Genomic DNA, 72,089 nt, shown 5'->3' on the forward strand with positions numbered 1-72,089 from the left:
TACCAAAAAGAGACATCTTCAGGTAAAAATAATAAAACCTCATGCTGCATACATAATGCATATAGTTCTAGTTATCTGGTTAACAGGTAAAAAGCAAGCACTTAAGATCTTTGGCTCCAATCTTTTGTTCATTTCTTATTGATGGAATTTCATATACATTTCTTCTTCTTTGATGGCTAAACTGATTGATGGTAGAGACAGTAAGATGGTATTTACTCATCTCCACCCTGCTCAGCCTTGAGAGGAGATGAATAGTCAGCTAGCGGTTCCTCTGCTTTTGTCTCTTTGCCATCTTGTGGTTTAGGGTTTATGGGCATCTGTGCCTGTAATTGAAGTTGCAGTGGTACCAACGTTGAGGTGGCTGCTGACCCTGGGTTTCATCTCCTTGATTTTCCTTATCTTCTTTTTTTTAAAATTGTTATTTCCCCAATAAAACTTTTTTTCTACTGTACAGAATGGTGACCCAGTTATACATACATGTTTACCTTCTATTTTCTCACATTATCATGCTCCATCAGAAGTGACTAGACATAGTTCCCAGTGCTACACAGCAGGATTTCATTGCTAATCCACTCCAAAGGCAATAGTTTTCATCTATTAACCCTGAGCTCCCAATAAACCCGACTCCCTCCCCCTCCCCCTTGGCAACCACAAGTCTATACTCCAAGGCCACTTATCTTCTTCATTGCCATCGTCTCTGGATTGTCTTTGGTGTGGAGGGCCCATGTGGAATTGTGGACTATAGCCCTGATACATATTCTGTCCCACTCTCTCCCTTGTTCTCCTGCACCCTGGTTGTCAGCACCCTCCATCACTTCTCCCTGCACAGGAGGGTTGGAATCTTGTGGTCAACTCCCATCTGGTCACTGCATGTAGTAAGGTGGGAGCCTTCGCCTGAGGTAGGGCTGGTAGGGCCAGTAGGGCTGGCATGGTTGGCTCTGGCTCTGGGGAGCACTCTCTGATCCCCCATTCTTTCCCCTACTCTCACTATTCTGGCAATTCTGCTGGTAATTGTGTGGAGGACCCCTGCAACATGGATAGGTCTATAATGGTTACAGTTTGCTGCCTGTCTACCGCCTTGCCCTGGAACTCCACTAGGGCCTGTACATTTGCTGCCTCTGCACCTTTTTCTCCTTTAACAACATCAAACTCCACAGCCTCTCAATCTCTTGCACCGCCAAGGTACTTCCTGGGGTTATTCTTTGTGGCAATCTTGTGTCCAAATACATCTTCCTTAGTGCCATTCCTGTTGAAACCATATCTGTTTCTTACATTGAATCATCATTGTGATTACCTTCTTGTCCCTGTTGGCAGACACCGCAGATGTGAGGCGGCCCAGGCCTGGTCACCTCTCCCTGAGGGCGGGGGCAGCCTGGGGTGAGGCGGCTGCTGGGTCTTGGCCTCACTGCTCATGGTTGCTGTGATGGTGACTGGGCCAGTTGTGGCAGCTGCAGCTCCTTCCAGGGTGTGATGGTAACTAGGGCAGTGGTGGGAGTGGGCCTACTTAGGGCTCTCTGGGGTCTACTCTCCACTCCTGCTACCGATGGAACTCAAAACATTTTTAAAATAACTAATTACTGTCTTCTCCAGTAAGTTTTATTGCATTAGATTTTTTTTTTCAAAACTGCCTCAATAATTTGTGGGGCAATTTTTAAACTGTCTCAAATTCCATTGGTTTAGTGGCTACCCCTCCACCAACACTATATTGTCTTCATTATCCTAGACAATAAAATATGCAATATGTACATATATATGTATATATGTGAGTTCCGTTATAAAATTCAATGTAAAACCATACCAAGTCAATTGAGGCAGATGCACTAATGGCCCAGGTCTTTCAGAAATGAAGTTTTGCCTCACACACCAAAGACATAGCCATGACTGGCTGAAGTGCTTTCTGAGGGAAAAGGGAATAAGGATTAGATGTTGGAAGAAGAGAGCTATCAATACTAGTTATTACTAATAATAACTTGCATAAACAAGGACTGTAATCTAAAATTGTTATGAGTATTTCTTCTTCATTTGATTATGAAGATATCAAAATATCAAGAACCAGAGAGAACATTACCCCAGGACTTCGTATCTCTTTTGACAAAACGATAACCATTCTTTGGCTGCATGTTGAATCCTGGTATCATGTTAAGTGGATTTATGTCTTTGTTATTGCTGTTATTTGGAGATTAGTCAGCTAAGTAGATGAGTATGGTTATCAAGTTGACAAAGGATGGACTCTGACAGCTAGTTTTATGTCAACACATCCAGGCTATAGTGCCCAGCTATCAAACTATAATCTAGGAAGTATTTTGAGATATTCTGTATAAGTGATTAACACTTAAAATCAATAAGTTTTTTTTTGACTTTTTGGGGCTGCACCTGTGGCATATGGAGATTCCAAGGCTAGGGGTCTAATCGGAGCTACAACTGCCAGCCTATATCACAATCACAGCAATGCCAGATCCAAGCCACATCTGTGATCTACACTACAGCTCAGAGCAACGCCGGATCCTTAACCCACTGAGTGAGATCAGAGATTGAACCTGCAACCTCACGGTTCCTAGTTGGATTCATTGCTGCTGTGGCACAATGGGAACTCCTCAAAAAGTTTTCAGTAAAGGAGATCACCCTGTATAATTTAGGCCTCAACCAATCAGCTGAAGCTCTTACAAGCAAAGCTGAGGTTTCCCTGAGTAAGAGATTCTGCCTCAAGGCAGCTTTTTCCAAAATCAACAGTGAGAAAAGAACCAACCTAATTAGCAAATGGCCCAAACACTTAAATAGATTTTTTTACTTAAAGGGATATACAGAAGTCAAATAATTGCATAAAAGATGCTCACCACCGTTAGCCATTATTAAAATACAAATTAAAACCACAATAATGCTGTCTGTCCTACACATACGTATTTAGTCACTAGAATTAAAATAAATCACAAAATAATATAACTCAAAATTGGTACATAAAGAGATAACACTCTATTAGTGATAGCTTTCAAAGCATGGACATAATATTTCTAATATAAGTTGCTCCATGTCTCTACCCATTTTTCTTTTTTCTTTTTGTCTTTTTCTGTGGTCCTTTTCACACCATATGAAGTTTCCCAGGCTAGAGGTCTAATTGGAGCTGTAGCTGCTGGCTTATGCCAGAGCCACAGCAACTCAGTACCTGAGCCAAGTCTCTGACCTACACCACAACTCAAGACAGTGCTGCGTCCTTAACCCACTGAGCAAGGCCAGGGATTGAACCTGTAATCTCATGGCTCCTAGTAGGATTCATTAACCACTGAGCCATGATGGGAACCCCACACCCATTCTTCTTAATACAAGTAGAAATCTATTCCTGCTTCCTATGGTTAAATCTAATATTCTTCTCCATTGTATTTTGTGGGTATATGTCTTTGTGTGCTTGCAGGTGATGTTACAGAAGAAATTATTCTATCACTGCATACTCACTAAGCTGAGAGGAACCACAATTAACCTGAGGACACCAGTGGCTGGGAACTCAGTAAAGGAACTACTTGGAATTTTAGGTTGTGACAACTGAGGAGAGTTGAGGCTAGACACAGGCAGTCTTGTCTGGTCACATGGCAGTGCAGAGAGAAATATTCACAACCTCCTTTCCAGCTTGGTGTGAACCTGTAACTAAAGTTGAGTTGAGGGACTGAAATCCTATATGATGTTTTTTTTTTGTTTGTTTGTGCATTTAAAAAAGAAGAAGTGAGAGCTTCCCTTTATCCATGGCCCCCTTTCTGTAGTCCAGGGGGTTATGAGGACTGCCAGGCTAGTGTGGATGTGGAGATGGAAGATTTGTGTTTGAGATGGCATAACTGCTCACAGCCCTAGATTCCCCACTTCTGAATTTATAATGACAGAGAAATAAACTTCATTTAAGACATTGCACAATAGCATCTTTTTAAAACATCTTAGTTTGGGCTGCAGGTAATATATAATCATAAATTTCTGATTTTGCAAGGCTTCTATTTCTTAATAAACACAAAATCCGTAAGAGAGGGAGAGAATTTAGAGAGGGAGTTATAAGGACAGATATGTTGTTGTACTAAACTCCTTAATTGGCAGGCAGAAAAGTTTAGTTCAGTTAAGAAGTGGTTTGGGGAAGGAGCTAATATCCAGGGTAAAAAATAGTTCCTATTTAAAGAGCATATTTCTTATGATAATAGAACATATTGTAGACACTGGTTAACCTCTGTTTCAAATAAATGCGAATTAGCTAATCGTCAAAAAATTCTCATTTTATCTCTTGTAACTCAATCCATAAAAGTAAGCATTATCTTTAATGTCAATTCAAACAGGTGAGCATGTATCATTTTTGCCCTATAAAAAATTTAATTTTACATACATCTGTATATATTTTGCTTCTACAGAAGAACACTTATTTTGGAGAATTTAAAAGAGAAATCCTGTTATTTAATTTCAAACTCTGATTCAGACAGATTTTGACAGTATGATTCTAAGCATTATATTATCAAATGAGAAATTACAAATTATTTGGTAATATAATGGGCCAATATACCAAAGATTACTGATCTCTTCTTCATGTTCATCATCATCTTAGGTGTTAATATTTACTAAGTGATGACTATATGGTAACCATGTATTTAATATTTATATATATTAAATCTGGGGATATCCCATTAAAGTTTAATTGTATATAACTAAAAAGTAAAATACTGGATTAACCTTATTAAAATGGGTTTGCATCATTCTAATACAAAAGGAATAATTTTTTGGTTAAAATTAAGTTCAATGGTAAGTGAATCTGAAAATGCTAAAGAAATAATAGGTGGTTTTCACTTTTATTTTTGGAGATGTCTCCTAAAGGAAAACGTCTTCTGAGCTGCATTAAAAACATTTAGTTTACTGTTTATCTTCGATTTGATTTTATGAAATTGCTCTAAATAGCATTAAATGCATTGTGATATAGCTAGTATACCAAAAAAAAAATCATTATTAAAGTGGAAAGACCAGAAAAGTAAGCACAAGTTATTGAGTAAAAACAAAAGTGGCTACATATACCTGAATTATTTCATGTTTTTCTTTCTGAGTTTTATAAATAGAAGCACTAATGTTCCCCAAAGTCAGAAACCAGCAAATATGTTGCAGGATTTGTGGAAGTCTTTGTATCTGAGGTTGATTTTGAAGGTAAGTACATAAAGATAGGAGTTGAAAAATTATTTCTTAATTTGCAAATGGTTTTACATTAATAATTCCATTTAAAAGTCATAAAATATTGTTCCATTTGACAAATAATAAGTCGAGGCTAAAAGTTTTCAGTAAATGTGGACCCCATATTCTTGGCTGAAAATTCTGTTGTTCTCAGTTTCTCTGGCTATTTTATGTACCTGAGTTTCAGTATGCTTTTCAAGTGCACAACCCTACTTGAAAAGTAAGGAAACATTTAGAGAGAGGATCAAATATGAGAGAAGACCTTACATAAAGACAGATAGAAAAAAGGAATAAAGCAGGTGACAGTCTCTGAAGACAGTGGTTAACCCATCAAATGTAGATGCATGATGCATGATGGTCTGAAAAGATTGATGATTTATTCAACAATTGTAATCAGTGTCCATGTAGCACACTTTACATTGAATTAAGTAAGTGAATAAAACATGAGTAAAGGTGTCAGGATGAGATAAACAAACAAAAAACTAAAAATATATGGTTGTGTAGTATCAGACACAGGAAATTATTATTTATTAATACCACCTATCAGCCATTATGTTCTGACCATTTTAAAGACACAGTTACATTTGACATTTCCTACAATCACATTATCTTTGAGAGAACTGTGTAGTAACGAATCAAGGTTTAAATACCTTTTGTACCTTAATATGGAATCTGAAATATTGTAAATGGTAAAAGAAATTACTATTTAACTTTCCTTTTATAACTCACAGAAAATCCTCAGGATTCACAAGTTTTTATTTTATTTTACTTTTTTTGTCTTTTTTTTTTGTCTTTTTAGGGCTGAACTCATGGCATATGGAGTTTCCCAGGCTAGGAATCTAATTGGAGCTACAGCTGCTGGCCTACACCACAGCAATGCCAGATCTGAGCTGCATCTGCAACTACACCACAGCTGACAGTAACCCACTTAACCCACTGAGCAAGGCCAGGGATTGAACCCTCAACCTCATGGTTCCTGGTCAGATTCGTCTCTGCTGTGCCATGACAGGAACTCCAGGATTCACAAATTTTAGATGAACTGTTGCTTCTGCCCCATATGTGTCTATATTTTCATATGTGTATATATTTTCTTCATCTAACACTTGTAGAATATGGATATGGGTGTCTCTTCTTTGTAACAACTTAGTCTCTGTGAACTTTCAAATCAGTTAACACTATGAAAATTATGTATAACATACTGAAAAAAAGAAATAATTTGCTACTTATGCCAGAGGGAGTGAAAAGAGTATAATTTCTATCCCTCCCAAAACACACACTCACACACACACCACAGAAGTCATGCTTGAACTGTACCAGGGGAAGGAGGAGATCAGTCTGAATTCTGGGTAGGAACCATCACTTACACCTTAAGCACTATTCCAAAGAAGAAATCAAGTTGTTTCACTTTTTTTAAGCATTTAGTAAATACATTTTTGTGGAAAAAATATGCTACACATTGCATTAAAAGATGTACAGAATATCAAAAGAAACATATAATTTATGTAGTGAAAAAAGAAAAGTACAACATAAAGCTGGGCAATCTCAACCTGACATGCCTCAAATAACACACATATGTGTGCAAAAAAGAAAAAAATCAATGGATTAAATGTATTTAGCAGAATAATAGTAATTGTTGAGCAAGTAAGTAATTTAGGAAGTTCTCAGAGATGAGTTGAGGCTGATGTCTCTTTCATAGCATAAGCGTGGAGGGGTGAACATTCCAGTTAGAATTGCTTTCTTGAACAAAAATGCTAGGTGCTTCAGCCTCTGACCTCATGATGTTCCTGCATAAGAAGACCATCTTAGAGTTTCTTTTCTCTTGAATGAAAAATCTGAATAAAAATGATGAATGTTGATTTTATAGACCTTATATTGGAAAACACAGTTTTAAAATGTAAATATCCCAAGTATTGAGTGGTCAGCTCACTGATTTTGTTTATAATAAAATTAAATAGAATGTCACAGCTAAACAGGATATTGCAATAACTTTTAAAATTTTTTATATTTTATATTTATCCCTAAAGTTATCTTACATGGATTACAAAATATTTACTTGCATAATAAAATTAATTTTGAATTGATAACAATATAAAATGGAATTAAGAGGTGAGAAAAAACATGTCAACTGGAAAAAGAAAATCACTGATATAATTGAACATAAATTCAGATTTTGCATTTTGAGTATTCAGATGACTAGCAAAATTATAATCATATCTTCAGAAACAAAGAAATATAATAATCTGTAATAGAAAATGGAGACCATTTTCTAAAACCTCCAAAAAATGAGAGATTTTTTCCTTAAAACATTTAATAATAACAAAAAATATACTTCACACTTTTAGACCTCTTATCAGTTATAGGTTTTGCTTTTATAGGAAGGAAGATAATCTGGAAGGAATATAATCCTGTTTTACATAAGAAAACAAGAGCCAATGAAAGTGGATTAACAGTACAGCAGACTAAATTATTCCCGCAGATGAAATATGAAGAGAGGGAAGCAGAAGACATTGTGTCCACAGTGATGCAATTTGTACTCCTGGGATTTTCTGATCTTCCAAACCTCCAAAGGTTTTTGTTTGAGGTGTTCTACATCATTTATATCATCATCTTAATTGGAAACAGCCTCATAATAATAGTGACTAGGCTTGACACTACACTCCAGAAACTCATGTATTTTTTTCTGGAAAATGTTTCCTCTTTGGAAATCTGTTATGTGCCTGTCACTCTGCCGAGGATTTTGGTCAACTTTGGACTCAGGATAGAAGCATTTCTATGCTGAACTGTGCCACTCAAATGTGCTTCTTCCTTCTACTGGGAGCCACTGAATGTTTCCTCCTGGCTGTGATGGCCTATGACTGCTATGTGGCCATTTGTAACCCCCTGCACTATCCTCTAGTCATGAACCACAAGATGTGCATCCAACTGGCTGTTGGGTCCTGGATCAGTGGAATCCAGTGCAGAGAGGACAGATATGCCAGATTTTTTCTCTGCATTTCTGTCATTCTAACCAAATTAATCACTTCTTCTGTGACATCCCCCCATTCTGAAGCTAGCCTGTGGAGACACTTCTGTGTATGAGCTGTCTGTCTAAGTAGTGGCTTTTTGATACTTGCCCCTTACAGAAAAATCATTTCCACTGTTCTGAGTGGAACATCTAGAGGTCAGGCCATAACCTTCTCCACATGTTCTCACCTGCTGGTTGTGCTCCTATTTTGTGGATCTGTTACTATTACCTACTTAAGGCCCAAGTCTAGTCATTCTGCAGAAATTGACAAACTGCTTTCTGTTTTACACCATCATGAATTCAGTGTTTAATCTCATGATATACAGTCTTAGGAACAATGATGTGATTGCAGCACTCAGAAAAGTATTACTTAAAAAATAATGTGATGAGTTTATTCATAAATGTTTTACCCGTTTACCCCACAGTTTCAGAGAAGCATTTTATATTTTTTCTCCTTTATTAAGAATCTCATCACGGGAGTTCCTGTCATGGCTCAGTGGTTGGCAAACCTAACTAGTATCCATAGTGGTGTGGGTTCGATCCCTGGACTTGCCCAGTGTGTTGGGGATCTGGCATTGCCAAGAGATGTGGTGTAGATTACAGACATGGCTCAGATCCTGTATTGCTGTGGCTGTGGTGCAGGCCCACAGCTACAGCTCTGATTTGACCCCTAGCCTGGGAACCTCCATGTGCCATGGGTGTGGACCTGAAAATACAAAGAAGGAGAAGGAGGAGGAGAAGGAGAAAGAAGAAGGAGAAAGAAGAAGGAGAAAGGAGGAGGAGGAGGAGGAGCAGGAGCAGGAGGAGGAGGAGGAGGAGCAGGAGCAGGAGGAGGAGGAGGAGGAGGAGAAGAAGAAGCTCATCACTTTAAATATGAGTTTTAGTGTGTTTTAAGATACCTAAAAAAATTGGTGTCTTTTTATGGCCACAATCACAGCATATGGAAGTTCCCAGGACAGGGGTCAAATTGGAGCTACAACTGGAGGCCTTCACCACAGCCACGGCAATGCCAGATCTGAGCCACTCCTGAGACCTACACCACAGCTCATGCAACACTGGATCATTAATCTACTGGGCACGACCAGGAATCAAATCTGCAGCCTCACAGATAATAGTCAGTTTCTTAACCCACTGAGCCAAAACAGGAAATCCTTAAGATAATTTTAAATGTTAATCCACAATTTACTGTGCTTAAATATTTATTAGTCATAGTATCTTTAATACTCTGTCTAAATGATAATCCTGTCTTATGAATAAAAGCAAAATGTGCATCACATTTTTCACTAAAAAAAAAAAACCCAGAATTCAATCTGTTCAGATGTTTGGATTAAATTACACTGAAAATATGCAAGATTATTTACCTAAATTATTGTGTACATCTTCACGCTTGTACTTTGTTTTTTGTCTTTTGCCTATTTAAGGCCATACCCATGGAGGTTCCCAGGCTAGGGGCCAAATCCAAGCTGCAGCTCCTAGCCTACACCACAGCCACAGAAATGTGGGATCCAAGCCACATCTGAAACCTACACCACAGTTCACAGCAATGCCAGATCCTTAACCTACTGAGCTAGTCCAGGGACTGAACCCACATCCTCATGGATGCTGGTCTTGTTCGTTAACCACTGAGCCATGACGGGAACTCCTGATACTTTTTTTTCTGCACTCCTATTTGTTGACATTCTTTGATTCTATAACATGAAAACTGGTAAAAAGCAGTAAAAGTAATGAATGTTTGTGTGAAGGAGGGACTGAATGAGGGAATTCGCAGATGAATATTGCTATCCCCTACCTCAGGCTCCTGACAAAATCTAGAGCTTTCAAAGAACCAACAAACATTGGGAACATACTTCTTTAACCCACTGTATACTCATGGGGAATTATGCTATTCACAATACCAAAAGAAAAGCTCCCAGGCACTTAGTTCTCTTCCTGAGTACATGTTATAACAGAATCTTCCACTTCTCTCAACCCATTGACTTTGCAATTATCTCTATGTGCTACTTAGCAATTTTGGCCACATATGAATTTACTTTGAATCTTTTCATCTTTTTCACCACAATACTATGATAATTAATATTAAAAATATATTAATACTATGATAATATTTTAAAAAATATATATTAATTTTAAAATGTAGAAATGTTAGAATTATTTTTTAAATGACTCAGCCAGCACAATTACATTGCATTAATGTGTCTTGCCTATTCTTCCATGTCTTTAACCGTTTCTATAGGGTTTAAAATATTTAAACTTTTGAACTGATATTATCAAGGAAAATGAGCATCTGTCAATTAGAATCATTAATGCCAATCCTCCCAATTTCATTCCCAAGCACTGTTATCAACTCCAGAATTTGAGAATGATGTTTGGCTGACAGCCAGCAAGGAATCAAGTTATCCACTGCTAGAACCTCAAGGAACTAAACTCTGATAAAAATCTAATTGAACGGGAATGACCGGATCCCCACTAAAGCACACAAGAAGAAATGCAGCCTTGCCAACTTTGATTTTTATATGTGAGACACATTTTGCACCTGTGACCTACAGTGCTGTAATTAATAAATGTGTGCTGCTTTAAGTCACTCAATTTGCAGCAATTTATTACAACAGCAAGGGAAAACTAATACAGAGATTCACATAAAAAGATGTAGACAATTTTATAGACATACTGAGGATATAGAAGTGTAAATCTTCTATCTCCAAATGAATTTAACTGTAGAGTTTGGATTTTTGAAATACTCAATTCCCAGCCTTCTTTCTAGCCACATATGAGGAGATGGCTCAATTCTTGCTGATGAGATGGATGCAGATGTCAGCAAGTGCTCTGTCCTTTGCTTCCCTTCCTTTCATTCTTGGAAGTATGCAGATGTTACATCTGGAAAAGCAGGAAGATACAAGAAGCCCGGCCCTCTGATGTTGTTATTTTTAAAGCACAAGGCAATTCTTATCATCCCACCAGAAATTTTGCTGTGTGAATTAGATAAATGTTTTAATGTATAGGCTTCAATGTGATGCTAAAGGAGGAAATGTTTACCACTTTAAAAATGTTACATTTTATCATCAAATTTCTTACAGCTCCTATATGCTTGTGACATTTTAAAGGGTTGCTAAATCTCTAGGCTTTGCAGATTTTCTTTACTAGTTGGCTCACAAAGAATATGACCCCATTGCCATCATTTGAAATGTTATCACAAGGTTGGGAAAAGTATTTTGAGAGCTTATTATTAATAATATCTATATTAGTACTGATACCTGGCTATGTTTAAACCTTTCTTTGAACATTCATACAATCATGATAAGTTCCTCTAACTAAAATTTTGTCTTTAAAATAACGTCTGCTAATTATTTATAAATGGCCTTGTAAAGAAGGAGTTTTTCTCCCATCTTGACATTTTTTAATTTTTCATTTTTGAAACACAGCACAATTTTAGAGCATTGTGCAAATATTGTAACATTTGTGACATAACCAATGCATCATTGAACATGTGTCCCTCTCTATAGTCTGTATTGACCAAGAGCATGAGAGTTTCTGTGATGAGCAAATGACTCTGGGCAGCAACAAGATCTCCCGTTGTATCTACTCTGATTATTTCTAAACATGCAGCCTAACCTTGGAAGTGGATTTGTCAAGGGAGATTGGTTGGTAAATGAGGATGAAATGTACGCTTTAGGCTGGATCAGGGGAATGGCCATGTATAACATCATAGAAATGCTTTTGTTAATTGATAGCATTTTAAAAAGTATTTTAAACTTACATATGGTAAATTGTAAATTAAAATGTAAATTAAAATGTACTTTTTAGTTTTAAGTTATGTGAGAACTTTAGCAAATACATACAGCTCTGTAATCAAAAGCACCATCAAGATACAAAAGTCTATTGTTACCGAGTCCAAACTCATTCTGCTCCCCACACAGCAAGTCAATATATTGGAAAATGGGGCTTGGGACAAGGAATAGTGACTGTATTTAGAAAGCAAGCAGACCAAGAAGATGATGTACTAGAGTTTTGGAAAGCCATTTTACTTAAGTCAGAATTCAGGCTTCTTTTATACTAAAAGGATGATGTACTAGTGTTTTGGAAAGCCATTTTACTTAAGTCAGAATTCAGGCTTCTTTTATACTAAAAGGATGATGTACTAGTGTTTTGGAAAGCCATTTTACTTAAGTCAGAATTCAGGCTTCTTTTATACTAAAAGGATGAAGGGGAGGTCATTGTTGCAAACTTCTTAGTGTCTCAATCCTTTGCTCTTACAGGTGTTCATTTATGTCATGTCATGATGTTCCTATTTATAGGTTTTTTTTTATTTGAGGTTTACCTCAAACAAGACAAATATTATTCTCTGTTCTGCAACTTTTGTCTCTATATAATTGGAAAATTGTTGTACCCTTAAAATCCAGAACCTTGGGAAATGGCTATCTTGTGTATTTAAGGCTGTACACACATTCTTTTTAAAAATTTTGTTTTGAAAAATTTTTTAAAATTTTTCAGATTTTGTTCCTATATATTATTACAGAATATTGAATAGGGTCACTTGTGCTATATAGTAGGCCCTTGTTGGTGATCTATTTCATACGTGGTAATGTGTATATGTTAACCCCAAACTCCTAATTTATGCCTCCCCACTTTTCCCCTTTGGTAACCATAAATTTGCTTTCAAAGTCTATGAGTCTGTTTCTGTTTTGTAAATAAGTTAATTTGTATCATTTTTGTAGATTCCACATATAAGTGATATATATTTCTCTTTCTCTACAACATTCGTAACTTGAAGCAAAAGCAATCAAGTGCAAGGGTTAAATTAAAAGATCTAATATGGAGTCAGATTTTTTCTCTGTTACGGTTCTCTATTGTCAATGTCCATTCCACAATCTTGTGGGGGAAAAGGGGTGAAGACTTTTCTGACTCCTTCCTGTTTAATGGGTATGACGAAGGTGTGATCTTGGATTGGAATTGATCAGCCCTGGACAGAAAACATTCCTTAGACTCTTCAGTGCAATCTTCTTTCCTTCTTTAACTACAACTACTTGAACCTGAGGAAAATCCTTAGTACTGTATTGAACTTGTGGTTTTGGCTCTAGTTCCCAATACATATACATTAATTTTACCTTTCTGACTGTGTCAATATAGTTTAATATTAAACAGGTAAGTTGACTTTTTCCAGCTACAATGAAATTATAGCCTCAATACTTATATTTTTAAAGAGTGATCTTAAGTCTTCTAAGGGTTTATAAACCCATCACTTCACATTCCTCACAGGATTTGGGTTATTTTTGGATGACAGTGATGCTGCTTTAATCTGAGTGTGATGAGTCCATGGTGTCACCATCTGTCCATGGTGTCATTGACAGATGAATACATGGTAATAATACCATGTGTGGTCCTGTCAGTTGGTGTTCAAGCCCTTGTTCCCCAAGTTTTTAGGAGGACTTGATCTCCATGTCAGAAAGAATGTAAGGCTACTTCAGTTGGGTAGGCAGACATGGTGGAGGCAAACTCATGAAAGGAGGTTAGTAGAGTGCCCAGAGTTTTAACATAATTGGCAACATCTAGGTATTTCTGAGCATTTATAATGTTCCTGCCCAGGCAGATACCTGGAATGACCTACCATACAATATTTCAAAGGGGCTTAATTTAAGCTGCTGGTGGGAGCCACTTTGATTCATAGTAGGGCAAATGGCCAGAAATTAGCCCAAGTTAAGTTAGTCCCTTGACCTCTTTCAGTAATGCTTCTTTTTATTGTATGATTCAGTTTCTCCATTTTTCCCATCAATTATTGTCTTCATAAATTAATCCAATTAATTTTCCATAGTGTTAAGTTATACTCAAGACAAAAGCAGGCCCTTTATCACTTTGAAAAGTATTAGACAGTCCAAATCTGGTAATAATTTCCTCAAGAAAGGCTTTAACAGCTTTGATAGCTTTTTCTGTATGCTATGACACCATTCATTCTGAAAAAGCATTCACATACAATAGCAGGAATCTGAAATTTCCTATACCTTGGGGCATATGAGTAAATCTCCTTGCCAGTCCTCAGTGAGGCGGGTTATTCTGTGTTGGGTCCTCAAGCTGGGGGTAGGGGGAGGGTTATTTTTTTTAGCACAAATCATGGAGTTCAGGCTGACTCATTGGATGGTCATTCGCAGGTTAGGACTGTTATGTTTTTTTGAATCCATTGTAAGGGGGTATTTTCTCCAGTGATGGGCACTATTGTGGATGTGATGCACACAGTGTCCAAGATTAAAACAATTATTTGTGCACTGTATTTTCAGCGAGGTGTGATCCAAGTGAAACTCAATTCTTTGTCCCTCTCTGTCCTTTCTGAATGCACAGGCTGGTATTTTGACAAGTCATTCTAAAGGAGAAGTGGTCCTCTTGCCTCAGGTTATTGTTTTATTTTTTATTTAATTTTTTTTGTCTTTGTAGGGCCATACCTGTGGCATATGGAGATTCCCAGGCTAGGAGTTGAATAGGAGCTGTAGCCACTGGCCTACATCACAGCCACAGCAACATGGCATATGAGACACATCTGTGACCTACACCACAGCTCAGGGCAATACTGGATCCTTAAGCCACTGAGGGAGGGCAGGGATCAAACCTTTGTCCTCATGGATACTAGTCAGATTCTTTTTCAATGAACCATGATGGGAACTCCCAGGATACTGTTTTAGATTAAGTGTCCCAGTGACCCTTTCTGATGGAATTTGTATTTTGCTTCTGTTTTTGTCCTTCCCTGGGATGTTGGTAGTCCACACATATGGCATTACTTTTTTATAGAACTGCGGGTGAGAGGAAGAAATCTGTCACCATTTCTCGGTTTTCTATGAGCACCGGCTTTTTTTTTTAGAAAGAAATTTAAATCTTAATTTTTTAATTTTTGTTAAAATATACTTGATTTACAGTGTTGTATCAATTTCTGCTATGCAGCATATTGACTCAGTCATACACACAACACAAACACACACACCACACATTCTTTTTCTCATACTATCTTCCATCATGTTTTATCCCAAGAGATTGTATACAGTTCCCTGTACTGTACAGTAGGGCCTCATTGCTAATCCATTCTTTTTTGTTATTTTTATTTATTTATTTTTTCCACTGTATAGCATAGGGACCAAGTTACACATACAGGTATATATTTTTTTCCTCCCATTCCTCTCTTGCAATGTAAGTATCCAGACAGAGTTCTCAATGCTACACAGTAGGATCTCATTTAAATCTATTCCAAGAGCAATAGATTGCATCTGATAACCCCAAGCTCCGGATACCACCCACTCCCTCCCTCTCCCACTGGGCAGCCACAATTCTATTCTCTAAGTTCATGATTTTCTTTTCTGTGGAAATGTTCATTTGTGCTGTATATTAGATTCCAGTTATAAGTGATATCATATGGTATTTATCTTTCTCTTTCTTACTTACTTCACTCAGTATGAGAGTCTCCAGTTGCATCCATGTTGCTACAAATGGCATTATGTCATTCTATTATGACTGAGTAGTATTACATTGTGTATATATAGCACATCTCCCTAATCCAATCATCTGTTGATGGACATTTGGGTTGTTTCCATGTCTTGGCTATTGTGAATAGTGCTACAATGAACATGCCAGTGCATGTGTCTTTTTTAAGGAAAGTATTGTCTGGATATATGCCCAAGAGTGGGATTGCTGGATCATATGGTAGTTCTAGGTGTAGATTTCTAAGGTTCATCCGTACTGTTCTCCATAGTGGCTGAACCAGCTTACATTCCCACCACAACCCCTTCAGCACTTGTTATTTGCAGACTTATTAATGACGGCCATTCTGACTGGTGTGAGGTGGTATCTCATGGTAGTTTTGATTTGCATTTCTCTTATAGTCAGCGCTGTTGAGCACTTTTTCATCTTCTCGTTGGACATCTGTATATCTTCTTTGGAGAAATGTCTATTCAGGTCTTTTGCCCATTTTTCCATTGATTGATTGGCTTTTTTGCTGTTGAGTTGTTTAAGTTGCTTATATATTCTAGAGATTAAGCCCTTGTCTGTTGCATCATTTGAAGCTATTTTCTCCCATTCTGTAAGTTGTCTTTTTGTTGTCTTTTGGGTTTCCTTTGCTGTGCAAAAGCTTGTCAGTTTGATTAGGTCCCATGGGTTTATTTTTGCTTTTATTTCTGTTGTGGGAGATTGACCTGAGAAAATATTCATGATGTTGATGTCATAGAACGTTTTGCCTATGTTCTCTTCTGGGAGTTTGATGGTGTCCTGTCTTCTATTTAAGTCTTTCAGCCATTTTGAGTTTATTTTTGTGCGTGGTGTGAGGGTGTGTTCTCCTTTCCTGGCTTTGCATGCAGCAGTCCAGGTTTCCCAGCAATGCTTGCTGAATAGTCTTTCTTTTTCCCATTTTCTGTTCTTGCCTCCCTTGTCAAAGATGAATTGACCATAGGTGTCAGGGTTGATTTCCGGGTTCTCTATTCTGTTGCATTGGTCTGTCTGTCTGTTTTGATACCAGTACCACAGTGTTTTGATGACTGTGGCTTTGTAGTATTTCTTGAAGTCTGGGAGAGTTATGCCTCCTGCTTGGTTTTTGTTTCTCAGGATTGCTTTGGTGATTCTGGGTCTTTTGTTGTTCCATATAAATGTTTGGATTGTTTGTTGTAGTTCTGTGGAAAATGTCCTGGGTAATTTGATAGGGATTGCATTGAATCTGTAGATTGCTTTGGGTAGTATGGCCATTTATACAATATTGATTTTTCCAGTCCAGGAACATGGAATGCCTTTCCATTTCTTTACATCTTCTTTGATTTCTTTGATTAAAGTTTTATAGTTCTCGGCATATAGGTCCTTTACCTCCTTGGTCAGGTGTATTCCGAGGTATTTGATTTTGTGAGGTGCAATTTTAAAAGGTATCGTATTCTTGTATTCCTTTACTAATATTTCATTGTTAGTATACCAAAATGCTACTGATTCCTGAATGTGAATCTTCTATCCTGCTACTTTGCTGAATTTCTTCATCAGTTCAAGTAGATTTTGGGTTGAGTCCTTAGGGTTTTCTAGGTATAGTATCATGTCATCTGCATACAGTGACAGTTTGATCTCTTCTCTTCCTATTTGGATGATTTTATTTCTTTTGTTTGTCTAATTGCTGTGGCTAGGACATCCACAACGATGTTGAAGAACAGTGGTGAGAGTGGGCATCCTGTTTTGTTCCAGATTTGAGTGAGAAGGCTTTAGATTTTTTCCATTGAGTATTGTATTTGCTGTGGGTTTGTCATAAATGGCTTTGATTATGTTCAGGAATGTTCCCTCTATACCCACTTTGGTGAGGGTCTTGATCATGAATGGATGTTGGACTTTGTCAAATGCTTTTTCTGCATCTATTGAGATGATCATATGGTTTTTGACTTTTCTTTTGTTAATATGGTTTATGACATTAATTGACTTGTGTATGTTGAACCATCCTTGTGAACCTGGGATGAACCCTACCTGGTCATGGTGTACAATCTTTCTGACATATTGTTGGATTCGGTTGGCTCAGATTTTGCTGAGAATTTTTGTGTCTATATTCCTCAAAGATATTGGCTGATAGTTTTCTTTTTTTGCTGGTATCTTTGTCTTCTTTTGGAATGAGGGTGATGGTGGCATCATAGAATATCTTTGGGAGTGTTCCTTCTTCCTCAACCTTTTGAAAAAGTTTAAGGAGGATGGGCACCAGATCCTCTTTATATGTTTGGTAGAATACACCTGTGAAGCCATCTGGTCCTGGACTTTTATTTGTAGGGAGTGTTTTTATGACCTCTTCAATTTCATTTCTAGTGATCGGTCTGTTCCGTTGGTCTGTTTCTTCTTGATTCAGTTTTGGCAGGCTGTAAGATTCTAGAAAATTGTCCATTTCTTCCAGATTGTCAAACTTGTTGCCATATAGTAGTTCGTAGTATTATTCTCTTATGGTTTTTTGTATTTCTGCAGAAACTGTTGTGATTTCTCCTTTTTCATTTATAATTACATTTATTTCGGTTCTTTCTCTCCTCTTCTTAGTGAGTCTTGCCAAGGGTTTGTCAATTTTGTTTACCTTCTCAAAGAACCAGCTCTTGGATTTATTAATTTTCTCTACTGTTTTGTGAGTCTCTATTTTATTGATTTCCTCTTTGATCTTTATAATTTCCTTCCTTCTGCTGACTTTAGGACTTTTTTGTTCTTCTTTTTCTAATTCATTTAGGTGGAGGGTTAAGTTGTCAATTTGGGATCTTCTTTTTTGAGAAAGGCTTGCGTCGCTATGAATTTCCCTCTGAGCACTGCTTTTGCAGCATCCCATAGATTTTGAGTGGTTGTGTCTTCATTATCGTTTGTCTCGAGGTATTTTTTAATTTCCTTCTTGATTTCCTCATTGACCCATTGGTTTTTAGTAGCATGTTGTTTAGGCTCCATGTGGTAGGTTTGTTCTCACTTCTTTTCCTGTGGTTGATTTCTAGTTTCATGGCGTTTTGGTCAGAGAAGATACTTGAGATAACTTCTATGCTCCTAAATTTATTGTGGTTAGCTTTGTGTCCCAATATGTGGTCGATTCTTGAGATTGTTCCATGTGCACTTGAGGAGAATGTATTCTGATGTTTTTGGATGTAGTGTCCTGAAGATGTCAATTAAGTCTACCTTTTCTATTGTTTCCTTTAGGATCTCTGTTGCTTTATTGGTTTTCTGTCCATTGGTGTGAGGGGGGTATTAAATTCTCCTACTATGATTGTATTCCCATCAATTTCTCCCTTTATGTCTGTTAATATTTGTTGTATGCATCTGGGTGCTCCTGTATTTGGGGCATATATGTTAACAATAGTAATATCCTCTTCTGGGATGGATCCCTTAATCATTAAATAGTGTCCTTCTTTGTCTTTCTTTATGTCTTTTGTTTTAAAGTCTATGTTGTCTGAGTATCACAACTCCTGTTTTTCTGTCATGTCTATTGGCATGACATATCTTTTCCCACCCCTTCACTTTCAATCTATATGTGTCCTTTGTCCTAAGGTGAGTTTCTTGTAGGCAGCAGATTGAAGGTTTTTGCCTTTTTATCCACTCAGCCACTCTGTGTCTTTTGATTGGAGCATTCAGTCCATTGACATCTAAGGTGATAATTGATAGATGATTATTTATTGCCATTTTGAACCTCATATTTCAGTTGATTCTATGGTTCTCCATTCTTCCTTTCTTTTTTTTGGTTGTATGGTTTCCAATTATTTTCTGTTTGAGTGTTTTTCTTTTCATTTTTTGCAAATGCAATGTTTGGTTTTGATTTGTGGTTGCCTTGTTTTTTAAGTATGTTAACCCCTTCCTATAATTGTATGTTTTAGCCTGATGGTCCTGTTGTTTCAAACTCTTCATTACTATACTAAAATTAAGAAGAGAAAAAAGGAAAATTAAAAAAGAATCTATTTATTTCCTACTTCCCTTGCCCACATATTATGATTTTGATGTCTCTTTTTTCCTTTTTATTTTATTTTGTTTGAAACATGTTCATGATTAAATCTGTATCTGGCTTATTTGAATGACTGCTCTCTGATTGTGCTTTCCTCAATCTCTGTTCTTCCTCTCTCTCTCTCTCTCTCTTTTTGATTTAGAGAAACCCTTTCAATATGTCTTTTAGCATGGGTTTTGTATTGTTGTGTTCTTTTAGTTTTTGTTTGTTGGAAAAAGTTTTATTTCCCCTTCTATTTTAAATGATATTCTTGCTGGATAGAGTATTCTAGTTTGCATATTTTTTCCTTTTAGCACTTTAAATATCTCTTGCCATTCCCTCCTGGCCTGTAGAGTTTCTGTAGAGAAATCAGCTCATAGCCTTATGGGGTTCCCTTATAAGTAACATTTTTCTTTTCTCTTGCTGCCTTTAGGATCCTCTCTTTATCATTAACTTTTGCATTTTTATTATGTGTCTTGGTGTGGGTCTATTTGGGTTCAACTTGTTTGGGGTCGTCTGTGCTTCCTGTATCTTGAATCCAGTACCCTTTAGACTTGGGAAGTTTCCAGTGATAATTTCTTCAAATATATTTTCCATCCCCTTGTCTTTTCCTACTCCTTCTGGAATCCCTATTATGCATAGATTGGCCCACTTTATATTATCCCATAGGTCTCTTATATTGCTCTCATGTTTTTTGATTTGGTTTTCTGTCAACTGTCCTGTTTGGGTGACTTCCATTATTCTGTCTTCCACATCATTAATTCGTTCTTCTGCATTGTTCATTCTGGTTTTTACTGCCCTTAGTTCAGTTTGTATCTCTGCAAATGAATTTTCTTGTTTTTCTTGGCTCCTCCTTATATCTTCTAGTTCCTTTCTGAGGGCATCTGCATTACTGTTCATATCTTCTCTTAATTCCTTCAGTATTTTCACTGTTTCTCTTTTGAACTCCAGGTCTGTCAGACTGCAGAGGTCTGTTTCATTGTTGACTGCATTATGTGAGTTCTCCTCTTAGTTTAACTGGGAGTGGTTTCTCAGATTCTTCATCTTGCTTGTTATTTTCTTTTTCTTGGTGGAGCTGTACTCCCTGTGGCTGGGCAGGGTTTGCCCTGGCACTGCTATGGAGTGTTTCCTGTGGGCTGGTGGTGGTGGCTGTTCTTCTCTGAGGCAATGTGGTATTTACTGAGGGTGGGTGGGGCTATCAGGGTCACTCTGAAGCAATGGAGTCCTTTGTGAGGGCAGGCAGGACTGGCAGTTCTGCACCATGATGGATGTAGACTTCTCTTGGCCGTGCAGAGTTTGCTTTGGTGTTTCTGGGCTGTGGAGCACTTCTAGGAGGCTGGTGGTGCTTCGTGCTGCTCATGGGAGTGTATCTCCTCCCAAGGGTGGCAGGGGCTAGCCAGGCTGCTGGGAGACAAAGGTGCAATTCCCTAGAGCATCTGGAAATGTCAGGACCATCCCACAATATTGACAGATTTCACATGGCCAAGCAGAGCTTGCTCTGGAGAACTCATGGAGCTCTTCCAGGGGGCATGCAATGCTGGGAAGCTGCTCCAAGGGAGTGCAGAACCTCCTGAGGGAAGGAGTGGCTAGCCATCCCACTGGGAGAAAAAGAGGCACTTCCCCAGGGCAGGGGGATCTGGCAGGAGCACCCTGCAATGGAAGCAGATTTTCCATGGCCTGCCAGAGCTTGCTCTAGTGTTTCTGGGCTGCAGGATTCTTCCAAGTGGTGGCGCTGGGCAGCTGCTCTGCAGGAGTTCAGCAGCCTCCAAGGGTGGGAGCAGCCAGCTGAGCCACTGGGATATAAAGGGGCCCTTCCCCAGGGCTGCCTGGAGTGGCAGGACTGCCCCACAATGGAAACAGATTTCATGCAGCCAGGCAGAACTTGCTCTAGCATTTCTGGGTTGCAGGACTTTTCCAGGGGGCTCATAGTGCTGGATGCTGCTCCACAGGGGTGAAGCCCCTCCAGAGGGTGGACAGGCCATGGCAAGGAAAGCTGCTGTGGTGGTCAGCTTCCCACAAGTGGTGAAGCCAGCTCTCCAGGATGGCAGGCAGACTCAGGTCAGGTGCACACCTGGGGTAGGGGAAGGAGGGATGAACTGGGAAGCATTGCTTTCTGCTAGCTTGTGGGAAAATGCTCTCACTGTGGTGTAAGGAGTATTCTATGGTGGCCTGCCCCTCTTTTTCTCCCCTACCCAACACTGGTGCCTTGTCTCTCCTGTGGGTCCAGCTCTTCTCCTGGGTTCCTTCTGTTGTGGCTTTCCACTCCCAAGCCTTTAGTGTATTGCTCCCTCCACCCATGACACACCACTTCCTAATCCCTCAGGCTGTCTCTGCACCACCAACCCCAGCCTTCTCCCAGGGACTAACCTATGGAGCCGAGGTCTAAGTTCCCAGCACCCCCCACCCCCCAAGCATCTCAGTTTTTGATGACTGTGCCAGTAGTTCAGATGATTTGTTTGGCTCTCACTCTGCTTTTCAGATCTCAGACCTACTGCTGCACTATTCACGGCATCTGGAGATCCCTCTGATTCAGTTGATCTTTCAGTTGATTAGGTGACTTCCCAGGGTGTGGTATCCCTTTCTCCCCTACAGTTCTCTTTCAGGAGCACCCATCCAGCCCAAATTCCCATTCTCTCACTCTCCTCTTTTCTCTTGTTTTACCTAGTTATTTCACGAGATTCTTGCCATTATTGGAGGTTTAAGTTCTTCTGCCTTAATTGCTGTTCTGTGCAAGTTGTTTAACATGTAGATGTGTTTTTTTGTGTGTGTGTTTGTGGGAAAGGGTGAACATATCCCCCTACTCTTCCACCATCTTGTCTTTCTCCCCATGAGCACCATCTTTAGGTTTAATGTGTGTTTTATGGGACACTGATGTCAAGCTTCTCTGGCAAAAAAGTTACTTGAGCATTTAATTTAAAGCCAATCTCAAACCAAAAGAGGGTTAGGACATTCTGGTATATATAAGAAACCATGTTTCACAAGAGCCAAGACATGCAAACAACCTAAATATCCATCAACAGATGAATGCATTAAGAAGATGTGGTGCATATATACAATAGAATACTACTCAGCCATATAAAAGAATGAATACCACTTGCAGCAACATGGATGCAACTAAAGATTCTCATACTACGTGAAATAAGTCAGAAAAGAAGGACAAATACCATATTATATAATTTATATGTGGTATCTAAAATATGACACAAACAAACCTATCTACAAAACAGAAACAAACTCACAAGCATAGAGAAGAGACTTGTGGTTGCCAAGGGGAAGGGGGTAAGGAGTGGAATTGAAGGGAAATTTGGAGTTAGTAGATGCAAACTATTATATTTAGAATGGGTAAGTGATGAGGTCCTACTGTATAGCACAGGGAACTATATCCAATCTCTTGGATAAACCATGATGGACTATATAAAAAATGTATATATTTGTATGACTGTGTCACTTTCTTCTATAGAAGAAATTGGCACAATATTGTAAATCAACAATACTTTAATAAAAACACCTAAAAACTGTAAAATCTATAGTATTGATGTAACTTACAGAACAATAAATAGGAAAATGTTAAGCATAAACAAAAAAGAAACTGTGTTTCATGATGAGTTCCCCTACTTGGCATTTTAAAGATTGTAACAATGAACAATTTAGTACATGTCCAGAAACTTCCATGACTGACATGAGTTGAAATGTTTTCTGTATCAACTTGGTGTTTACTGTGGAATATGTTGCACCCTTATCTATCAGGAAACCAATCAAATCTCCCATCAATGTCATATTTACCTGGGGCACCTGAAGGGAAATTCCAAGTCCCAAGGAACCCCTGAGACTCATCATTCCTCATCAGAGTGGTCCTTTTTCTATAACATAGAAGAGGCTCTCATGTTTGTTTTCCTTCTTATCTCTTTAACCTAGAGCAGTCTTTTTCTCCAATGCCCTTCCTCTTTACAGTAATCACGTTTTTCCTTCCCTGGTGGTGGCTTACCTCTCTGGGGGTTACTTACCTTCCGAGACTCCAGGGCTGCTGCCAGAAAAAGTGGCATTCCCATTTTAATCTTCTTTATTCTGTCATAGTTCCCTGTTGTTGAACACCTTAAAAGCAACATCTACCAATTGGGAAGGGTTCATGCCAAATATACCATCTCACTTTTGTGATTTTCCTCTTTTATTTGGGATTTTTTCCCAATGAGTTATTTACCACTCTCATATATATTCTTCAGAGTCTGCATCAGTTTAACACCTATTAGCTTGATAAATTATTTCTAGAAACTCTGATGGATCCATATTAGTTTTTTTGGTGAAATTCCTGAATTTTTTGTAGGTTCTTTTGCCTATGTACCCTCTTTTAAAGACCCACTAAGATACACTTCACATAATACTCCAGAAGTGGAATATCTCCATTATTAGGATTCCAATTAGACTCAGCAGCAGGAATTTATATTAGCCTGTCATACACCATAAAGAAGAGTTTCCCCTCTTACCAGGCATTTGATAGAACATTTTCTCCTTGATTTATAATTTCTCTAGGACTGATTTACGGTCAAATCATCCTTAGCATTTACCACTTTGATTCCGGCAAATCAATTTTATTTAACTGGTCTGCAATAAAGTTAATCCAGGCCTATTGGGGTATTGATACCAAGTATGGGAAGTATAGAATCAGGACTTTCTGTTTGGTGATGATTTACTAAAATGTGAGAGTCAGGGTTTTATGACAAGAGAGAAGACTGATATCAACTTACTGAAATATCAGAAGTGTTTCTTAAAAGAAAATTTAAAAATCTAGAAAACATATATGCAGAATGAGAAAAATAACGATGTCTAGCATAATTAGATATCTTGATTACACCAAAGGTCTCTAGGAACACTGAACAAACAGAAAATTCTTCATGATTGAGAGATTTACTTACTAACTAGATGATTATTGATCAATGGTACACGATAGAAAGCTCAGAAATGAACCAAAACACCTATGGTCAATTAATCTAAGATAAAGAGGCAAGAACATACAGTGGAGGAAAGACAATATCTTCAATAAATAGTGTTAGGAAAACTGGACTACTGCATGTAAGAGAATGAAATTAGAACATTGCCTAACATCATATGGAAAAATAAATTCCAATTGGATTAAAGAACTAAATGTAAGGCCAGGCACTATAAAACTTCTAGAGGAAAACATTGGCAGAAAGCTCTTTGACATAAATTACAGCAAAATCTTGTTTCATGTACCCCCTAGACTAAAGAGAATAAAGACACAAATAATTAAAAGGGACCTAATTAAACTCAAAAGATTCAGCACATCAAAGGAAACCATTAAGTAAATGAAAAGACAACCCACAGAATGGGAGAAAATTTTAAAAAATGACTCAACCAACAAATGCTTAATCTCAAAAATATGCAAACAGCTTTCACAACTTAGCAACAACAACAACAACAACAAAAACAAAGAAACCAAATGATAAATGGGCAAAAGACCTAAATAGACATTTCACCAAAGAAGACATACAGATGGCTATCAGGCATATGAAAAAATTCTCAAAATCACCAATTACTAGAGAAATGCAAATCAAAATTATAATGAGGCACAACCTCACACCAATTAGAGTGGCCATCATTAACAAGACAACAAATAAATGCTGGCGAGGTTGTGGAAAAAAGAGAACTCTCTTAAACTGATGGTGGGAATGTAAATTGGTACAACTGCTATTGAAAAACAGTATGGAAATAACTCAAAAACTATATATAGAACTATCATATGACCCAGCAATCCCACCCTTGGGCATATATCCAGACAAAATTTTCATTGAAAAAGATACAAGCACTCATATGTTCATCGAAGCACTATTCACAGTAACCAAGATATGGAAACAACCTAAATGCCCATTGATGGATGAATGGATTAGGAAGATGTAGTGCATATGTACATCAGTGACAATGCAGGATGCTTAAATTAGAGGCAACCAGGGAACATATTTTGAATGTCAATAAAATTTAATGCATAACACAATGATAATTTTTAAAAATCAATATAAATAAGAAAAATATAAAAGAAATGTTATCAGCACCAATATTGTCTTTAAAATAGCACTTTATGCTTAAATAAGATTAATAAGCAGGGGTTTAATTTAAATATACGTGTATACGGATATTATGTGTATGAACACTAAGAAAGACACTATAAAAAATTCAAGAATGAAGATGATTGCAAATAGAAATTTGTATTAAAAAGAATTCTAGAGTTCCTATTGTGGCTCAGTGGAAACAAATCCTACTAGTAACCTTGAGGATGCAGGTTTGATCTCTGGGCTATTTCAGTGGGTTAAGGATCCAGCATTGCCATGAGCTGTGGTGTAGGTTGCAGAAGTGGCTCAGATCCAAAGTTGCTGTGGCTGTGGCATAGGCCAGTGGCTACAGCTCCCATTTGAGCCCTAGCATGGGAACCTGCATATGCCACAGGTCAGACCTAAAACAGGCAAAAATAAATAAATAAAAAAAATAATTCCACCCAAAATTCAGGTCCTGCTGACTTGACTGGAACTCTATATAATGTTTAGGGAAAAGGAAGTAAATATCTTCTTATTCTTTTAGAAAACTAAGGAGAAGGTACATTTCCCAATTTTATTTGGAAAGTTTTCTCCTGGTATAAAATGCAAGAAAAAGTATTATAGAAAAGAGGGATTCCCATTGCGGCTCAGTGGGTCTTGAACTTGACCAGTATCCATGAGGATGCACATTCAATCCTTGCCTCACTCAGTGGGTTAAGGATCCAATGTTGCTTTGAACTGTGGTGTAGATCAGAGACGTGCCTTGGATTCCATGTTGCTGTGAGGCTGGCCATTGCAGCTCCACTAAGGCTAGCCTGGGACCTTCCATATGCCTTGAGTGTGACCCTAAAACCAAAAGAAAAGCAGTAGCAATCCTAACATATATTCCAAAATTTTAAACAAAATTCCAGTAAGTTGAATCTGGCAATATATAAAAACATTATGGACAATATTTAGCTTACCCTAGAAAATTACATTAGGTTTAACATTCAAAAACCAATTTGTGGTTCCCATTGTGGCTCACCAGGTTAAGAACTCAACTAGTATCCAGGAAGATGCAGGTTCAATCCCTGGCCTTCCTCAGTGGGTTAAGGATCCAGTGTTGATGCATCTGATATGGCTGTAGTAAATGCATAAACTGAGGTGCAGGTTTGATCTCTGACCTGGGAATTTTCACAAGCCATGGGTGTGTCAAAAAAAAAAGATCAAATAAAAATCAATCTAAATGCATGCCATTTAAATCACCTCAAGTATAATGAAATGCTTAGGTAGAAACTAAGAAAACATGTAAATCACCCAAGTGTAATAAAATACTTTTGTGAAACTAAGGAAAAATGAACAAGATCTGTATACTAAAGTGTAAGAAGTGCTGATTAACAAAATCAGAAAGATTTGAATGAATTAGTAACATTCTCAATTTACAATTGGAAGACTAAATAAAATAAAGACACCGGTTCTATACAAAATTATCTACAGGTTTAATAAAAAGCTAATTATAATCTCGCAAGGTATTTTGTAGATACAGATGAGATTATACTAAAATATATATGAATGGCCAAAGACCCTGAATAACTAAAACACAAGCTAAAATGTAGAATGTAAAGAAGGAATACTACTCTATGCTAAGACTTACTATATAGCTACAGTATACAAGAATATGTGGTACTGCTGGAGAGACAGGCATAACAATCAATGGGACAGAATGAGAACATAGAAGTAGACCTTGAAAAAGTGTGATTAATTCTTCATGAATGTGCAAATGCAATTCAATAAAAGAAAGAGTGGAGTTCCCGTCGTGGCTCAGTGGTTAACGAATCCGACTAGGAACCATGAGGTTGCGGGTTCGGTCCCTGCCCTTGCTCAGTGGGTTAATGATCCGGCGTTGCCGTGAGCTGTGGTGTAGGTTGCAGACGCGGCTCGGATCCCACATTGCTGTGGCTCTGGCGAAGGCCGGTGGCTACAGCTCCGATTCAACCCCTAGCCTGGGAACCTCCATATGCCGTGGGAGCAGCCCAAGAAATAGAAACAACAACAACAACAACAACAACAAAAAGACAAAAGCCAAAAAAAAAAAAAAAAGAAAGATTGACTATTTAAAAATGATGCTGGAGAAATTGGACATTCATAAGAAAAATAAACAAACCACAAGTAATGTTGACCTTAACTTCATGTAATCAAACTAATTAAAAATAGAAAAAAATGTAAAATGTAAAATTATAAACCATTTAGACAATAACATAGAGCAAAACCTATATCTAGAACCCAGAACTAGTGAAGAGTTTATAGATAGGACATCAAAATCACTATGTAGAAAAGTAAGCTTTGATTAATTGGACTTCACGAGATTAAAACAATTTACAAATCACACTTCTGGGCGGTTAGCCCAGGAAATGAAAATGTATATTTGGACAATCACATTTGTGAAATTTTTTATAGAAATTTTGTCTGTAATTGTTTAAAACCAGAAACAAACCACATCTTTCAATGAGTAAAATTTGTCTTCAGTACTGTGGAATAATTCACAGAGACAGTAAAGGAACAAACATTGATACACACAAAAGCACGAATGGGCCTCAAGAGAATCATGTTGAGTGAAAACAGACTATTGCAAAAGATTACAAATGATATTTCCTTTATAAAATGTTCTTCAGAAGTTAAAATTGCCCTCCTCAGGCCATGCACCATGGTTGGGGATTGCACACAAGCCTTGCCCCTGCCTCTGTCAAGGGTCACCTCCCAGAGTTTGCTCTCCACTTCTGTCCTGACTTTGCTCTGGTCCAGCCGTGGTGAAGCAGTACATTGTGTTGTTCAGGCTGCTGCTGACTGGGGACCCTGGGGTGGGCAAATCCTGCTTGCTGTACCACTTCACTGAGAACCAGTTCCACTCCTGGCACATCTCCACCATCTTTTGTTGACTTCAAGATGAAGACTATAGAGGTAGGTGGCATTAAAGTGTGGATACAGATCTGAGACACAGAGTGCACGGAGAATTATCATATGATCAAAAAGCAGTATTACCTATGGGCCCAGGGATTATTTTTGGTCTACAACATTAGTAGAGAGCACTCTTACCAGCACATCATGAAGTTGGTCAATATTGTGGAGGAGTATGCACAAGAAGGTGTCCAGAAGACCCTTATATGAAATACAGTAAATGAGGAGCAGAAAATACAGATGGGAAGAGAGCAAGGGCAGCAGCTGGCTAGAGAGTATTTCATGGACATCTACAAAACAAGTGCCTTCACCAACCTCAACATTAAAGACTCCTTCACACACCTGACAGAGCTGGTGCTGCAGGCCCACAGGAAAGAGCTGGAAGTTCTGTGGATGTGCACCAGCCATGAGTTGGCCTTGGCCAAGATGTAGGAGGAGGAAGGCAAACCCAAGGGCCTGGAGAATGCTTCCAAAACCTGTGGGTTCTGAAGTGGAGCACCCACACAATCCCTTTTCTGGTTAAGAGGCCTACAGGCACACAGGAAGCCTGGGCCTCCCCCTGCTTCCCCTCTCCTTTGGGTGGCCTTTGGCATATTACTTGCTTCTTCTTCCCCTGCCTGGCCCTGAGAGCAACTCTACTGTCCTTTATCAGCAGCCTTGCCTACATCCCTCCACCGGGGTGTCCTCTCCAGCCTGTTTCTCCAGCTACAGGCCTGCTACTGGCCCTGATGTGCTATGAGCACTGCCTCACCACCCCAGCTCCCAGATGATGGCTGAGTCTGGAGTCAAGGCCACTGTAAGGCTCTGTCTGTCTCAGTGTATCTGATGTCCTCTGCCTTTTCTTGTTTCTACCCACTTCACTTCTCTTTGTCCCTCCTCCTCTGCTGTGTTCCTATCAAAACACGGCATGAGCCCCCAATGTGTCCTGTGTGGCTGCTGTCATGGCCCTTCCTCCATGTCCCTCCTCAACCTGCACCAGAGAATGGATTCAGGCTCAGGGCACATTCCCTGCTCTGCTCTTAGGAGAACCTGTGCCCTGCTTGGTGGGTGCTTCTTCCTGTCCTCTCTGCCTCACTGCTCTGTCTTGTGCCATAGGCCTGCCTCCCCAGTGACCCAGAAGAGAAGAACATCAAGGAAAGATGGAAAGCCCAAACTGGTGGTCCCCATGCCTGGGGCTATCCTACTTCCTGCCCCTGGCATCAGCCTTCCTTGGCTGCCTACCCAGCTGCCATTGGGGGAACTGAGCTTGAGGCAGGTGCTTCTGATAAGAAAAGAAATGATGGGGGTGGCAGGGACAAAAAATCACCTCCATTCTCTACCTCCGGGTCATGGTGAAATTGTATATTTCTCCTCCTTGGGTGCCTGAATTGAAAGATATGGACCAAGGCTGTAGGGCACTGCAGGGGCAAGGAAAGCCTTGGGGCCAACAATATGCTCCACAAAGGGAACTGTTTGGCAATGAAGGACCACCTCCTATCTATCAGGTTAAGATCCTGGGAGAGCAGATGGGGTAGCAGTTTATACAAGAGAGGGAAATTCAGCAACAGCAGGGATTTCTGGGCCCTATATCCATCTCTTGTGTGAGAAGGGCATATCCCCACCAACCCTAGCAGGTGAGAGGTGAAAGAACCACACTGGTCATCTTTCAATGAGCCCAGCCTTGGGCTGTCAAGGATTTGCCAAGACCCAAACTTTGTGGAAAAATGGCAGGGTGCTCATGTGAAGAAAGCAAGCCAGCCCTGGGTAAGAATGCTTGGTGCTACTCTCTTCAGCCTTCAAGGTCAAATGCTCTTCTCACCCTTATGGCTCCTGAGTCAGAAGCTTGAGGGTTTGCCAGCTGCACTGTGGCTACAGGTGAAAGGAAAAAGACTGACTCCAGGGCCCTTTGCTCAGGAAGAAGTTTTTTAACCCCGTATGGTCCACAAATAGCTGAAGGGGGTCTTTTTAGCTCTAGTTGGGTTCTTCCCTACCTTCTGGAGTCAGGAGAAACTTAGGGAGGAGGGTCAGTCTTAAGTGTGTTGCAGGCTGGTACTGGAGCTAGAACACAGAACTGGGCATCCAACACTTTCCAATTAAGGACCAAAATCCAGCACACACATGAAGGATTAAGAGCCCTACATACTTATTCCTCCAAAAAAAAAAAAAAAAAAGGTGGAGGATGAATCACTGAACATTTCCTCCTGGCTCTTACCAGATCAGGAGAGAACAAGAGAATATAGCTCAGGGTGTAGGAAACATGACAGGTCAGCATAGTGGAAGCAAAAGGAATAGTTTTAAGTCATCAACTAATGAGAAATGTAAAGAGCTGCCTCTTTAGAATGAAGTCACGACCATAGCTGAGGATGCTTCCTTGATGACTGACTCCTCAGGTGTCAAGACATATGTAGTCACACAGTGAGGTGGGAGGTCAGCTGTGCCAACCCTTGGCATGCACTCAGCCAGGGTCTCGAGGAAGGGAAGTTATATTGGTCATTGTCTCCACCTGTGGATCAGTATCTCTGCTTCCCTGAAGATCAGGCTGAGCACTATTGCTTTTCTCTCTCAGCCTCCTGAGGAAAGAGGGCTGTATTTTTCTGTACCCTTTGGTTCTGGAAGAGAAAACTTAAGTGTGGGATTCTATGGTCTGGTAAGTCTCATTCACAAGGGGCAAAACCAGGTAGTGGTTTAAGGCAGGAGGGTTGGAATTTTAGGGTACAGCTATGCTCACCAGACACCAGAGTCAGATTCTCATCCCTAAACTCCATTGCAGAAGGTGGGCTGGGAATCTGGCCTCTGGCCCAAACTGTTGAGCAGGCCCACCTTCCTGTGGGATCGTTACCACCTGTGCATCTGCTGCCTCAAGACTCAGCCCTGGTGCTCCATCTGCTCCAGAGTCCCACCCCCTCCCTGTGTTGGTTGAACTTGTGTCCTGTGTCTCAGGTCCAGTATATGAATTGTGAGCAGGATTCATCTATTTTAAACACAGATGTTTACAAAAGAAAGAATATTTCAAATTTAAAAAATTTTAAAATTTTAGTGAGGAAAAGCAGGTTAGTAGTTGACATGTTTAAAAAACAGAAATGAGAGAAAGGAAGGGGCATGTTCCTAAGGGCCTGGTATAATGGATTTTTGTGGTGATGGAATAAGTTGGAATATGTTGATTATTGTGGTAGTTATACAACTACACACACTTAATACACAGTACATAGAATTGTATAAACACAGATATACAGATGACTGCATACAAACCTAGTGAAATCTGAACAAAGTCAGGGGATTGTCAGCCATTTTATGGCTGTGATAACCTGCTGATTTATGCAAGTTGTTAACCTTTGTTACCACTAGACCACTAGAAAAACTAAGTAAGACACAAGAACTCTCTGGGCTCTTTTTTTGTTTGTTCATTTGGTTGGCTTTTTTTTTTTTTTTGCTTTTTAGGGCCTCACCTGTGGCATATGATATGGAAGTTTGCAGACTAGGGGTTGAATCAGAGCTAAAGTTTCCAGCCTAGCCACAGCCACAGCAATACCAGATTTGAGATGCACCTATGACCTACATCACAGCTCACAACAACACCAGATCCTTAACCCACTATGTGAGGCCAGGAATTGACATGGCACCTTCGTGGATACTAGCCAAGTCCATAAGCCCCAAGCTACAAAGGGAATTCCCCTGGGTCATGTTTTGAAACTCCTTGTAATTCTATAACTACTTCAAAATAAAATGTTTTTTTAAAAAAAACCCTTCAAGTCTAATGCTGTGCAGGATAAGATGGAGTAGAATTGAAGTACTATACTGACACTAAGTAAATTTAGAGGTAAGTATATATTCATCATCTAGATTTTTTTCACTTTTTCACAGATGTATACAAACTTTAAAATCATAAAATTTTACAGTTAATATATATGCACTATATTATGCACAGTGATGCATCAATTAAGTGTTTTATTTCATTACTAAACATGCCAAGAATCAAACCTTAAACAAAGAGAAAAGTCAATAATAGAGACACGTATCTTATAGTAATAATTAACAAGAAAGAATATAATTTAGGCACCTGTCATCAAAGTGAAGATCCAGGAAAACTCTGAAATATTTAACCAAATGAATTGACATATTTTATTTGTTCTTATCAAGAGAATTCATGGTGCATGAGAAATCATGGGAATTTTTAGAGCTGTAAGCATACATGGATATTTATAACATCCACACAGGAACATGCACAGGTGGATATGTATGATGTGTATATCACAGAGAAATTGTTCACAGCATATAAATATTGTAAGCTCAAGGCTTTTTATTGGCCTATATGTTGTAGTAGTGTTAGTGATAGTTGAGGTTGGAAAAAAACAAGATAATTACCAATAATGAAAATACCCCCAAATTTTAAGGCATTTTTGAGTATAATGAAGAAAGAAGCAAAAAGAAAATGTCACATGGATATAATACCAAAGAACTAGTAAATGAAATTCAACAATGCACATTTACAGCTCAATAACATACATGACTAGTAAAACATATGCACAGAACATACTACATTGTTGCATAGTCTATTGATCTATGGGGTACATCAGAATATTTGTCAGGCAACAGAAAGAATTGGAAAGGATGTTGGACATGATGGGAAAACAAGACATAGTGAAATGTAATGAAGGCAAATATAATGACAGAGAATCCCTAAACATTCAGATGGTGACTATTCAGTATGAACTGAGAATGAGAAAGAGGAGGAACTAATTCTTCTCATTAGAGTTTAAAAAAGAAGAATGAAAGAAGAGGAATTTTGCATATACACAGATTAATATTATTTTAGTTCATTTAAATATATTAAGCAACCTAATAGGACAGTGTTTCAACCCATCTCCACTGTATCACACACTTGAGGAGACCATTGCAGAGATAGAGGAATACTGATAGGCTTGTTATGTGGATAAACTATATCAATCCAGACCCCTTTATTGTTGTATTAGGGTACACCAGAGAAACAGAATATATGTGGGGGGAAAGAGAGAGAGATTTTAAGAAAATATATAATGCGATTACTGGGGGCTGGCAAGGCAGAAATCTGTGGATCAGGCTGGAAAACAGCAAGAATTGATGCTGCTGTGTTTAGTACAGTTATGGGAAACTCAGGCAGACTTTTTTTTGTGGCAATCTGAAAGCATAAGTCCTTTTACTTTGGGGATAACCAGTCTTTACTGTTGATTGAAAGAGGCCCACTCATATATTAGATTCCAGATATGTGTGACCAGGTCACCTTGCTGTGTAGTGGAAAATGGACAGAACGTTATAAACCAGCTACAATGGAAAAAATAAAAATCATTAAAAAAAGAGGCCCACCCACATTCTTGAGGGAAAACAGCTCTACTTGAAGTCTCCTGATGTAAATCTAAAAAAAAAATCCCCATAGCTAAATCTTGAATGATGTTTGAACAAACAATTTGGTAGCATAGTCTAGCCACATAAATACACACAAAAAATTAAACATCAGAGTCAGGGGAAAAAGAAAGTTAATCAATAGTAAAAGGTAGAGGGAGAAGAGCAAGAAGGCAAAGGAGTAAGTGGTCATGTTCATCTTCTACCACAAACACATAAAAAAAAATCTACATGTAAAATGACTCACACAGAACATCAAATGAATGCTGGCAGAATAATTTAAACCTCCAAAAAGGGAAAGAAACTCTTGGCATAACTTGGTAGAACAAAAGAAAAAAGGGGCAAGAAAGAAAAGGAATCAGTACAGGACTAGCATTCCTGAGAGGGAGCTGTGAAAGAGAAAAGGAACCCACATCCTGGGAAGCCACCTAACTGACAGAAAGATCAGTTGAGTCAGAGGGACCCCAAAGTCTCTGAGAAAAGTGCAGCAGCTGACTGAGAACAGAAAAGCAGAGTGAGAGCTGCAGAGATCATCTGAAGAACCCCCAGAAACAACAGTCTGAGACTCTAGGGTGGGGACTGGGCACTGAGACTTAGGCTCTGGAGGTCAGTCCCAAGGAGAGGACTGGGGTTGGTGGTATGGAGACAACCTAAGGGGTTAAGGAGCAGTGCACCACCAGTGGGGGAGCAGTATGCCATGGGCTGGGGAGGGGGAATGGTAGAGCAGAGGGAACCTGGGAGAAGGTCCAGACCCACAGGAGAGGCAAGGTTCCATTGTTGGGGAGGGCAAGGGGAGGAGGGGCAGAGTGCCATAGGAAACTCTGTGCACTGGAGCTTGTGCATGCCCATGGGCTGTCAGAGGGTAGTGCAGCTCTGGCTCAGGCTATGGGTGGCAATAAGTCTCTTGGTTGTTTAGGGGAGACTGGGTGCTTCTTGTGCAGGCTACCAGTGGCCAGGCACCTCTTGTGTGGGCTAAGGGCATCAGGGTGCTAAGTGTGACTTGGTGCTTCTTGATGATCTACAGGATGTAGGGACAGACTGCAACTGTCATCTCAGAGGCCAGAGGGAGGAGGGGCTTGCCACCATTGGGGGTCTGTGAGTGGGCTCCATCTGTGACCCCAGTCACTTCAGGGGTTGGCCAAAAAAAAAGAAGGCACTTCAAACAAGCACCATAGGCTGTTGCTCTCATGTCCCTGGGAACACACCAGCCCTTCAGCTGCCACTGCCAAACACTCTGGGTGGTGGCCAGACACTTGGTCACTGTCCCTTCCCAAGAACCTACAACTTGGAGCACTTCCTGTGTGGGCTAAGTGGGACACAGTGCTTCTTGCAGGGTCTACAGGAGGTGAGGGCAAACCACTGCAGCTATCTCTGACTCCAGAGGTGGGAGTGGCTCGCCACCACTAGGGGTCCATGAACAGACACCATTTGCAGTTCCATTCACCTCAACAGCACCACAGAGGAGGAAATTGTGAGTGAATACCACCTGTTGATGCTCTCACACCCATGGGAACACACCCACCCTGTTGCTGCCACTGCCAAACGCTCTGGGCAATACCCACACACCTAAACTCTGTCACTTCCCAGGATTCTGCAACTAGGAGCAGCCCATGCAGCACCTCCTATGTGGGCTAAGTGAGATGGGGTGCTTCATGCATGGTCTTCAGGTACCAGGGGCAAACCACCACAGTTATCACTGAATCTAGATATGGTCATGGCCTGCCCCCACTAGGGGTCACTGAACAGGCACCGCCTGCAGTTCCAATCACCTCAGAGGAGGGCATTGCAATAGAAAACAAGCTGTTGTTGATCTCACTCCCCTAGGAACTCACACACGCTGCTGCTGCTACTGCCAAATGCTCTGGTCACATTGTAGATCAGCCTAGAGCTCATTACCACTTTCCAGGGCCCTGCAACTAGGAGTAGCCTGTGTCATCTTCCTGCAGGTCCTTGCTTCTGTTGAGAGCCCAATGACCAGTCACAGACTGCTGGCCCTACCCATTGCGGTCTTCTCCATGAAAATACACTGAACATCCTAGGGATAACAGCCTGCTCCCATCAAAGAAAGAGACAGAAAATAATCAAACTCCACACCAAAATAAATTGTACCCCCCCAAAAATACAAAGGGGTACTCTTGCATAGAAATAGCCTTATGAAACTACAGTTTGGCTTCCTCAAACTCACAGGAAAAAAAAACACAAAAGATGAAGAAGCTCAGAAACCTTTCCATGGTAAACAACAGAAGAAATCACCTAAAGCAGTCAACAATGAAACAGACCTCTGCAGTCTGACAGACTTTGAGCTCAAAAGGGGGATAGTGAAAATACTGAAGGAATTAAGAGTGGATATGAACAGTAATGTAGGTTCCTTTAGGAATGAACTAGAAAACATAAGGAGGAGCCAGGAAAAACTAGAAAATTCAATTGCAGAGATAGAAACTGAGCTAAAGGCAATAAAGACCATAATGAATAATACAGAGGAATGAATTAATGACTTGGAAGATAGAATAATGGAAACAACCCATTCAGGACAACAGACAAAAAACAAAAACAAAAACAAAAACAAACTGAAAAAACATGAAAACAATGCAAGAGACCTATGGGATAATATAAAGCATGCCAATCTATGGATAATAGGAATTCCAGAAGGAGAAGAAAAAGAAAAGGGGATTGAAATATATTTGAATAAATTATGGCTGAAAACTTTCCAAATCTAAAGGATATTGATATCAAGATACAGGAAGAACAGAGGACCCCAAACAGGCCCATGCCAAGACATATTATAATAAAAATGGCAAAAGTTAATGATAAAGAGAGGATTCTAAAGGCAGCAAGAGAAAAGCAAAGCATTAATTATAAGGGAAACCCCATAAGACTATAAGTTTATTTCTCTACAGAAACACTGCAGGCCAGAAGGGAGTGGCAAGATATATTAAAAGTGCTGAGAGGAAAAAATGTGCAACCTAGAATACTCTATCCAGCAAGAATATCATTTAAAATAGAAGGGGAAATAAAGAATTTCTCCAACCAGCAAAAGCTAACAGAGTATAGCAATACTACTCCCATTCTAAAAGAAATACTGAAAGGGCTTCTATAAATTAAAAAAGAAGAAGTAAGAAGAAATAGAATGGAGGAAAACACAATTGGAAAGCAATCACTTAAATAAGCCAACATAGAGATCTAAACATGAAAATGTTGAAAAAAAAAAAAGACTTCAAAATCATAAAATGTGGGGAAGGAAAGTAAGAAAATTTAGATTCTTTTTTTATTTTAATCATGTGTTTGATCCTATAGGACTATCAGGCTACAGCAAGCAGATTTAGGAAGGGGATCACATACTTAAAAAACAGGGCAAACCACAAAGCAAAACCGAACATTACATTCACAAAAACTGAAAAGAAAAGTACTCAGGCATAAAATAAATGGAAACCATCCAATTAAAAAAAGAATAGAAGAAAAGAGAAACATAGAATCAACTGGAAAATGAGGTTTAAAATGGCAATAAATACATAACTATCAATAATCACCTTGTCCAGAATGTACACATGTATGTGTAACTGGGTCACCATGCTGTACAGTAGAAAAAAAAAACAGTTAAAAAATCACTTGAAATGTCAATGGACTGAATGCTCCTATCAAAAGACACATAGTGGCAGATTTGATAAAAAAGCAAAAAACTTACAATCTGTTGTCCCTAAGAAACTCACCTTAGGGAAAAGGATACATATAGATTGAAAGTGAGGGGATGGGAAAAGATATTTCATGCCAATGGACAAGACAGGAAAGCAGGAGTTGCAATCCTCATATCAGACAACAAAGACTTTAAATTGAAGGCTGTAAAGAAAGACAAAGAAGGACACTATTTAATGGTTAAAGGATCCATTCAAGAAGGTATATTACAATCAATTCCCCTAATATAGGAGAACCGAGATACCTATGGCAAATACTAACAGACATAAAAGGAGAAATAGATGGGAATACAATCATAATAGGAGATTTTAACACCCCACTCACATCAATGGACAGATCCTCTAGACAGAAAATCAGTAAGGCAACAGAGATCCTAAAGGAAACAATAAAAAAGTTAGACCTAATCGACATTTTCAGGACATTACATCCAAAAAAATCAGAATATACATTATTCTCAAGTGCATATGGAACATTCTCAAGAATTGATCACATACTGGGGCACAAAGCTAACCTTAACATATTTAAAGTATAGAAGTTATTTTAAATATCTTCTCTGACCACAATGGGATGAAACTAGAAATCGACCACAGGAAACGAAATGAGATATAACTGACTACATGGAGATGAAACAACCTGATACTAAAAAGCAAAGGGTCAATGAGGAAATCAAGAAGGAATTTAAAAAATACCTCAAGACAAATGATAATGAAAACATAACCACTCAAAATCTATGGGATGCCACAAAAGCAGTGCTCAGAGAGAAATTCATAGCAATAAAGGTCTCCCTCAAAAAAGAAGAAAAAATCTCAAATTGACAACTTAACCACCATCTAATTAGAAAAATTAGAAAAGGAAGAACAAACAAAACCTAGTCAGCAGAAAGAAGGAAATCATAAATATTAGAGAGGAAATCAATAAAATAAACAAAAACAATAGAAAAAATCAATAAAACCAAGACTTGGTTCTTTGAAAAGCTAAACAAAATTGACAAACCTCTAGCTAGACTCACCAAGAAGAGGAGAGGAAAAAACCCATATAACCAAAATATGAAATGAAAATGAGAAGTCACAATGGATAGTAAGGAAATACAAAAAACCATGAGAGAATACTATGAAATATTGTATGCCAACAAATTTGACAACCTAGTTGTCTAGAAATGGACAACTTTCTAGAGACTTACTGCCTGCCAAACTGAATCAAGAAATAGATCAACTAGACAGACAAATTACTAGAAATGAAATTGAATATGTCATAAAAACACTCCCTATAAATATTAGTCCATGACTAGATGGCTTCTCAGGCAAATTCTACTAAACATATAAAGAGGAACTTATATCCATCCTCCGTAAACTTTTTGAAAAGTTTAAAAAGTAGGATCACTCCCAAAGGCATTCTATGACGTCACCATCACCCTAATCCCAAAACCAGACAAAGATACCACCAAAAAAGCTATAATCCAATAACTTTGATGAATATAGATTCAAAAATTCTCAACAAAATTTTAGCTAACCAAATCAACCAACATATAAAGAAGATTGTACACCATGACCAGGTGGGATTTATCCCAGGTTCAGAAGGATGGTTCAACATATGCAAATCAACCAATGTCATACATCACATTAACAAAAGAAAAGTCAAAACCACATGATCATCTCAATAGATGCAGAAAATCATTTGATGAAGTCCAGAATACATTCATGGTAAAAACTCTTTTACCAAAGTGGGTACAGAGGGAACATATCTTAATATAATAAAAGTCATTTATGACAAACCCACAGCAAATATAATACTCAATGGAGAAAGCTGAAAGTGTTCCCACTAAAATCTGGAACAAGACAAGGATGCCCACTCTCACCACTGGAAGTCTTAGCCACAGCAATCTGACAAAAAAAAAAAAAAGGCAACCAAATCAGAAAAGAAGAGGTAAAACTGTCACTGTATGCAGATGACATGATACTATATATATAGAAAACCCTAAGGACTCAACCCAAAAACTACTTGAACTGATTAACAAATTCAGCAAAGTAGCAGGATAGAAGATTAACACTCAGAAATCAGTCGCATTTCTGTATGCTTACAATGAAATATTAGAAAAGGAATACAAAAATACAATACCTTTTAAAACTGCACCCTAAAAAATATACACCTGACCTTGGAGGTAAAAGACTTATATGTTGAGAACTATAAAACATTAATCAAGGAAATCAAAGAAGATACAAAGAAATAGAAAGTTATTCCATGCTCCTGGGCTGGAAAAATTAATGTTATAAAAATGGCCACACTACCCAAAGCAATCTACAGATTCAATGCAATCCCTATCAAATTACCCAGGACACTTCCACAGAACTAGAACAAACAATCCAAAAATGTATATGGAACCACAAAAGACCCAGAATCGCCAAAGCAATTCTGAGGAACAAAAAAAACAAGCAGGAGACATAACTCTTCCAGACTTCAAGCAATATTACAAAGCCAAAGTCATCAAAACAGTGTGGTACAGGTACCAAAACAGACAGACAGACCAATGGAACAGAATAGAGAATCCAGAAATAAACCCAGACACATTTGGTCAATTAATCCTTGACAAAGGAGGCAAGAATATAAAATGAGAAAAAGACAATATTTTCATCAAGCATTGCTGGGAAACCTGGATAGCTGCTTGCAAATTAATGAAACCAGAACACACCCTCACACCATGCACAAAAATAAGCTCAAAAAGTCTGAAAGACTTAAATAGAAGACAAGACACCATCAAACTCCTGGAAGAGAACATAGGCAAGACATTCTCTGACAACAACCTTACAAATGTTTTCTCAGTCTCCCAAAACAAATGAATAAAAGCAAAAGTAAACTAATAGGACCTAATCAAACTGACAGGTTTTGCACAGCAAAGGAAACCAAAAAGGAGACAAAAAGACAACTTACAGAATGGGAGAAAATAGTTTCAAGCAATGCAGTGGACAAGGGCTTAATCTCTGAAATATACAAACAACTTATACAACTCAACAGCAAAAAAGCCAACAACCCAATGGAAAAATGGGCAAAAGACTTGAATAGATATTTTTCCAAAGAAGATATACAGATGGCCAATAAACACACGAAAAAATGCTCAACATGACTGATTATTAGAGAAATGCAAATCAAAACTACTATCAGTTACCTCCTCATACAAGTCAGAAGGGCCATCATTAATAAGTACACAAATAGCAAATGCTGGATGGGGTGTGGAGAAAAGGGAACCTTCCCACACTGTTGGTGGCAATGTAGGATCGTACAACCACTATGTAGAACAGAATGGAGGTACTTTAGAAAACTATATGTAGAACTACCAGGTGACTCAGTAATCCCACTCTTGGCCATATAACCAGACAAAACTTTCCTTACAAAAGGCAATTGCACATGCAGGTTCATTGCAGCACTATTCATAATAGCCAAGACATGGCAAAAACACAAAAGTCCATCAACAGATGATTGTATTAGGAAGAAGTGGTATATATACACAATAGAATACTACTCAGCCATAAAAAAGAATGACATAATGCAATCTGCAGCAACATGGATGGATCTAGAGACTCTCATACTGAGTGAAGTAAATCAGAAAGAGATACACAAATACCATATAATATCATTTATATTTGGAATCTAATGTATGGCACAAAGCAATCTTTCTACAGAAAAGAAAATCATGGACTTGGAGAATAGACTTGTGGTTGCCAAGGGGGGAGGGAAGGGAAATAGATGGATTGGGAACTTGGGGTTAATTGATGCAAACTATTGCCTTTGGAATGGATTAGCTATGTAGCACTGGGAACTCTGTCTAATCACTTATGATGGAGCATGATAATATGAGAACAAAGAATCTATACATGTATGTTTAACTGGGTAACTATGCTGTATAGTTTAAAACTGAAAGAACATGTAAACCAGCTATTATGGAAAAAATAAATTCATTATGTATAAAAATATGCTTGAGACAATCTGGAAAATTTGCTTATATATCAGGTATTAGATGACATTAGGAATCAGTTACCTTTTTCACATGTATGATAATGGCATGGTAGTTTCACCTAAATAGTATTCTCATTGGTAATAGATGAATAGTCATAACAATGAGTTTTTTTTTTAAATCCCAGGAGAAAATGTAGGAGTATAGATAAATCAAACTGACAGAATTTGGGTAACTATTGAAAAATGGATGATGGGTCAATGAGAGAGAGTTCACTAGATTATTCTACTGTGAATATGCGTAAAATTTTCATAATAAAAATTCTAATTGCTTCCTTTGAAAAAAAAAGTAAAATTAGAAATGTAACATCCGAACCCAAATATGTCTCACTGGGCAACACAAATTGTTCTGGACTACTATTAAACACACCCCCTCCTTTGCTTTCTGTGAAGTTTTCAAATGCTTCAGGGACAATTAGGAAATTGCTTGGCGTCTCCTCAGGGAGAGACTCAGGATGTAGAAGAGATCAATAAATTGTTCTCACTGTGGGTGTTATGAAGCACATAAGGAGCCAAGACAGATGTTTTATGACAGGTAAAGAGTTTCATGTGGTGCTATAATCAACCAATACCCAAATAATTTTGACAATATTAGCCATTAGTACATTTATTCTGTTTCAAAGCACCACAAAATATGAGGATTTCTGATCATTTCTGCCTACATCCTGCCTTTTTATGCTTGAGCAGAATGGGACTACTCCTTTTTTTCTTCAGACTAAGTATTTTCACAAACAAAATTAACATATTGCTTGCTTTTCCTTCCTTCCTTCCTTCCTTCCTTCCTTCCTTTTATTCTTTATTTCTAGGACCACATCTATGGCATATAGAGGTTTCCAGGCTAGGGGTCGAATTGGAGCTGCAGCTGCCAACCTATGCAACAGCCACAGCCAAGCCAGTTCTGAGCTGTTTTTGTGATCTACACCACAGCCTCACAGCAATGCAAAACCTCTTAACCCACTGAGTGGGGCCAGGGGTAAACACTTTCTCGTGGATACTATTTGGGTTCATTAACACTAAGCCACAAGGGAACACCCACAGTAAGCATCTTTTGCAATTTCAGTGCCAAATAGTTTATTTAATATTTATATTTTGAATAAATGCTTAATATTATGTATAAGAAAGAACACAAACCATGGGACAAGAGAAGATAACAGAATCAGGAACAAAAAATAAAAATTATGGCAGAACTATGAAGCTGCATGTGTTTAGTTTCTAATTCAGTGTCCTTCCAAATCGTTAGTCAGTTATTTACTCTTGGCTCTTTAGGAAGAGCCCTCTGAGATCTTTATTTCCTTCTCAAAATATTCTAGTAATTAATGCAGATTTTAAACAAAGTATAAATATGAACTTTTCCTGAAGTTTTGATGAGTGGAAAATGGTTTCCACTTTATATTGACGTAAAAGTCCAATTTTTGGTGGCCATGAAATTTGTAAGTACTCAGTTTTATGGTGATGGTCCAGAGTAGAGCAGGAATATATACAATCTTTCCAAAATGTACAGTCTTAAAACATAATAATCAGGTAATCAATGAAGATAGTAAAATGCGAAAAAGCAATTGGATGCTGACCCTACATGCCTTAAGACGGTGAAGGAAAATTCTGTCTTCCCTCCTCTTACAATAAAATCAGCACTTACCAATGGAATTTTTAAGCCTCTTATTATTGTGTGTAAACAAGACATATATTGCTTCTTATTTCTTTGATATAAAATATTTTGCATGAGTTGTTCAGTATTTCTGATATAGAAAGGTAAACACATATGGTAGGATATCAGAAGCTCACAAATTTATAAGCAGTATTTTATGAGGTAATTGTGTATTTCTTATAAATATATATATGTACATATATATAATTTAATGCTATGAATATTATATTTCTTATAGGTTAAAAAAAAGACCCTTGACACAAGTATTTTCCTTGTAACAAGGTTCAGTTCTCCTTCTCTCTTTTCTCTATTTTTCTTTCTTTCTATCATCACTGATTATCTCTCTCTCTCTTTATTATTGTTATACATGTTTAATGTGACTGGTGAGTTTATTTTAAAATACTTTGAACTGAAATTTGGATTTATCATATTTGTTTTAGTTTCATGTACCAAAACATGACCAAATAACATTATATAAAAACTACTGACTATGCTGATATCTTTATCTAGAATAGGTTTTCTGATAAATCTGGATGGAAAAACACAATCTAACAGTCCTGAGCAAATTTATCCTCATGGGAATCACAGACCACCCTGAGCTTCAGCTTCCATTATTTGGGATGTTCCTGCTCATCTACATGATCTCAGTGGTGGGCAACTTGGGAATGGTCATCCTCACCAAGGTGGACTCCAGGCTCCAAACACCCATGTACTTCTTTCTCAGACACCTGTCTTTCACTGATCTTGGTTATTCAACAACTATAGGACCCAAAATGTTAGAAAGTTTTGTTGTAGCTGAAAATACAATCTCCTATTATCTCTGTGCCACCCAGGGAGCTTTCTACATTGTATTTATTATTAGTGAGTTTTTTATTCTGTCAGCAATGTCTTATGATCGCTATGTGGCCATTTGTCACCCTCTGCTCTACACCATCATGATGTCACAAAGGGTTTGTTGTGTGCTGGTGTCAATTCCCTATTTCTATAGCATATTTTTGTCTCTTTTCACCACTGTAAAGATATTTAATTTATCCTTCTGTGGCTACAATATCATAAAACATTTCTACTGTGATAGTCTTTCCTTGTTGCCTTTGCTCTGCTCAAATACATATGACATTGAATTGATTATTCTACTTTTCTCAGCTTTTAATTTGATTTCATCTCTTCTCATAGTTCTTGTGTCCTACCTGCTTATACTTGTAGCCATTTTCAGGATGAACTCTTCTGGGGGCAGACAGAAGGCTTTGTCCACCTGTGGATCCCACCTGACAGTGATCACAGTGTTCTATGGGACTTTACTGTTTATGTATATGCAGCCCAAATACAGTCATTCATTTGACACTGATAAAGTGACTTCCATATTTTATACCCTCATTATCCCTATGTTAAATCCTTTGATCTACAGCTTGAGGAACAAAGATGTAAAGTATGCTCTTCATAAGTTATGGGAAAAAATATGCAGTATGTTTTCTTAAATTCATTTTATTCATTTTCTTAAATTCATTTTATTTAAAGGCAAATATTGTTATGTGTTCCCTCAAAGGAAAAGGAAGGATAAATTTATTCAATAGGTATTTAGAGATTGATGTCTATATATCAGTTATATTTCTAAATGCTCTAAATACATTAACTAATGAACAGTAAATGTCTTTTTCTTCCTGTGGGAAATATGAATTATAAATATAATAGTTAGATAATTTTTATGCAGTAGGATTTTTTTTGGGAACAATAGACTATAACACAGGAAAATAGTGTCGGTATTCTGTGTGGGACAGAAAAACAGTACGGAAAGGAAATTAAAATTACACTTGTGGTATTCTCAACTACTAAAATAAACTTTCTAGAGTCTGTGTATTTGTGTATGTTTTTCTGTAAGCATATTCTTTAAATTTCACCTTCATATGTTTCTATGGGGTGTGTTGAAACACACTCATTTGTGGTTGCAAGGATGCTCAGTATATTATGCAAAGTTGAGGTAATCAATGGTATGAATTTGCTGAAGTGTTTCCATTCCACATGGGGATCTTTGCATCCTTCTCATCAGTAACATTATTTTCACATATGAGCCTTAGAGAGTCTATTAATTCAGCATCCTTGGCACTTGAGCAGCCCAGATCAAGACAGCATCTAATTTTGCCTAAATCATTCTACCTGTGGACTATATCAACTGAGTTAAGTTTCTTGTAATTTGCCACAGAAGCTTCCTGGTTTTGACTTTTATTTTTCCAACCACCTTGATCTTTTTACTTCCTACTTATTTTTTTAATGCATTATCACAACTTATCTCTCTGAGAAACAAGAAAAAATCTTATTTCAGTCATGTTCTCCTTGTTTGTGTCTCCTTGTATATGAGGTCTACTCTAATAAATTAGAGTATTTCCTCTTTTTCATTTGGATAATTTTCCACAAATTTTGTTCAAGTGAGTATGTACTGTGTTTTTCTTTAATTTTTTATTGAAGTATATTTGATTTATAATGCTGTGCCAATTTCTGCTATATAGCAAAGTGACCCAGGCATACACATATATACTTTCTTTTTCTCACATAATCTTCTATCATATTCTATTTCAAGCAATTGTATTATAGTTCCCTATGCTGTACAATATCCCCTCATTGCTTATCTATTCTCAATGAAACACTTTGTATCCAATCCCCCCAAACTCAAAGTCCATCCCACTTCTTCCCCTTTCCCCCTTGGCATCTACAAGTCTCTATATGACAGAGTCCGTTTCTGATTTTTAGATAGGTTCATTTGTGCCATATTTTAGATTTCACATATAAATTATATCGTACGGTATTCATCATTCTCTTTCTGAATTATTTTACTCTAGTGGCATCCATGTAGCAGCAAATGGCATTAATTTGTTCACTTTTATGACTGAGTAGTATTCCATTGTATATATGTACCACATCTTCTTAAACCACTTCTTTGTCAATGGACATTTAGGTTTTCCATATCTTGGCTATTGTGGATAGTGCTCCTGTGGACATAGGTGTGTATGTATCTTTGAAATATAGTTTTGTTCAGATATATGTCAAGGAGTGTGATTGCTGGATCATATGGTAGCTCTATGTTTAGTTTTCTGAGGAAACTCCACATTGTTTTCCGTAGGAGTTTTACCAATGTACATTCACAGCAAAAGTGTAGCAGAGTTCCTTATTCTACACACCCTCTCCAGTATTTGATATACACATATTATTGTAATAATTAATAAGAGCAAATATAATTTAGGCATCTGTCAAATATGGGAAGATGCAGGAAATCTCTGAGATATTTAACAAAATTAACTGACATAATATATTTGTTCTTATCAAGAGAACTCATGACTATGTGAGCATGTAATCATGGGAATATATATAGCCATAAGCATAGATGTATCTATATTGATATCCACAATAGAATATGCACGGGGGGGATACATGATTTGTGTATCATGGGGAATTTGTTCACGACATATAAAGGTAGTAAACTTAAAGCTTTTTATTGAACTATATGTTTATTGAACTATATATTGTAGTAGCATTTGTGTAGCTGAGGTTGGAGAAAAATATCTACCAAGAAAGCAAAATCTCAGATATTTTTAATGTATTTTTGAGTGTAATGAAAAAAGAAGCAAAAAGATTAAGTTACTGCATGAATATACTACAAATAATTACTAAGTGATATTTAGCAGTGCACATTTATAGCTCAGTAAAATATATGCCTAATGAAATATATGCAAAGAAATATTACATTGATGCAGAGTCTATTGAGTCTATGGGGTACATCAGATATATGTTAAGAGGGGGAGAAGAATTAGAGAGTCTTGGATGTGATGGGAAATCAAGACATAGTGCAATGTAATGAAGGAAAATATAGTGGAAGAGAAGCCCTAAACAGACAGAAGGTGACTATTCAGTATCTCCAAATGTTGAGAATAAACTTTGACCAGCAGGCAGCAAAGAAACAAAGTCTTCAGTGCTAGAATCTCAAGGAACTTAACTCTGCCAATAATCTAATTGAACAAGAATGACCGGATCCCAACTAAAGCACACAAGAAGAAATGCAGCCTTGACAACACTGATTTTTGTCAGTGAGACAAATTTTGAACCTGTGATCTATAGTGCTGTAAGTTAATATGTATGTGCTACTTTAAGGCACTCAATTTGCAGTAATTTATTACAATAGCAAGAGAAAACTAATACAGAGATTCACATAAAAAGACGTAGACAATTTTGTAGACATGCTGAGGATACACAAGTGTAAAACTTCTATCTCCAAATGAATTTAACTGTAGAGTTTGGATATTTGAAATACTCAATTCCCCAGCTTTCTATCCAGCTGAATGTGAGGAGATGGCTCAATTCTTGCTAATGAGATGGATGCAGATGTCAGCAAGTGCTCTGTCCGTTGCTTCCCTTCCTTTCATTCTTGGAAGGATGTAGATGTTATAACTGGAAAAAGAGAAAGATATAAGAAGCCTAGCTCTCTGATGTTGTTATTTTAAAAGCACAGAACAATTCCTATCATCCTACCAGAAAGTTTGCTGTGTGAAGAAAATAAATGTTTTAGTGTACAGGCTTGAATGTGATGCTAAAGGAGGAAATATTTACCATATTAATGTTTTATGATGTTTGGTTGTTGATATTTCATTTTAAGTGACTTTTCAGTGGAAGCAGATGTTCTTTTGTGGGAAGAAATGTTTCTCAGCAAACCAGGTTTTGATAGTTTTAATGAGTGTAGTATGACTGAACACTTTTGAGTGTTCTGGGGTGTTTCCTGTGCATGCATATGGAACACAAGGCTATAGACAGCTATGAATATAGACATATTTCATTAGCACTTTGTAGGAATTTAATATACTCTGTGGAACAATGGGAGAGTAATAATAAGAAAGGCCTTAAAATAACCTACTGATATTTCAAAGAAAAGTGTTGCTTGTTTCTGCAGTTGTGAATTTCATAATTACGCTATTCTATAGGTAGATATTGGAAAGTAGGCCTTTGCACAAATATCTTACATTTTAAAAAAGTTGCATTTTTTCATAACTTTGCTAATGCTCCTATATGATTATGACATTATAAATTGCTGTAAAATCTGCAGGCTTTGCAGATTTTCTTTACCAGTTGGCTTATGAAGAATATGACCCCTTTTGCTATCATTTGAAATAGTATCTCAAAGTTGGGAAAACTGTTTCAAGAGCTTATGGTTAATAATATGTATATCAGTACTGATACCTGCCTATGTTCCAACCTTTCCTTTGAATGTTCATACAATCATGATAATAAATTGCTCTAACTAAAATACTGCCATTAAGATAATAGCTGCTAATTATTTATTTGGCCTTGTAAAGAAGAATGAGTTGCTCTTCCCTCTTGACGTGTTTTAACTTGCTGTTTTTGAACCCTGGCACAATTTTAGAGAATCATGAAAATATTGTACCATTTGTGACATAACCAATGACATGTACATTTTTCTAACATCATTTAACATTGTCTATGTGTCCCTCTCTATAGTCTGTATTGACTGAGAACATGAGAGTGTCTATGACAAATAAATAACTCTGGGCAGCAACAAAGACCTTCTGTCATATCTACTCTGATTATTTCTAAACATGAAGGCTGACCTCAGAAATGGAATTGTCAAAGGATATTGGTTGGTAAATGAGGATGAAACCTTTTAGACTAGATTAGGGGAATGGTCATGCATCACATCAAAGTGAAGCTTTTGTTAATTGATAGTATTTTAAAAAGTATTTTTAACTTACATATGGTAAATTGTGAATTTTCATGTAAATTAAAATGTACTTTTTAGTTTCAGGTTCTGTGAGAACTTTAACAAATCCTTACAGCTGTGTAACCAAAAGCGCAATCAAGACACAGAACAGTTCTATTATTATTGAGTCCAAATTCATTCTGCTTACCTCACAGCGAGCCAATAAATTGCGAGATAGGGTGTTGGGGCAAGGGATAGTGAATGTATTTGGAAAGTTAGCAGACTGAGAAGATGACATACTAGTGTCTTAGAAAGCCATTTTACTTAAGACAGAATACAGGCTTCTTTTATACTAAAATGATGACAGTGGGGGTCATTGTTGCAAATTTCTTAGTGTCTCAATACTTTGTTCTTACAGCTGTCATGTCATGATGTTCCTACAAACCTCCAATAAGACAAATGTTATTATTCATTTTGCAAATTTTTTGTTTCTCTGCATGATTGGAAAACTGTCATGCCCTTAAAATTCAGAACCTTGAGAATTGGCTACCATATGGTTCTGCCCACCTTGCAGTCAGTTAGTGTTCAAACACTTGCTCTCCCCAGGTTTTAAGGAGGCCTCAATCTTCAGGTCAGAAAGGATGTAGGCCTACTTCAGTTGGATAGGCAGATATATTGGAGGCAAACTCATGAACAGAGGTTAGTGGAATGCCCAGAGTTTAACATAATTGGCAACAGCTATGTATTTCCAAGCATTTATAATGTTCCTGCCTAGGCAGATACCTGGAATGACCTACCATACAATATTTCAAAGGGGCTTAATTTAACCTGCTTGTGGGAGCCACTTTGATCCATAGCAGGGGAACTGGTCAGATCTTAGTATAAGTTAAGTTAGTCTCTGACTTATTTCAGTAATGCTTCTTTTTATAGTATAATTCATTTTCTTCACTTTTCCTGTTGATTGTGGTCTCCAGGGTGAAGATTATTTTTTCAAATTAATCCAATTAATTTGCAATATTGTTAGGTTATACTCAAGACAAAAGCAGGCTCATTATCACTTTGAAAGGTGTTAGGCAATTCAAATCTGGGAGTAATTTCCTCAAGGAGGGTTTTAACCACTTTGAAGTCTTTTTCTGTATGGACAGGATATGACTCCATTCATCCAGAAAAAGTATTAACAAACAGGATCAGGAATCTGAAATTTCCTGAAACTTGAGTTATTTGAGTAAAGCACCTTGCCAGGCCTCAGTGAGGCAAGTTCTTCTGTGTTGGGTCCTCATATGGAGGGGAGGAGGGGTATTTTTAGCACAAATCATGAAGTTCAGGGTGACCCATTGAATTTGAAGGTTAGGACCATTATATGTTTTTGAATCCATTGTAAGGGGGCATCTCTCCTGTGATGGGAACTATTGTGAATGTGCTGCACATAGTGTCCAAGAGTACCTCAGGGATCAAAACAATTCCTTGTGCACTGCCTTTCCAGCTAGGTATGATCCAAGTGAAACTCCATTCTTTGCTCCTCTATGTTCTGTTCTGAAAGCGCAAGCTGGTATTTTGACAAGAATATGTGGGAGAGAAATGATCCTCTTGCCTCAGGATACTGTTTTAGATTAGCTGTCCCAGTGACATTTAAAAAAATTTATTTATTTATTTTTCCTTTGTACAGTATGGGGGCCAAGATATACTTACATGTATACATTTTTTTCCAGCCATTGTTCTGTTGCAACATGAGTATCTAGACAAAGTTCTCAATACTACTCAGCAGGATCTCCTTGTACATCTATTCTAAGTTGTATCTGATAACCCCAAGCTACCGATCCCTCCCACTCCTTTCCTCTCTCCCCAGGTGGCACAAGTCTATTCTCCAGGTCCATGATTTTCTTTTCTGTGGAAAGGTTCATTTGTGCTGTATATTAGATTCCAGTTATAAGAGAAATAGTATGATATTTGTCTTTGTCTTTCTGACTTATCAGGATGACTTATCAGGATGAGAGTCTCAGGTTCCACCCATGTTGCTATAGATGGCATTATGTCATTTATTTATGGCTGAGTAGTATTCCATTGTGTATATATAGCACATCTTCCTAATCCAATCATCTGTCAATGGACATTTGGATTGTTTCCATGTCCTGGCTATTGTGAATAGTGCTGCAATGAACATGCGGGTGCATGTGCCTCATTTAAGTAGAGTTTTGTCCTGATAGATGCCCAAGAGTGGGATTGCGGGGTCGTATGGAAGTTCTTTGTATAGATTTCTAAAGTATCTCCAAATTGTTCTCCATAGAGGCTGTACCAGTTTACATTCCCATCAGCAGTGCAGAAGGGTTCCCCTTTCTCCACAGCCCCTCCAGCACTTGTTATTTGTGGATTTATTAATGATGGCCATTCTGACTGGTGTGAGGTGGTATCTCATGGTAGTTTTGATTTGCATTTTTCTTATAATCAGCGATGTTGAGCACTTTTTCATGTGTTTGCTGGCCATCTGTATATCTTCCTTGGAGAAATGTCTATTCAGGTCTTTTGCCCATTTTTCCATTGATTGATTGGCTTTTTTGCTGTTGAGTTGTTTAAGTTGCTTATATATTCTAGAGATTAAGCCCTTGTCAGTTGCATCATTTGAAACTATATTCTCCCATTCTGAAAGTTGTCTTTTTGTTGTCTTTTGGGTTTCCTTTGCTGTGCAAAAGCTTTTCAGTTTGATGAGGTCCCATGGGTTTACTTTTGCTCTTATTTCTGTTGTGGGAGATTGACCTGAGAAAATATTCATGATGTTGATGTCAGAGAACGTTTTGCCTATGTTCTCTTCTAGGAGTTTGATGGTGTCCTGTCTTCTATTTAAGTTTTTCAGCCATTTTGAGTTTATTTTTGTGCGTGATGTGAGGGTGTGTTCTAGTTTCATTGCTTTGCATGCAGCAGTCCAGGTTTCCCAGCAATGCTTGCTGAATAGTCTTTCCTTTTCCCATTTTCTGTTCTTGCCTCCCTTGTCAAAGATGAATTGACCATAGGTGTCAGGGTTGATTTCCGGGTTCTCTATTCTGTTGCATTGGTCTGTCTGTCTGTTTTGATACCAGTACCACAGTGTTTTGATGACTGTGGCTTTGTAGTATTTCTTGAAGTCTGGGAGAGTTATGCCTCCTGCTTGGTTTTTGTTTCTCAGGATTGCTTTGGTGATTCTGGGTCTTTTGTTGTTCCATATAAATGTTTGGATTGTTTGTTCTAGTTCTGTGAAAAATGTCCTGGGTGATTTGATAGGGATTGCATTGAATCTGTAGATTGCTTTGGGTAGTATGGCCATTTATACAATATTGATTTTTCCAATCCAGGAACATGGAATGCCTTTCCATTTCTTTACATCTTCTTTGATTAAAGTTTTATAGTTCTTGGCATATAAGTCCTTTACCTCCTTGGTCAGGTGTATTCTGAGGTATTTGATTTTGTGAGGTGCAATTTTAAAAGGTATCATATTTTTGTATTCCTTTTCTAATATTTCATTGCTGGTATACAGAATTGTGACTGACTTCTGAATGTGAATCTTCTATCCTGCTACTTTGCTGAATTTCTTCATCAGTTCAAGTAGATTTTGGGTTGAGTCCTTAGGGTTTTCTATGTATAGTAGCATGTCCTTTGCATACAGTGACAGTTTTATCTCTTCTCTTCCTATTTGGATGCCTTTTATTTCTTTTGTTTGTCTAGTCACTGTGGCTAGGAATTCCACTGCTCTGTTGAAGAGCAGTGGTGAGAGTGGGCATCCCTGTCTTGTTCCAGATTTGAGTGAGAAGGCTTTCAGTTTTTCCCCATTGAGGATTATATTTACTGTGGGTTTATCATAAATGGCTTTGATTATGTTCAGGAATGTTCCCTCTATACCCACTTTGGCGAGGGTCTTGATCATGAATGGATGTTGGACTTTGTCAAATGCTTTTTCTGCATCTATTGAGATGATCATATGGTTTTTGACTTTTCTTTTGTTAATGTGGTTTATGACGTTAATTGATTTGTGTATGTTGAACCATCCTTGTGAACCTGGGATGAACCCTACCTGGTCATGGTGTATGATCTTTCTGATATGTTGTTGGATTTGGTTGGCTCAGATTTTGCTGAGAATTTTTGTGTCTATATTCCTCAAAGATATTGTCTGAAGGTTTTCTTTTTTTGCTGATATCTTTGTCTGGTTTTAGAATTGGAGTGATCATAGAATGTCTTTGAGAGTGTTCCTTCTTCCTCAACCTTTTGAAAAAGTTTAAGAAGGATGGGCACCAGATCCTCTTTGTATGTTTGGTAGAATTCACCTGTGAAGGCATCTGGTCCTGGACTTTTATTTGTAGGGAGTGTTTTTATGACCTCTTCAATTTCATTTCTAGTGATCGGTCTGTTCCGTTGGTCTGTTTCTTCTTGATTCAGTTTTGGCAGGCTGTAAGATTCTAGAAAATTGTCCATTTCTTCCAGATTGTCAAACTTGTTGCCATATAGTAGTTCGTAGTATTATTCTCTTATGGTTTTTTGTATTTCTGCAGAAACTGTTGTGATTTCTCCTTTTTCATTAATGATTTTGTTTATTTGGGTTCTTTCTCTCCTCTTCTTAGTGAGTCTGGCCAAGGGTTTGTCAATTTTGTTTATCTTTTCAAAGAACCAGCTCTTGGATTTATTAATTTTCTCTACTGTTTTGTGAGTCTCTATTTTATTGATTTCCTTTTTGATCTTTATAATTTCCTTCCTTCTGCTGACTTTAGGTCTTTTTTGTTCTTCTTTTTCTAATTCATTTAGGTGGAGGGTTAAGTTGTCAATTTGGGATCTTCTTTTTTGAGAAAGGCTTGCATCGCTATGAATTTCCCTCTGAGCACTGCTTTTGCAGCATCCCATAGATTTTGAGTGGTTGTGTCTTCATTATCATTTGTCTCGTGGTATTTTTTAATTTCCTTCTTGATTTCCTCATTGACCCATTGGTTTTTTAGTAGCATGTTGTTTAGGCTCCATGTGGTAGGTTTGTTCTCACTTCTTTTCCTGTGGCTGATTTCTAGTTTCATGGCGTTGTGGTCAGAGAAGATACTTGAGATAACTTCTATGCTTGTAAATTTGTTGAGGTTAGCTTTGTGTCCCAATATGTGGTCGATTCTTGAGAATGTTCCGTGTGCACTTGAGGAGAATGTATTCTGATGTTTTTGGATGTAGTGTCCTGAAGATGTCATTTAAGTCTACCTTTTCTATTGTTTCCTTTAGGATCTCTGTTGCTTTATTGGTTTTCTGTCCATTGGTGTGAGGGGGGTATTAAATTCTCCTACTATGATTGTATTCCCATCAATTTCTCCCTTTATGTCTGTTAATATTTGTTGTATGCATCTGGGTGCTCCTGTATTTGGGGCATATACATTAACAATAGTAATATCCTCTTCTGGGATGGATCCCTTAATCATTAAATAGTGTCCTTCTTTGTCTTTCTTTATGTCTTTTGTTTTAAAGTCTATGTTGTCTGAGTATCACAACTCCTGTTTTTCTGTCATGTCTATTGGCATGACATATCTTTTCCCACCCCTTCACTTTCAATCTATATGTGTCCTTTGTCCTAAGGTGAGTTTCTTGTAGGCAGCAGATTGAAGGTTTTTGCCTTTTTATCCACTCAGCCACTCTGTGTCTTTTGATTGGAGCATTCAGTCCATTGACATCTAAGGTGATAATTGATAGATGATTATTTATTGCCATTGTGAACCTCGTGTTCCAGTTGATTCTATGGTTCTCCATTCTTTCTTTCTATTTTTGGTTGTATGGTTTCCAATTATTTTCTGTTTGACTGTTTTTCTTTTCATTTTTTGCAAATGCAATGTTTGGTTTTTATTTGCGGTTGCCTTGTTTTTTAAGTATGTTAACCCTTTCCTATAATTGTGTGTTTTAGCCTTATAGTCCTGTAGGTTCAAACTCTTCATTAGTATATTGAAATTAAGAAGAGAAACAGACCATAAAAAAAGAATGATGGAAATGAAAAAATTAAAAAAAAAAGAATTTATTTCCTCACGTCACTTGCTCACATTTGATAATTTTGATGACTTTTTTTCTTTTTAATTTTATATTGTTTGAAACATGTTCATTATTAAATCTGTATGCTGGCTTATCTGAGTGACTGCTCCCTGATTGTGGCTTCCTCATTCCTTTCTTTTTGGTTTAGAGAAGCCCTTTCAATATTTCCTTTAACCTGGGTTTTGTAGTTCTGTATTTGTTTCGCTTTTGTTTGTTGGAAAAAATTTTATTTCCCTTTCTATTTTAAATGATATTCTTGCTGGATAGAGTATTCTAGGTTGCATATTTTTTCCTTTTAGCACTTTAAATATCTCTTGCAATTCCCTCCTGGCCTGTAGAGTTTCTGAAGCGAAATTAGCTGATGATCTTATGGGGGTTTCCTTATAAGTAACATTTTTCTTTTCTCTTGCTGCCTTTAGGATCCTCTCTTTATCATTAACTTTTGCCATTTTTACTATAATGTTTCTTGGTGTGGGTCTATTTGGGTTTAACTTGTTTGGGGCCCTCTGTGCTTTTTGTATCTTGAACTCAGTATCCTTCAGATTTGGGAAGTTTCCAGTGATAATTTCTTCAAATATATTTTCCTTCCCCTTATCTTTTTCTACTCCTGGAATTCCTATTATGTGTAGATTGGCCTGCTTTATATCATCCCATAGGTCTCTTATATTGGTCTCATGTTTTTTCATTTGGTTTTCTGTCTGCTGTCCTGATTGTGTGATTTCCATTATTCTATCTTCCACATCACTCATTCGTTCTTCTGCGTTATTCATTCTGGTTTTTACTGCCCTTAGCTCAGTTTGTATCTCTGCAAATGAATTTTCTATTTTTTCTTGGCTCCTCCTTTTATTTTCTAGTTCCTTTCTGAGGGCGTCTGCATTACTGTCCATATCTTCTCTTAATTCCTTCAGTATTTTCACTATTTCCCTTTTGAATTCCAGGTCTGTCAGACTGCAGAGGTCTGTTTCATTGCTGACTGCTTTAGGTGTTTTTTCCTGTTGGTTTAACTGGGGGTGGTTTCTGAGCTTCTTCATCTTGCTTGTTGTTTTCTTTTTCTTCGTGGCAGTGTACTCCCTGTGGCCAGGCAGGGTTGCCTTGTCACTGTTGTTGAATGCTTCCAGGGGGCTGGCATTGTTGGTCGTCTTCTTTGGGGAAGCATAGCTTTTCCTGAGGGTGGGTGGGGCTGACAGTGTCTTTCTGAAGCAAAGGAGGACTTCCTGAGGGCAGACAGGACTGGGAGGTCTGCACCAAGAGGAAGCAGTTTTCACACTGCTGGGGAGAGCTTGCTCTGTGTTTTTGGGCTGTGGGGCTCTTGCAGGGGGCTGGTGGTGCTGGGTAGCTGTTCCTCAGGAGTGCAGCACTCCCCAAGGGTGGGAACAGCTAGCTGCGCCACTGAGATCCCAAGGGGCTCTTCCCCAGGGCATCAGGTATTGGCAGGATTACACGACAATGGAGGCAGATTTACACAGCCAGGCTAATCTTGTACTAGCTTTCCTGGTCTGCAGGCCTTTTCCTGGGGGCTGGCGGTATTTGGTGCTGCTCTGTCGGGGTGTAGCCCCTCCAGGGGGCAGGCAGGGCATGGCAGGGAAAGCCCCTGCAGTGGTCAGCTTCCTGCAGATGGTGAGGCCAGCCCTCTGGGATGGCAGGCAGTCTCAGGTCCGGTGCATGTGCACAGGGATGGGGGAGAGGGGATGCTCTGGGAAGTCCAGCTTTCTGATAGCTGTTGGGCAAGTGAGCTCACTGTGGTGTGGGGAGTATTCTATGCTGTCCCAGGCCCCCTCCTCTCCACTCCCCAATATTGGCACCTTGTCTCTTCTGCTGATCAAGCTTTTCTCCCAGGTTCCCTCTGATGTGGCTTTCCACCCCCCAGCCCTTAGCGTATTGTGGCCTGCACTCACAAGCTTAGCTTCCTAGTCTCCCAGGCAGGCTCTGCCCCGAGAACTGGACAGACTAGTTTCTGGTCCCCCAAGCAGTCTCAGAACCACCGACCCCAGCCCGTTCCTGGGGACTAACCTCTGGAGTTGAGGTCTTGGTGCCCAGCCCCCACCCACGCATCTCCATTTTTGGTGACTGTGCCAGTAGTTCAGATGATCTGTTCGGTTCTCACTCTGCTCTTTGGAACTCAGACTTACTGCTGCACTTGGAGATCCCTCTGATTTGGTTGATCTTTCTCCTGAATAGATGACTTTCCAGGGTGTAGGATCCCTTTCTCCTCCACAGTTCCCTTTCAGGAGTGCCTGTCCAGCCCCAATTCCCCTTCTCTCACTCTGCTCTTTTCTCTTGTTTTACTCAGTTATGTCACAAGATTCTTGCCATTTTTGGAGTTTAGGTTCTTCTGCCAGCTATTAATTGCTGTTCTGTATTAGTCGTTTAACCTGTAGTGTGTTTTTGTGTGTGTGTGTGTGTGTTTGTGGGAGAGGGCAAGCATGTCCCCCTACTCTTCCATCATCTTGCCTTTCTCTCCCAGTGACACTGTCCATGTGTTTTGTTGGCCTGCCTGGGGTGCTGTCAGTTTACATATCTGGACTTATATTTTTTTAGACCTGGGGGTGGGAAGGAGAACTCCTTTTCTGGGGTTTCCATTAGCACCATCTGTTGGCTTAATGTGTGATTTGGTGGACAATGACATCAAGCTTTTCTGGCCCCCTCAAAATTAATTGAACATTTAATTCAAAGCAGATCTCAACCCAAAAGAGGGGTTGGACATTCTGGCATGTAAAAAAAAACTGTATTTCACAATAACCAAGACATAGATATAAACTAAATGTCCATCAACAGATGAATGGATTAAGAAAATGTGGTGCATATATACAATGGAATACTACTCAACCATAGAAAAGAATGAACTAATACCATTTGCAGCAACATAGTTTCAACTAGAGATTCTCATACTAAGTGAAGTGAGAAAGAGAAGGACATGTACCATATTATATCATTTTTATGTGGTATCTAAGATATGACACAAGTAAACCTAGCTACAAAACAGGAAAAAACCTCACAAACATAGAAGAGACTTGTGATTGCCAAGGGGAAGGGAGGTAGGAGTTGGATGGAAGGGAAGTTTGAATTTAGTAGATGCAAACAATTGTATTTAGAATGGATAAGTGATGAGGTCCTACTGGATAGTACAAGGAACTATATCAAGTCTCTTGGGATAGAACATGATGGAAGATAAAAGAAAAACAATGTATATATAGGTATGACTTGGTTACTACTACAGAAATTGGCACAACATTGTAAATCAACTATAATAAAAAATTTCTTAAAAAACAGTAAAATCTATATCTTATAAATTTAGTTAGTGTGTAACTTACAAATGTAGTTACAATGTAATTTACAAATCAATAAATAGGAAAAACTAAGGATTAAAAAAAGAAAATGTTTCAAAGTGAGTTTCCCTAGTTGGAATTCTAGAGGTTGTAACAATGAACAATTCAGTAAATTTCCAGTAACTTTCATAACCGGCATAGATTGAGATGTTTTTTATTCCACCTTGGTGTTTACTGTGAAATATGTTTCACCTGTATCTATCAGAAAATCAATGAAATATTCCCTCAATGTCAAAGTTACCTGGGGCACCTGAAGAGAAATTGGAATTGGGTGCCTCAAGTCCAGGGGGGCCCCTGGGCCTCGTCATTCCTCATCAGAGTGGTCCTCTCTCTCTAACATAGCAGAGGCTCACAACTTTCTTCTATTTTTTACTTATTTTTTAACCTAGAGCAGTCTTTTTCTCCAGTGCCCTTCCTCCTTAGTCACTTTGTTCCTTCCCCAGTGTGGCTTACCTCTTTTTCTGTTACTTGTTTTCCAAGAATCCAGGGCTGCTGCCAGAAGTGGTATTCACTTTTTCATCTTCTTCTGTCAATGTTCTCTGCTGTTGAACAATTTAAAAACAACATCTACCAATTGAGAAGGGTTCATGCCAAATGTACCATGTCACATTTGTAACTTTCTTCTTCTAAGATACTTTGCCCAATGAGTTCATATTTAACTCTCATGTAGGGTCCTCAGAATCTGCATCAGCGTAATACCTATTAGTTTGATAAATCCTTTCTAAAAACTCCAATGGACCCTCATTGGATTTTTGGTGTAACTCTTGAATTTTGTTTAAGTTCTTTTGCCTAGGTACCCTCTTTCAAAGACCCACTAAGGCACACTTCCCATAATGTCTAGGAGTGTGATGTTTCCATTGTCAGAATTCTAGTTAGGCTCAGCAATAGGAATTTATATAAGCCTGTTATATTCCATAAATAAGAGTTTCTCATCTTACAAGGCATTTGCTAGTACATTTTTGCTTTGATTTGGTAGTTTATCTAGGAATGATTTATTGTTAAATTATCCTTAGCATTTTCTAGTTTGATGCTTATTCTAGAACATGAGTTCAATTTTAAATCAATTGTATTTAACTGTTCTGCCATAAAGTTAATCCAGGCCTATTGGGGTATTTATATGAAATATGGGGAATATAGAATCAGGGCTTTCTGTTTGATGATGGTTTACTGTAATGTGCAAGTCAGATTTTCATGTACGAGAGAGAAGACTGATGACAACTTACTGAAGTATCAGAAGCATTTCTTTTTTTTTGTCTTTTTGCTTTTTCTAGTGCTGCTCCCACAGCATATGGAGGTTTCCAGGCTAGGGGTCTGATCAGAGCTGTAGTCACTGGCCTACGCCAGAGCCACAGCAACACAGAATCCGAGCCTCATCTGAAACCTACACCACATCTCACACCAGTGCCAGATCCTTAACTCACTGAGCAAGGCCAGGGATTGAACCTGCAACCTCATGGTTCTTAGTTGGATTTGTTAGCCACTGAGCCATGACGGAACCCCAGAAGCATTTCTTTAAACTTTAAAAATCTAGAAAACATACATGCAGAATGAAAACAGAATGCTATCTAGTATAGATATCCTGATTAAACCAAAGATCTCTAGGAACACTGAAAAAATAGAAAATTCTTCAAGATTGATTGATTTACTTACTAACTGGATGATTATATAGTTGTCTCTGGTGCCATTCAATGTCTGAAAGAACTCTAGCTTCTATGGCAAATGAGAAGTAATTTTATTTGATTTTATTAATTACTTAAAAAATATTATGATTGATTTACAATGTTCTGTCAATTTCTGCTGTACAGTAAAATTACTTGGTCATATATATATATGTACATATATATACATATATATATATATACACACATATATACATTCTTTTTCTTACATTATCCTCCATAATATTCCATCACAAGTGATTAGATATATATTTTCCTGTGCTATACAGCAAGATCTCATTGCCAGTCCACTCCAAATGAAAGAGTTTTCATCTACTAACCCCAGATTCCCAATCCATCCCACTCTTCTCCCTCTCCCTCCCCCCAGAAAACACAAGTCTGTCCTATATGCCCATGGTCTTTTCTGTTTTGTAGATAGATCATTTGTGCCATATTTTAGACTACTTATATAAGTGATATCATATGGTGTCTTTCTCTTTGTGACTTACCTCACTCAGTATGAGAGTCTCTAGTTCCATCCATGTTGCTACAAATGGCATTATTTTGTACTTTTTTATGGCTGAGTAGTATTCCATTGTATATATGTACCACATCTTACAAATCCATTCATCCGTCAATGGGCATTTAGGTTTTTTCCCATGTCTTGGCTACTGCAAATAGCGCTTTGATGAACATATGGGTGCATGTATATTTTTCAATGAAAATTTTTTCTGGATATATGCCCAGGAGTTGAATTGCTCATTCATATGGAAGCACTTTTAAGTTCATTCTTTCTCAAGCAGTGCCAATGTGAAAGAGCATTTGCTTGGAAAGTCTGTTTTCTTAAGGCTTGTTCATGGTGTGCATTGTAAGTATTTGGCTGAAAGCAGCATATGTTTTTCTGATGACCTTCTATATCACATTTTAGTTACCAGTTCCAAACAAAATATCCCTAATATTAACACATTTGACCTTGTCATTTTCTGCCAAATTCCTTACTTTTAATTTTTTTAAATACAGAGGATTTACAATGTTTTGCCAATTTCTGTTGTACAGAAGAGTGACACAGGTGAATATATATATATTCTTTTTCTCATATAATCTTCCATCATGTTCTATCCCAAGAGCTTGGATGTAGTTCCCTGTGCTATACAATAGGGCCTAATTGCTTATCCATTCTAAATGTGATAGGCAAATCCTATTTTTAAATATTCAATGTATTATTAAACCAATACAATAAACTACAATTCTAGATGTATTTCTCAATGTGGTTTCTTTCTAATGATTCAGATTCTTTGTTGCATGCCCCCCACATTCTTTAATTCTTAATTTTTTAGAAACGTATTATTAGAGGAGTTCCCATTGTGGCTCAGTGGTTAACAAACCTGACTAGGAACCATGAGGATGCATGTTTGACCCCTAGCCTCACTCAGCGTGTTAAGGATCTGGTGTTGCCATAATCTGTGGTGTAGGTTGCAGACACAGCTTGGATCCTGTGTTGATACAGCTGTGGTGTAGGCCAGCAGCTTTAGCTCTTATTTGACCCCTAGCCTGGGAAATTCCATATGCCACAGGTGCAGCCCTAAAAAGCAAAAAGCAGAAACAAAAAATATCTTAGAGTTATTTTTAAGTCTTTGTTTGCCAACTCTAATTTGCAGTTAAACATACATTTGCTTTTAGCATTTTATCCTATGTTTATTGGTTGTAAAGTCTTTCCCATTCTCATGTTTAGTCCTCTGTTCATTGCACAAGCAGCTGCAAAGAAAGGTGTTCCAGATGATTTCTCCCAAGGAAGGTTTAATCATTTCTCTGATGAAACTAAAACTAGTAAACTCATTCTGATCAGAAATTGACATTTATGGTTTTGTCAAGGTGCTTTGTTCTCCACTTCACCCTTGTTACTATGGCAGAGTGATCCAGGGTTTTCACTTAAAAAATAGAACTCTTTGTCTCTTCAGAAAGAAGGAAGTACAAGTCATCCTCTCTTGTGTTTCAGAGCTTTCTGGCTTATATCTTTAATCTCCCACCTTAAGCAACTTAAAGTTGGCAGATGTTCTGAAAGGAAGATCACTGTGTGTTTGAGGCCGTGCAAATCTCCACTTAGGCACTCTAATACTGTGTAATGACCAGAAGTTCTGCAAAATTCTGAGCCCAGCTGAAGTCCTCTTACAGAAGCCATACCTTCATTCTTAGATAGTAGATGGTGCCTAAATTCTCTGAAAAATGTGGTTTATGATTGTTACTCTCAATAAGAATTCTCTCCAGTGTATTATACTTTTTTATTTTATTCTCAGAACCCCAAATCATAGGTCTTTGTATCATAAGCACTGGAAAAGGGGGAGGGTTCACTTTGTTTTTCCAATATTTTCAGGTTATTAGTCCACTGCACTTTGAAGCTTTGACTTTAGAAAATGTGTTGAATAGAAATTCTACCATTTATTTGATGTTCCTTCCATCTCCAGATTTGACAGTGCAGTGCTATGTAATTGACAAAAACTTTGGGAAAGCCCATATTTTTAGTGGCTCACCAATGGTGGCCAACCCTGAGTTGCAATTCTCTGCTAATTCCAATTAAACCCATCTTTACTGGAGAGAAATCTGACAGTCTCTCTGTTTCAGGTCAACATTTGCTTTATATCAGCTGATCTGGCATTAAAAGTTAAATTTCCACTATAACTGAATGCCTAACAACTATGATTTTCTAGAACATGTGAACAATGAGTAAAATGAACTTACAAGAAAGATTTATAAGAAAGGCCTTTTCATCCTACCTTGCCCTGAGTGCTATGTCAGGGGCATTTTTTTTTTCTTTTTAAAGCTGCACCTGCTGCATATGGAAGTTTCTGGGCTAGGGCTTGAATCAAAACTGCAGCTGCAGGCTTATGCCACAGCCACAGCAACACTGGACCCAGGCCGCATCATGTGACAATGCTAGATCCTTAACCCATTGAGCAAGGCCAGGGATTAAAACCCACATCCTCGTGGATACTAGTAAGGTTAATTAACTGTTGAGCCACAAATGGAAACTCCCTACAGAAGCACTTCTGCTGTTATGAGAGAAAATGATCTTTTTTTTTTACAAATATCTTAGAGGCTTGAACTTCTACTGAGAGGTTTTATTAGACTACTCAGTTAGGGTTAGGTTACCATTCTACTCTCTGAAGAGTTGGAATGGGGAAAGAGAATGGGTATTTTTATCCCTTAATAAATTAAATTCCAAATAAATGAATTTTAATTTAATTATTTTTATTATTATTTTTTTATGGCTGCACCAGTGACATTTGGAAGTTCCTGGGCCCGGGACTGAATCTGAGCCATATCTGTGACCTATAATCCTGGATCCTTTAACCACTGCGCTGGGCTGGGGACAAAATATGTGCATCACCTGAGCCAACAATGCTGGATCATTGGCCTGCTGTGCCACAGCAGGAAATCCAACTATTGCATTTTTAAATGTAATCTATTTGTAGAGAAAACATACTCAAATATTAGTTTATATAGTATGTTTTAAAGCACTTCTCAAATTATTTATTACATCATTATTATTACAAAATATTTTTAAAATGTTGAATTCCCAGGATGGCCATATTATCCCAAAATTACTAAATTTTATTTTTCTTAAAGAGTTAACTTGCAATTCACAAACTCTGTTACTGAACTGCCCCAAATCATAAAAATAAGTTCAATATCCTGTGCAATGTAGATAAAAGAATCACATGGTAAATGAAGAGGAAAAATAAAGATTGTAGCTTAGCATAATGAAGTTTAATAAAAATCTCTCTTGTTAGTTAAAATGGAGAGAGGTCTTATTTAAACCATGAGCACACCTAATGTTTTTTCCAGCAACAAGGAAGCTTAATGTATCTAGTTTTCATTGGTACCATTATCATGCTTTAACTTACATATATTGGCCCATGCCTCAGGGCCACACAACTATTTTCTACAGGCAGGTGTTTATAAGTAGACAATTGCCTATAAAGTTTTACATATCTCATCACAGTGGCACAAGGGAAGTCATGCAGACACACTTTTTTTCTCACTTGCTTGTTTCTGATGTATTAAATTCCAGCTACTTTATTTTCTTCCATGATGTAAGTAAGCCAAATTCAATTAAATGTAAAACCCTTTAGGAAGTTAATTATCCAATTTTTAATAATAATGTAGTCACTACAGCTCATTCCCTCATGGTGGAGGGAAGTCACAGTAAATATTCTGCAGGGGCAGTTGTGTTTAGGAAGCTAAATTTAGGTCCTGTCTCAACAGAGTGAAATCCAAAAAGATTTGTCATCCTAGGAGACAGCGAAGCACCTGATAGGAAAAGGAGTTTGGAAAGGAATCATAATAAAGGAAGCAAGGACAGACTCCATCCTTTAAATATGTAACCAGAGAAGTATATGATGGTGGTAAAGCTCTTGGTTGACACAGACACATTAGCCTGTTCAATTTAATATGTGGCAAAATATTATAATTACTTCGTTTGAGCTTGGCCACAACAATATCTCCTATCATGTTAAATTAACTGTATTTGTATAGACATCATCACTTAAGGAAACAATTAGTAGATTACTAAATCACCTTTTACCCTGTATCAAAGAATATCTTATTTTAATGATTTTAACCTACAGTGTGTTCTAATATTATAAGACCATGAAAAAAATCTAGGTTTCTATCTAGTACCCAGTGAAGTTTCATAAGAAATAAATCCCATGTGGTATTTGTAGATGTACACCAGCTTACACTTATCACTTGGTAAATTACTCTGCACACACACAAATCTTGCATTTACCTGTTACATGGTAAATAAATAAATTAATTACAATAAGGCACCACACACAGTAGTAAAACATTATTTTCTGTTACATTCAGCAGTAGATTTTAATGAATACATAGAAATGTGTGCTTTTTGGCATCCTGAAGTGACTCATTATATTATAAATTATCATTCAGAACATGACCAATAAAGAGAATATCACCTAATGTTGCCATGTTGCACAACTTCAGGGGCAACATTTTATTTATTTTCCTTGCTCCCTGGAATTGCACAGTAGAGTATTTAATACATTGATGCATTACTACCATATCTTTATGCATTACTACCATATATTTATGCACCAGTTACATAATTCTTGTTTATTTCTGGTGGTGAGAACATTTAAGATCTAGTCTCTTAGCAGTTTTAAAGTATATAATGCATTAATGTAACTTTAATCACAATGCTGTGTCTTAGATCTCCAGAACTAGTTTACCTCATAACTGTAAGTCTGTGCCCTTTAACCATCATCTCCTCAATTCCTCACCCCCAGCTCCTGGTCATCAGCATACTCTACTGTGTTTCTTATACAAACTAGCTATTTTGGAAACAAAGAGATCCTGGCTAGTTTTTAGAAAGTGTTTTCTCAACACATTTTTAATAGAAGATCATCCCTGTTCATATGAACTATATTAGTAGATGGAGACTTCAAAGCTGTTTATTTCTAATTTTGTTGAACACCTACCAGCCTTATATCACCAGAGACAGAGAACATGCTCCAGCCTGAAAATAGGAAAATGTTTAATAACAGATATTTACTGAGTCATTACTTATGGAAATCTTATGCTAAGGATTACAGGAAAGTACAAAGACACATATAGACTTCAGAAATATTGACTGTTCAGTTCCAGACCACCACAATAAGGTAAATATTATAGTAAAGGGAGCTATATGACTTATTTGGTTCCCAGTGAATATAAACTTAAATTTACACTATACTGCAGTTGATTAAGTACACAATAGCATTGTGGTTAAAAAAATGTACAACCATAATTAAAAATAATTTTATAGAAGTTCCTGTTGTGGCTTAGTGGTAATGAACCTGAATCATGTCCATGAGGATGCAGGTTTGATCCCTGGATTCACTCACTGGTTAAGGATCTGGTGTTGCCATGACATGTGATGTAGGTCAAAGATGTGGCTTGGATCTGGCATCATTGTGGTTGTGGTGTAGGTCGACAGCTGCAGCTCTTATTAGACCCCTAGCCTGGGAACCTCCATATGCCTTGGGAATGGCCCTAAAAAACAAACAAACAAACAAAAAACCCAACAAATATTTTATAGCTTAAAAATTGCTAACCATCATCTGAGTCTTGAACAATTCCCTATTGTGGCTCAGAGGGTTAAGAACCTGACACAGAGAGGACAAGATGGCGGAGGAGTAGGAAGACACGCTCGCCCTCTCCCACAAACACAACAAAAAAAGCACATCTACAGAATAAATGACTTGCACAGAACAGCAACCAATCGCTGGCAGAGGAACCTAAACTCCAATAATGGCAAGAAATTCGTGACATTATTGGGCAGAACAGGAGAAAAGAGGAGAGTGAGAGAAGGCGAATCCGAGCGAGACGGGGGCTCCCGAAAGGGAACTGTGGAGGAGAAAGGGATCCCGCACCCTGGAAAGTCACCTACCGGGCGAAAGATCAAACGAACTGGAGGAATCTCCAGATGCAGAGAAGAGTGTAGCAGTAAGTTGGAGTACGGAAAAGCTGATCAAGAACCCAACGGACCATCTGAACTACGGGCAGAGTCACCAAAAATTGAGACGCCTGGGTGGGGGCTGGGCACCGAGACCTCGCCTCTGAAGGTTAGTCCCTGAGAGGGGGCCGGGGGACGCCTGGGTGGGGGCTGGGCACCGAGACCTCGCCTCCAAAGGTTAATCCCTGAGAAAGGGCCGGGGGATGCCTGGGGGGGGCGGCTGGGCACCGAGACCTCGCCGCAGAAGGTTAGTCCCCGAGAAAGGGCCAGGGGGCGCCGCCTGGGTGGGGGCTGGGCACCTAGACCTCGGCTCCAGAGATTAGTCCCCGGGCTAGGGGGGCAGGGCAGAGCGGAAACTGCTTGGGAGGTCTAGAAACCAGTTGACGGGGCAGAGACTGCCTGGGAGACTAGAAAACAAAGCTGTCACAGAGGAAGGGAGCAATACTCCAGGAGTGGGGAAGGGGAAAGCCACATCAGAGGGAACCTGGGAGGAGAGCCTGGTCTGCGCCCGTGCTGGGGAGGGGAGAGAAGAAGGGGTGGGTCCCCATAGAATACCCCCCATGCCACAGCAAGCTTATAGGCCCGCTAGCTAGCTGAAAACTCTGCTTCCCAGTGCATCCCCTCCCCCCACCCCCGCCACGCCCTACGCTCTCGCGGACCTGGGGCTGCCTGCCATCCAGGAGGGCTGGCCTCAACAATTGCCTGAAGCCTACCACCGCAGGGGCTGTCCCTGCACAGGCCTGCTTGCCCTTTGGAGGGGCTACACTTCCGCAGAGCAGCACCAAATAGCACCAGCCCCCGAGAAAAGGCCTGCAGCCTAGAAAAGCTAGAACAAGCTTAGCCAGGCTGTGAATAGATCGGCCTAATTCTCGGATGGTTTTTCTGAGTCGGGTTGCCCCGGGGAGGAGCCTCTTCGGTTTCCAACAGCCCTGCTACCCGCCCAAGCCCCCAGGGGATGCACTAGTGGACCAGCTGCATAGGACTGCCAGCTCCAGGCAGGACCCCCTGCAGCCCAGAAAAGCTGCAACAAGCTCAGCCAGACTGTGAAAAGATCCGCCTACATTCTCAGGCTGTCCTTCTGCGTTGGGCTGCCCTAGGGAAGAGCCTCTCAGGTTCTCAGTGCCCCAGATAGCTGCTCCAGCCCCCAGGGGGTGATGCACCCCTAAAAAGCAGCTGCCCAACACCGCCAACCCCCTGCAAGAACCCCACAGCCTAAAAACACCAGAGCAAGCTCTGCATGGCCAAGTGAAATCTGCTACCATCGCGGTGTGGACCTCTCAGTCCTGTCTGCCCTCAGGAAGTCCTCCTTTGCTTCAAAGAAACACTGTTAGCCCCATCAACACTCCAGAAAAGACACACTGCCTCAAAAAAGATTGACCAACAACGCCAGCCCTCAGGAAATATTCCACGGCAGTGACAAGGTAAACACTGCACGATCACGGAGAGTACAACTCCCTCAGGAGAAAGAAAACAACAAGCAAGATGAAGAAGCTGAGAAACCACTCCCAGTCAAACCAACAGGAGAACTCACCTAAAACAGTCAACAATGAAAGAGATCTCGGCAGTCTGACAGACCTGGAGTTCAAAAGAGAAATACTGAAAATACTGAAGGAATTCAGAGAAGATATGAACAGTAATGCAGATACCCTCAGAAAGGAACTAGAAAATATAAGGAGGAGCCAAGAAAAACTAGAACATTCATTTGCAGAGATGCAAACTGAACTAGGGGCAGTAAAAACCAGAATGAATAATGCAGAAGAACGAATCAGTGATATGGAAGATAGAATAATGGAAATCACTCAATCTGGTCAACAGACAGAAAACCGAATCAAAAAACTGGAAAGCAATATAAGAGACCTATGGGATAATATAAAGCGGGCCAATGTACGCATAATAGGAATTCCAGAAGGAGTAGAAAAAGATAAGGGAATGGAAAATATATTTGAAGATATTATTGCTGGAAACTTCCCAAATCTAAAGGATACTGGATTCAAGATACAAGAAGCACAGAGGGCCCCAAACAAACTGAACCCAAACAGACCCACACCAAGACACATCATAATAAAAATGGCAAAAGTTAGTGATAAAGAGAGGATCCTAAAGGCAGCAAGAGAAAAACAGAATGTTACCTACAAGGGAACCCCCATAAGAATATCAGCTGATTTCTCTACAGAAACACTACAGGCCAGGAGGGAATGGCAAGAGATATTTAAAGTGCTAAAAGGAAAAAATATGCAACCTAGAATACTCTATCCAGCAAGAATATCATTTAAAATAGAAGGGGAAATAAAAATTTTTCCCAACAAACAAAAACTTAAAGAATACAGCAACACAAAACCCAGGTTAAAGGAAATATTGAAAGGGCTTCTCTAAACGAAAAAGAAAGGAAGGAAAGGGAAGAAAAAAGAAAAGAAAAAAAAAGAAGAAGAAGAAGAGGAAGAACTAGGACTGAGGAAACTGCAATCAGAGAGAAGTCACTCAAATAAGCCAGCATACAGATTTAATCATGAACATGCTTCAAACAAAATAAAATTAAAAAGAAAAAAATAAAAAAGAGTCATCAAAACCATAAAATGTGGGCAAGGGATGTGAGGAAATAAATAACCCTTTTTGTTTATATGTATGTCTCTCTTCTTAATTTTAATATAGTAATGAAGTGTTTGAACTTACAGGACCATCAGGCTAAAACACACATTTATGGGAAGGGGTTAGCATACTTAAAAAACAGGGCAATCACAAGCCAAAACCAAATATTGCATTTGCAAAAAATGAAAAAAAAAAAAAACCACTCAAGCAGATAATAACAGGAGACCATCCAACCAAAAAAAAAAAAAAAAAAAAATGGAGAACCATAGAATCAACTGGAACACGAGGTTCAAATGGCAATAAATAATCATCTATCAATTATCACCTTAAATGTCAATGGACTGAATGCCCCAATCAAAAGACACAGAGTGGCTGAGTGGATAAAAAGGCAAAAACCTTCAATATGCTGCCTACAAGAAACTCACCTTAGGACAAAAGATACATATAGATTGAAAGTGAAAGGGTGGGGAAAGATATTTCACGCCAATAGACATGACAGAAAAGCAGGAGTCGCAACGCTCATATCAGACAAAATAGACTTTAAAACAAAAGGCATAAAGAAAGACAAAGAAGGACACTATTTAATGATTAAGGGATCCATCCAAGGAGAGGATGTTACTATTGTCAACATATATGCCCCAAATACAGGAGCACCCAGATACACACAACAAATATTAACAGACATAAAGGGAGATATTGATGAGAATACAATCATAGTAGGAGACCTTAATACCCCCCTCACATCAATGGACAGATCCTCTAGACAGAAAACCAATAAAGCAACAGAGATCCTAAAGGAAACAATAGAAAAGTTAGACTTCATTGATATCTTCAGGACACTACATCCAAAAAAAGCAGAATACACATTCTTCTCAAATGCTCATGGAACATTCTCAAGAATCGACCACATATTGGGACACAAAGCGAATCTCAATAAATTTAGGAGCGTAGAAATTATCTCAAGTATCTTCTCTGACCACAATGCCATGAAATTAGAAATCAACCATGGGAAAAGCAAAGAGAAAAAACCTACTCCATGGAGACTAAACAACATGCTACTAAAAAACCAATGGGTCAATGAGGAAATCAAGAAGGAAATTAAAAACTACCTTGAAACAAATGATAATGAAGACACAACCTCTCAAAATCTATGGGATGCTGCGAAAGCAGTGCTCAGAGGGAAATTTATAGCAATCCAGGCCTTTCTCAAAAAAGAAGAAAGATCCCAAATTGACAACTTAACCCTCCACCTAAACAAATTAGAAAAAGAAGAACAAAAAAGGCCTAAAGTCAGCAGAAGGAAGGAAATTATAAAGATCAAAGAAGAAATCAATAAAATAGAGACTCAAAAAACAATAGAGAAAATGAATAAAACCAAGAGCTCGTTCTTTGAAAAGGTGAACAAAATTGACAAACCCCTGGCCAGACTCACTAAAAAGAGGAGAGAAAGAACCCAAATCACCAAAACTAGAAATGTAAAAGGAGAAATCACAACAGATTCAGCAGAAATACAAAAAACCATAAGAGAATACTATGAACAACTGTATGGCAACAAGTTTGACAATCTGGAAGAAATGGACAATTTTCTAGAATCTTACAGCTTGCCAAAACCGAATCAAGCAGAAACAGACCAACTGAACAGACCGATCACTAGAATTGAAATTGAAGAGGTCATAAAATCACTCCCTACAAATAAAAGTCCAGGACCAGATGGCTTCACAGGTGAATTTTATCAAACATATAAAGAGGATCTGGTGCCCATCCTCCTTAAACTCTTTCAAAAGGTTGAAGAAGAAGGAATACTCCCAAAGACATTCTATGAGGCCACCATCACCCTCATTCCAAAACCAGACAGAGATACACCAAAAAAGAAAACTATCGGCCAATATCATTGATGAATATAGATGCAAAAATTCTCCACAAAATCTTAGCCAACCGAATCCAACAACATATCAAAAAAATTATACACCATGACCAGGTAGGGCTCATCCCAGGTTCACAAGGATGGTTCAACATACGCAAATCAATCAGCATCATACACCACATTAACAAAAAAAAAAGTCAAAAATCATATGATCATCTCAATAGACGCAGAAAAAGCATTTGACAAAGTTCAACATCCATTCATGATCAAGACCCTCGCCAAAGTGGGTATAGAGGGAACATTCCTGAATAGAATCAAAGCCATTTATGATAAACCCACAGCAAATATAATCCTCAATGGGGAAAAACTGAAAGCCTTCTCACTCAAATCTGGAACAAGACAGGGATGCCCACTCTCACCACTGCTCTTCAACATCGTTTTGGAAGTCTTAGCCACAGCAATTAGACAAACAAAAGAAATCAAAGGCATCCATATAGGAAGAGAAGAGATCAAACTGTCAGTGTATGCAGATGATATGATACTATACCTAGAAAACCCTAAGGACTCAACCCCAAAACTCCTTGAACTGATGAATAAATTCAGCAAAGTGGCAGGATATAAGATTAACATTCAGAAGTCAGTTGCATTTCTGTATACCAGCAATGAAACATTAGAAAAGGAATACAAAAAAATGATACCTTTTAAAATTGTACCTCACAAAATCAAATACCTCGGAATACACCTGACCAAGGAGGTAAAGGACCTATATGCCGAGAACCATAAAACTTTAATCAAAGAAATCAAAGAAGATGTAAAGAAATGGAAAGATATTCCATGTTCCTGGATTGGAAAAATCAATATTGTGAAAATGGCCATCCTACCCAAAGCAATCTACAGATTCAATGCCATCCCTATCAAATTACCCATGACATTGTTCACAGAACTAGAACAAACAATCCAAACATTTATATGGAACCACAAAAGACCCAGAATCGCCAAAGCAATCCTGAGAAACAAAAACCAAGCAGGAGGCATAACTCTCCCAGACTTCAAGAAATACTACAAAGCCACAGTCATCAAAACAGTGTGGTACTGGTATCAAAACAGACAGACAGACCCATGGAACAAAATAGAGAATCCGGAAATAAACCCTGACACCTATGGTCAAT

At 38.3% G+C, this 72,089-nt stretch overlaps 1 protein-coding gene and 3 pseudogenes across 1 annotated transcript; 3 read left to right on the forward strand and 1 right to left on the reverse strand.

The window, feature by feature from the left end:
* LOC110259730 lies at positions 213-1,413 on the reverse strand (annotated as a pseudogene).
* Positions 7,655-8,563, forward strand: LOC110259731 (annotated as a pseudogene).
* Positions 21,579-29,065, forward strand: LOC110259572 (annotated as a pseudogene).
* On the forward strand, positions 43,805-44,746 carry LOC110259732 (olfactory receptor 8K3-like). The gene has a single exon (XM_021085477.1). It carries the CDS (start codon positions 43,805-43,807, stop codon positions 44,744-44,746), a length of 942 nt encoding a protein of 313 aa, XP_020941136.1.

Source organism: Sus scrofa, chromosome 2 (genome assembly GCF_000003025.6).
Source record: "Sus scrofa isolate TJ Tabasco breed Duroc chromosome 2, Sscrofa11.1, whole genome shotgun sequence".
Lineage (NCBI taxonomy): Eukaryota > Metazoa > Chordata > Mammalia > Artiodactyla > Suidae > Sus > Sus scrofa.

Bases quoted from the DNA above. Each gene is read 5' to 3' on its own strand.
- LOC110259732 (XM_021085477.1), top strand. From the start codon at position 43,805: ATGGAAAAACACAATCTAACAGTCCTGAGCAAATTTATCCTCATGGGA.